The sequence below is a fragment of the Arachis ipaensis genome, chromosome B3, assembly GCF_059453495.1.
Source record: "Arachis ipaensis isolate K30076 ecotype BB chromosome B3, ASM5945349v1, whole genome shotgun sequence".
In the NCBI taxonomy this organism is placed as follows: Eukaryota; Viridiplantae; Streptophyta; class Magnoliopsida; order Fabales; family Fabaceae; genus Arachis; species Arachis ipaensis.
The window spans coordinates 50,148,492-50,220,580 of NC_142438.1; the positions used below are offsets into that span (position 1 = coordinate 50,148,492).

A 72,089-nucleotide genomic window follows, 5' to 3' on the forward strand; every position below is an offset into this window, starting at 1 on the left:
AGTCAAGTGGACTAATCAATTTGATTCTTCAAGTCCTAGTCAACTCCTAAAGAAAGACTAGCTTTAGAGGGATCCAAATCAACTAGCAAATTTCAATTATCAATCAATAAAGGAGTTTGATAACTCAAGTGTCACCAATTACTCAACCAAAGCCAAAAGGGAAGAAATCTAAATTAAATTGAAAGCATCAATAACATAAATTGAAGAAAGCAATCATAAATCTAAAGTACCTCAAATTGCATTAAATAGAAAATCAAATTAAACATGAGAATTCATAAACCAAAGAGCAACATAAAGTAATCAACAAACGAAATAAATAAACTAGAATGCTAGAATAAATAAAAGTAGAAGAGAACTAAATTAAAGGAACAATGAACCTGAATTGAGAAGAAATAAATCTAAAACTAAGAGAAATCCTAAATTCTAAAACCTAGAGAGAGGAGAGAGCCTCTCTCTCTAGAAACTACATCTAAAACCTAAAATTATGAATAAAAGTTGTGCATGTATGAATGATTGATTCCTCCACTTTGTAGCCTCTAATCTGTGTTTTCTGGGCTGAAAACTGGGTCAAAAACAGCCCAGAAATTGCCCCCAGCGATTTTTGATACGTCCAGCACGCGGCTCTGTCACGCGTACGTGTCGTCTACGCGTACGCGTGGATTGAATTTTCGCCAGGTCATGCATACGCGTGATCCACGCATGCGCGTTGTCTAATAGCATGGCAACTATGGAAACTTATATATTGTTGCGAAGCCCCAGATGTTATCTTTCCAACGCAACTAAAACCGCCTCATTTGAACTTCGGTAGCTCAAGTTTTGATCGATTGAATGCAAAGTGGTCAGGTTGGACAGCTTTACAGTTTCTTTAGCTTCTTATATTCCTTCCACTTTTGCATGCTTCCTTTCTATCCTCTAAGTCATTCCTGCCCTGTAATCTCTAAAAACACTTAACACACATATCATGGCATCGAATGGTTATAAGAGAGGATTAAAATTAGCTAAATTAAGACCAAACAAACATGTTTTCAATCATAGCACAAAGTTAGGAAGGAAAATGTAAAACATGCGAATTCTATGAATAAGTGTGAGAATAGTGGATAAAATCCACTCAATTAAGCACAAGATGTACCACAAAATAGTGGTGCATCACCCTCCTCGAGACAGGCTTCATTCGGAAACTTCCATATACGACCTGGTTGGCTAACGTTGTGTTAGTTAAGAAAGCCAACGGGAAGCGGCAGATGTGCATTGACTACACGAACTTGAACAAAGCCTGTCCAAAGGACGCCTTCCCCCTGCCAAACATCGACGGACTGGTCGACGCCACATCCGGTCGCCAATACCTCAGCTTCATGGATGTGTACTCAGGGTACAACCAGATACCCATGCACTGACCCGACGAGGAGAAAACGACCTTCATTACCCCCCAACGGCACGTACTGTTACATAGTCATGCCCTTTGGCTTGAAAAATGCCGGAGCCACTTACCAAAGGCTTGTCAACAAGATATTTCAAGGCCTATCCAGGACCAAGTTAGAAGTCTACATAGATGAAATGCTCGCCAAGACCGAATCCGGCGAGCAACTCATCAGCGACCTTGAGCTCGTAATAAACACCCTGAGGAAGCACCGAATGCACCTTAACCAGACAAAGTGCACCTTCGGAATGGAAGCAGGAAAATTCTTAGTGTTCATGATCACACAACGTGGGGTAGAGGCAAACCCCGAGAAATGTAGAGCCATCCTCGAAATGGCAAGTCCAAAAAACCTCATAGACATCCAGAAACTAACCGGCCGACTAACTGCCCTATCCTGTTTCCTCAGCGCGCTGGCCCAAAAGGCAATCTCCTTCTTCAAACTTATGAAGAAAGGGACTCCCTTCAAGTGGGAAGCAAAATGCGAAGAGGCATTACAACACTTCAAGAAAGTACTAGCAGAACCACCCATTCTCGCTAAACCCCAAATAGGAAAGGCCATCTGCCTATACCTATCTATAACAGAAGAAGCACTGGCGGCAACGCTTGTCCGGGAAGACAAGAATAAGACCCAACGGCCTATATACTTCATAAGCAAAGTCCTCCAAAGTACAGAGACACGCTACTCTCGCCTCGAAAAACTCACCTTCACACTCCTCATGGCCTCCCGACGTCTTTGATAATACGTCGAGGCTCACCCCCATCACGGTCCGAAGCAACCAAGCGGTCAGGCAAGTCCTGCAAAAGCCCAACTTGGCAGGAAGGATGCTAGCATGGTCCGTAGAACTGTCCGAATTCCAAATAGATTTCAAACCTCAGAACGCGATCAAAGCACATGCCATGGCAGACTGTATAGCTGAGATGACTCCAAAAAAAACCCGCTATCGAAATTTGGAAGCTGCAGGTGGACGGCTCATCCAACACTACTTCCGGTGGAGCCGGGGTGATACTCGAAAGCCAAAACAGGATCATGATCGATCAATCTATTCGGTACGAGTTCCCGATCTCCAACAACCAGGCGGAGTATGAGGCTCTCTTGGCCGGACTAATGCTAGCCAAAGGGGTCGGCGCGAAGATCATGGAGGTTTGCAGCGACTCCCAGATAGTCAGCTCCCAAATCAACGGAGACTACCAAACAGGAGACCCCCTGCTTCAACAATACCTGACTAAGGAAAAGGAGTTAACGGGGGAATTTGATCGAGTAACCGTCCAACACGTCCCCAGGGAACGAAACGCAAGGGCGGACTTACTCTAAAAACTGGCTAGCACCAAGGCAGGACAAGGAAATTGGTCGCTAATACAGAAAATCGTCAAAACACCCTCTGTATCGACCACAACCAACACCGGCCTTTCGATTTCCAACCACGGTTCATGGACCTCACCCATCCTACAATATCTCAATAACGGGGTATTACCGGGAGACCCAAAAGAAGCAAAGCGGATAAAAAGGGAAGCCATCAACTACACCATAGTAGCGGGACAGTTGTACAAACGCGGATTCTCGCAGCCCCTGCTCAAGTGCATCGAGCCCGGAGACACGGAAAACATACTCCGCGAAATCCACAAAGGCTGTTACGGCCAGCACATTGGAGGCAATGCCTTGGCCCAGAAGATTATCCGAGCTGGATACTTCTGCCCCTCAGTCATCTAGGACTCCATGCAGTTAGTCAAAAGCTACAACAAATGCCAGAAGCATTCCGACTTCTATCAAGCCACCAAACACCAGCTTAGCATCATCACGGCAGATCGGCCATTCGGAACATGGGGCATCGACCTCATTGGCCCCTTTCCGACGGTCCCCGGACAACTCTGATACCTCATTGTCGCAATCAACTACTACACCAAGTGGATTGAGGCCGAGTCCCTGGCCTCTATCATGGCAACCCAGTGCCAAAAGCTTTTTTGGAGACACATAGTAACCCGATTTGGGATTCCTGAGGTCATTATCTCGAGCAATAGGACCCAGTTTGCTGACAAGAAGTTCAGAGAATTCCTAGAAGGGCTACACATAACCCAGCGCTTCAGCTCGGTAGAACACCCCCAAACAAACAGGAAAGTCGAATCGGCAAACAAGATAATAGTCAAAGGACTCAAGAAACATCTCAACGAAGCCAAAGGACTCTGGACCGATGAGCTCGGATCGGTCCTCTGGTCATATCGAACCACCCCCCAGGCCTCCACAGGAGAAACCCCGTTCCGCCTCACATACGGTGTAGAAGCCATCATCCCAGTAGAAGTGGGAGATCCCAGTCCTAGAAGAATGACCGGGGGCAACGACGAAGCCACGGAACAGGACCTCACAGACGAAGTAAGGTCCATAGCCCACATGCGAGAGCTAGCCTTGAAACAAAAGATCAAGATAAGATAATACAACGGCATGGTACAGAGAGACTTCTCACCCGATGATCTCGTCCTACGACGAAACGACATCGGAACCTCCACACCCGGGAAAAGAAAACTCACTCCCAATTGGGAAGGCCCATACAGAATCAATACAGTAATTGGAAAAGGAGCCTACAAGCTCGAACGACTTCATGGAGCCGAGATCCCGAGAACCTAGAACGCCGCCAACATGTGACGATACTTCACGTAGGCGCACCCCCCACCTTTAAAACATGTCTTTTCCTTGTTTTATTTCACTTAAGTGTTATTCTTGGGCACACTTTTCCGCCCACGTCGGAGGATTTTAATGAGGCCCAACTTCTTAATAAATGTTCCATTTCTTACTCGCTCTATCGTTCATATGCTTTTCCCTTCATCTTTTAATATTATTGCCCACCCCAAAATGGCAAAAACACATGGCCACCATCGGGGACTGATCACCCCCGAGGCCCAAAACACACGGATATCCAAGAATACGCGACCTAACAAGGAACCCTAGAGGTCCGCACACAAATCCAAAATTAGCGATAATACCTAGAGTTGACAAAACGGCCTAAAAGGGTAAATGGCCCGAACGGCCCAAAACAACCATTCAAGAACTTAAAAGTATCCATATCACAAAAGATGGCCAAAGGGCCAAAATACCAAACAAGGAAAAAATTATAAGTCTCCAAATCGGCACACCAAGCCAAAATACAAACAAAGAAATATAAGAGCCCTACTTGAGGCCAACATTACGGCCATCCCGGACAGTCTTAAACGCCTCCATCCGGTGCAAGGACTGGAGCCTGGGCCCTCATCTTCACCTCAGTAGCAATGATAGCCTCCTTCACATCAGCCAACAGCTCCGTCTTCTCCTTCTTCTGCCCTTCAACCTCAGCCTTCAAGGTGGCTGCCTCGGCCTTCAAGGTGCCCACCTCAACGTCCGAGGCCTTCCTGCGCTACCCCCCAAGTTGAGACAAAAGCGAAGTCTCGACCTCGGAAAGGTGGAGAAGCTCAGCCCCGGCATCCTCGGACGCCTTCACGGATTTCTCCCTCGCCGTCTCAGATGCCTCAAGCTGCTCCTTCAGCTTAACCACCTCGGACTAAGAGTGACGCAGCTTCTTGTCCAAGAGGCCAACCTGGGCCATCACGGGCTCGGCCTTCTGAACTATGACCGCAGACCGGAGGAGGGAACGATACACCGATTTGGACCAAAAAGCCACATTGCAATCATCAAAATATCCCTCAGTACCGGGCATCAGATGCTAGTCAATGAAGGCCGAAGCATCGAAGCATCGATCCATCACGGAAGGCACAACACCTTCCTCCTCTAGATTCTCACTCCTAATCTCTTCAGGCATCTTCCGTTTCTGAGAAGCCTCAGCAGCCGAGACCATGATTACCTCCTCCTCGAGCGAAAGTACCGGACCCGGAGAAGCATGGACGCTGCCCACGGCCCTAGCCGAGACCACCTCGTGCGATACAACCCGAGAGTCCGTGGCAGGACGGGATGAAGCGGTGGCAGGAAAAGCCGATGACGCTTCCTCCCGATCCATGGCTGCCTTCAACCTTGCCAAAGACGTCAAACCACCATCCATCTCAACTGAAAAAGATAAAAATGAAACGTAAGTACCAAACTCGGGATAACGGATAGTACATAAGCAAATATAGACACACACCAATATAAGCTTGGCAGGCCAAGGGATCCCCCATAACATCCCGATGATTCAAAGGACGCTCCCCGAAGAGATGCCAAAGAACGCTGGCGATATCCTTATCTTCCGGGGACAGGCGATCAAAGGTAACCTTCGCCAAAACTGATGGCCCAGCACCAAAGTTCCAATAAGTCGGAAATTGGCGCTCTCCCTCCAATGTCAACCAAAAGGGATGGTGCCCTTGGGCTGGGCGCACCTTGAAATACTCCCTCTTAAACCCATGGAAGGAGTCCTGATACAACCCAAATATACAGCGGTGGCGCTAAGCCCTAAACGACATATACCCTTTCTTATGTTTTCTCTCCTTGGTCGGAAGAGTGCACAAAAAAAGGAAAAGGAAGACGGGAACAGAGACCGGAAGCTCAAGGTATTCACACACAAGCTCGAAGCCACGAACCACCGCCCAACTGTTCGGATGAAGCTGAGACGGCGCCATGGAACACCGACGCAGCAATGCTTAGACGAAAGGCGAAAAGGGGAATCGTACGCCGAGCCGAGTAAACATCGATTCGTAGACCCACAACCAATCCGGAACGGTCGGCAAATCGAGATTCAAAATAGCAAATCCTCTCATCGGCATCAGGGAGGGCGAGCTCGTATTAACGCTCAGCATCACCACCCCCACAAATCGCCCCCTGATCGCGAAGTCTCTGAAGATCCACCTCCGTCATCCACGACGGAACCCCCCAGACGTCACTGGTCACCCAAGTATAGTGGGCGGGAATGCCCCTGGATGGGGCTACAAGAACACCCACACCTTCATTCCTCCACCGAGACATACCTAAAACAGGGGGAGGACCACCGTCAGCCTACCAAAACCACACCTACGAAAACAACAGAAAAATGACCGGGTACTACTATCCACCACACTAAAACACCTACAAAAAAGGCGGCGCTCATCCCCCCCCCCTCTCCCTCCCCGCGCGCGATAAACCAACTACCCCTGACCGAAGCACAGTACCAAAGAACACAGAAATGCGAAATACACATAAAATAAACAAACAGAATAGTAAAAAAATGGGATAGATCACCAACCTAATGAAGAAGAATGCGAACCAAAAAGACAGCGGAAGCAGGAAGCAGGAAAGTAGGCAGCAAAATACGAAAAAGGGAAATATAAGAGAAGAAGTATGAAAGTAGAAGAAAGAAAATGGATAGTGAGGCACTTCAGAAATGAACCAAGATGAGGGAAAGGAATAGCCAAAATCAAAACGGTTACGAGAGGCGTAAAACCAAAAACGCCCCTCAACTCCAACCAAAGGCAGAGGGGTAACAGTGGAAAAGCAATCCAAACATCTCCTCACATTAAATGCGCCCTCAGGAAATGTAATCGACGAAAACCCCTCGGGAAACACAACGAGCTCAAAGAAACAAAACGTCCTGAATCGATGTTCGATCCTTAAAAAGCAGAAACACTTCCACGTGACCCCACACCATTGCCAACCCGGCGAACGAGCCGCCGGACCGAACTCCCAACCGAACGACGCCACACTCGGCGAAAAATTTCACACCCTCCAGCAACGGAGGCCGACCTCGCTCGCCCTCTCGCTGCGGGAGCAACTGTTATGGATCCGACCCACGAATGCCGAACCCGGAATGGCCTCCGGACTCGGTTACCCGGGTTCGACCCATTTCACCCTTCTAGAAGGCCTGGAACCGGCCCAATAGAGCTCCTAACCAACAATCAAATTCAAATACCTCCCTTATCTTATCTAGGTAAGATAAGATAAGATAATTACCATCACCTATATAAAGGGGAGCCCCAGGCCCCCTCAGGTACGTCATTCACTCTACACACCTTGTACCTCTCTTATACCTCTCAGATCCATTCTGACTTGAGCGTCAAAGTGTCTTTGCAGGTACCACCCCCGTTGCTCCAACCAAACGACCCGGCAGCCGTTCCAATCTGAAGGTCCCCGATCCATCTCACAACCCGTACCAGAGATATCCAGTACATTATTCTTCACAAAAATATCCAACTTGCTTCTAATTCCTCTTCTCAATAATTTTAAAAATTAATAATTTACTTGATCTAATTAACGATTTTCCTAAAAACCAGAATTCATGTGCATCCATAAAAGAGATTTCATTTTAAATTTTAAGTAGGTGCTTTATTTATTATTTATATGCTTTCTATTGAAAAATTAAATTGCAGATCTCAAGAATGACAGCAGATAATGAGATAAATTTTAAGTGTAGGATCAATAATTGTTATTATAAAAATTGTTATAATGACTAAAATTGCCACCATAAAAGCTGTTCAGAATAAAATAGATTAAAAATTTTTATGATTTTAATCTAAGAATTAGTTTATCAACTAGCTTTTCATTATAAAATTATAAATTTCTCAAATTTCTTTAGAAGTTGGAGGGAGTCATGTTTTCTAAAAAAGAATTAGTTTTACCCATATTATAACATGTACAAAAATTATGTAAATCAATGGAAGATAAATTTTAAAAATATCTTTTAAACATCTCTATCTTCTTTTCTCTTTTATTTTTTTTTTTTTTAAATTTGATAAAGAAATGGTCATACTTTAAAAGCATGGAATTAGACTTCCATAAGGATTATTTATCTACAAATTTAAAATAAGTGTGTAAAGATTCAATTAAAAATTTTTAAATTATAAAAATCTAATTATAATTTAATAAAATTTAATTACAGGTATTTTCTACTTTTATATTTTGCTATTATACACATGCAATATTCCTCCGAAAATTATCATAAAAAAATTCAGGGTTACTTACATAGAGACGACAGATAAAACAAAATGATTATGCAAAACACTTGCAAACTCAATTTTAAAACGTGAGTAATTGAGGGGTGGACCACATCAAATAGAAACCAAAGAAAATTTATTAAGCAGCATAGCATCATCGTACGCCATTATTGGCACCACTACCAGTCTTCATGGATCACAGAAGTATGCAGTAATAGTAAGTAGCTATAAGAACCCTCACACTGGCTTCACATGTTAGATAGTGATCTCTTATTACTCACAGGTTACAGAACACAACTTTTTTGTGTATTTGTGAGAGATCATCAAAGACATACAATCATAATAATAATAATAATAATAATAATAATAATAATAATAATAATAATGGGAAGAAGCCCTTGTTGCTCAAAGGAGGGTTTGAACCGCGGTGCCTGGACAGCTCAAGAAGACAAAATCCTCCGAGATTATATCAGTCTCCATGGCCAAGGAAAATGGAGGAACCTTCCTCAAAGAGCAGGTTCATTAATTATTTTAGTGTGCATTATAAGATATATATAAGATCTCATCTCATTTTCATGTTATATCATGGTTTTTCCATCCAACGTGGAAATAATGTATGAAAGTAATAAGTGCTTTAGTCCTTTAATTAAAGGTTTTAGAAACAAAATAAAATTTGTGGTAAATTAGATCTGGCCAATCAAATTTCTATTTTCTAATAATAGAACTCAGACAAAGGCAGTTTCATCGGGATCTTTTATTTTTTCAAAGGAAAAAAATGTCGGAAAAGAGAAGTTAAGGGTTATTTTTTTACGAATAATTCTGCTACGGGTATATTTTTTTATAATAAATATTATTTTAGTATTAATAGTTTTTTAATAATTTTATTAACTAAAAAAATTAAATACATAATTAATTAATAACAATCGTATTCATAGATGCTTCGTGAAATGTGTGGCTGTGTAGGGTTGAAACGTTGTGGGAAAAGTTGCAGGCTTCGATGGTTAAATTATCTGAGGCCAGATATTAAAAGAGGAAACATATCAGAAGACGAAGAAGAACTTATCATAAGACTTCACAAGCTACTTGGAAACAGGTAATATATACGTTTCTTCTTTGCTCTCTTCACTTCTTCCATTCTTCTCTTTTAAAATGTTCCTCTCTCTGTCTATTATCTTTCTTTACAAATTACAATGGCGCGCCTTCCATGATTTTTCTTCTGTCTTAAAATAAATAATCTTTGCTTTGATCAAAATTAATAATATCTTAAAAGGCATTTTTAAAAAAATAAAATTTATACTATATTCGATACATCAAAAGGTTACTCTTTTTTTTGAGAAACTTTTAGTGTTAGATTTTTTTTTTTTTTGTTAAATATGAAATTTGTTAAAATAATCTATAATAAAAACAATAAACAACAATAAAATCTTTTTCTACTAAGTAAAAAGAAGGACAATACGAGTACTTCTTAAGAAATTACTCATGTTAAAAAAAAATTTCAGTAATTATAAATATTATAAAAGTACTGAAAATTTTAATTTTTATTCCTTTCTAATAAAAACTTTTTTTATATGAGCCAAATTAATGTAGCATACAATAGTTATTTTAAAATGAGTCAAGTAATAAAAATATTGAAAAATACAATTATACTATATATATAATGTAGCATACGATAGTTATTTTAAAATGAGTCAAGTAATAAAAATATTAAAAAATACAATTATACTATATATATATATATATATATATATATATATATATATATATATATATATATATATATTAAAAATTAATTAATAGTATAAAATATATATTAAAAATAAATTAAATTATATATGTATTTATACATGAATATAGAAAAATATTAGATTATTAGCTGAATTTATTATTTTAGCCATCACTTTTAACTATTAATTCAATTTTTTTAGTCTAGTAATTTAATAATATATTTTTAGCATATACTTTTAAAAGAAAATGACAAATCGATTTCTAATTTTTTGGTCCACGGACATTTAAATCTCTGAAGATTTAAAAATACATTTAAGTCCCTAACCTCTTCAAAATTTGAACATATCGATTCTTGAGACTAATTTGTCTAATTTTAAATATTCTCTCACGTGTACATCCGTATCAACCAGGTTAGTATAATGGAAGTTATATTTGATTTTTCTGTTAATTCTGACAGACTCAAGACTCAAGTGGCATTACCGATATATTCAAATTTAAAAAATGTCTATATTTTTAAATTCTCAAGAATTTAAATAGCTACGGATCAAAAGGTCAAACATCTATTTATCCTTTTCTCTATTTTTAAATATTGATGATGACCAGCTGATAGTTAAAAGCAATAAATTCTATGATTCTATAGCATTTTTCTTACAAATATACAGGGATTAATTTAGTGTCTGAATTTTTACTATAGGACTTTTGTTGGACATATTAATTAGCAACTTTGTGATTGCTTTATTGTTTTTCTTGGTAGATGGTCACTTATAGCCGGGAGGCTTCCAGGAAGAACAGACAATGAGATCAAGAATTATTGGAACACAAATTTAGGCAAAAGAGTTAGAGATCTTCAAACAATAAGCAGTGCATCTTCTCAGCAACCCAATGAAACAAATAATAACAACAACATTCAGAAACCAACAACAATGCCTCCTTCAACCAATAAAGTGGTCTCCACAACCACTCCCTCTCTGTCACCGTTAAACGATTCACATTCTCTTCTCGTCCGTACAAAAGCTTCTAAGTGCTCTAAGTCATTATTCTTGGATCATTCATCAACAACAACTACTTCACTGCAGCAGAACAAGACTTCTAGTAGTAATAATAATAATAACAATAGCCACGGACTCGATGAAACCGCCGCCGATCATGTTTTGCTGCCACCGCCGGGGTTGTTGCTTCCGAGGAACGGTGACAACAACAACAACAACACCATGGTGATGATGATGATGGAGATGGGTACCAATTCAGAAGAATACAAAGAGATCTCGACAACAGAATTGCTCTTGGATTTTGACGTTGGCGATATTTGCTTGCATTCTCTTCTGAACTCGGATTTCGAGGATATATGCGATTTCGGTTACAACAACAGTAACAGTAACTGCGAGGATCTGTTTGGATTCTCACCGCCGGAGCAGATGCAGCTGGATTCTTCTGATGAAGTTCTAAAGGAAGCCACCGTACCAAGCAACTTCCCTGACGAAACAAATAATATTGTAGAAAACATACAGTTTCTGTGAAGATCAGAGTGCTCATAGCTGCTAACAAACTAGTCCATTATCGTGTTCTTCTAGCCTGTTATGCTTCGGCTAATGTTATTTTTGAATATTTTGAAGTAGATCCATGTTGTCTATTATTATTACATGCTTATGGTGGTTAAATATTTTTAATAATATTTAAAAAATATTGTTAAAATTAAAATTATATTTTTTATATTTTTGATAATATTTATTTTATATTTTAAATTAAAAATGTTATGAAACAATAAAAATTATTATTTTAATTTTAATAATATTTTTTTAATATAGTTAAAATTGTATAATAGTCACCGTATCTATTATAATTATAGGCACTATGTACTAAGTAAAGTTGAAGTCTTTGATAAAATATAAAATAATAATATTATTTAAATATATGATGTTTAATGTATCCTTTGACTTTTGGACTTTATTGAATGGGTTATAAATTTATTAGACTAAAATGGATGCATGAATAACTTTTAAGTGTCTACAAAAATACGAAAATATTTGGTAACTAAAAAAAATTAATCAAAAAATAATAATAATTTATTTTATTTAATATTTATTAATTATTATGATAATTAATAAATATTAAATAAAATAAATTTTAACTGTTTTTTTTTTTAAACATTATTATAAAATTATATGTAATCAAATAATTTTATTAAAAATAGGAGTTGAATAAAGTTGAAATAGAAAAAATTATTCTAAAAAGTAAATATTATGAAGTTTATTACATTGTATTTAAATTATTAAAAAAGATAAATAAATAATATTTAATAAAATTTATATAATTTAAATACCACAACAAAAACATCATAAAATTTATCATCCAAAAGGTAAGAATGGTAAAGTGGATGTTGATATAAAATATGATAGTTTCCTCTGTTCAAACAATATCAGATATAAGCTTCCATATCAATTTTTCAGATAATAGCTTTATGATGTGGCATAAGAGTTTTGTTATTTTCGTAAAGGAAAAGTTTTAGTATAAAATAAATAAAAAAATATATATGATTAATGTAAAAAAAAAAGATTATTGTATATATATATATGAAGTGTATTAAGCATAATTATTTATATGTTTCTCTATCTATCAATTTAAATTTTTTAATAAGTGATTTTATGATAAACAACATATTTTGTAGAATTTCTAACTTTCAAATTATATATATTCTAAATATTTTGTTATTGCTATTGCATTGTATGTAATTTCATGCCATTAACAGCTTTTGAATATTTGTATGGGTTTGATTAACAAGTATTTTTAAAGCAAAAATATCCAAAATACTAAAACTGAACTATGCACCATATATTTGTATATATTTATATACTTTTTTCACAAATTTCTTTAAATAAATTGACTAGCCGGCAGAAAAAATTTTCACAATAAAATGACAAACATTTTATAGAAGAATGAATAATAAAGTATTTTTTTTTCAGCAGTATAATAAATTTTTAATGAAACACTAAAAATCAATTACTATTATATATAAATACAAATTTAGTTTAATTATTTTACTTTTGAAGTTTGATTATAAGTGCGAATTAAATTTGATTATATTATTTATAAATTTTGATTGTAAATGTAAATATGTATGTGATCATTGTATATTATTCTAATATATATTCTTATACGTGTAGCTAATTATCCATAACTAATTTTGTGTTTATATAAAAATCGCTATCAAAATTTATTTATTTTTTGGTTCAATACATGAATTTAAAACATCAAATTATTTTATCCTTTTAATATAATTTGTTAGCAAATTCAACTATTTGTATGACTAGGTATGCAGAACGGTATAGCAAGAGAACGAAAACGAAAATGGCATATTCATCATAATATTAAAGTTATACTTCTGTTGAAAAATAAAGTCTTAATAAAAGATATACACTTTATTTCTTTTAATTTTAAAATAAATAAATAAATAAGTAAATTCTAGAGCATTTAATTTTGGCAAAGGATGAGATATCGTCTGACCTCCACCAATAAGTCCTCTTTTTGTTGACACTGCAATCTCATGCCAAAAGCATACCATATAATTGATGATCATGAATTACCTACCTCTGAGAATAACTGCTATCATCAAAATATCATATAGTAATTAATATGTACTCCTTATCTATCACTGCCTCCTGTTCAATTATGAGCACATAAAGGAGTATTTGTTTTTGGTATATGATGAAATGCGCAATAAATATAACACACTGCTGTTTTTGTTCATATTCATTTGGTATGGCGCAATAAATATAATAAAAATTTTATACAATTGTGCAACACATTCGGTTTTTTACAATTATTTAAGTAGTTAATATAAAAAAAAACAATTATTTTTGCTCACATGACGTTATATAATTAAATACATCAAAATAAATTTATGTATATAAATTAAAAAAAAAAGTAAAAATCTTATAGTAAAACATATGCAAATAAAAAATATATTATAAAAACATAAACTCTAGTTAGTAATATACATAGATATTATAGATGTAACAGTAGATATTTTAAAAGATTTGTTAAATAAGTAATCTAATTATTTTATTTATTAAAATAGATCATTTGTAGAGAATTTACGAAATTCTATCTCTTTTTTTATCTCGTTTATACGATAAATAATTTGAAATTGGTTGAATCTCGTTTATAATGTAAACATAAGACATATTTTTTCAAACAAATATAACGGGTACAAATGAAATATGTTGAAAACGGCAGACTACACATATTTCGTTTACACTCTAAATAAGATACAGTCAATCTCAAATCGTTTATAATATAAAAGAGATATGTAATACAATTATATTGTTTACATTATAAACGAGATATTGTACAACAAATTTCAACCAACTATAAAAAGATATGCAAGTGTTAGGCTTTCTCACAAACATACCACTTCCTTTTTTTCATTCTTTCAATAAGTATAGAAAAAATGTATATATGTTTTAAATTAATTCCAATATTATGTTATATTAATTATAAGCTTATTGTTTTGTTTTTAATCACATTTGTTGAATTAGGAAATAGATCAAAAAAGCATGAAATTAGAATTTATGGATAAACTCAAGTTCAAGTATAGTTATCAACTTCTCTATAACAAATATTTTTTTCTTCTTTATAAATGAGTGCGTCATAATTTTTTGACAAAATTTATCAAGATCTGGACTTCACCCAGGCGAGACCCGGTTTTAGTGTAGCCCAAAAATAATGTAATTTCACGAGTCTAGAGCCGGATAAGGGTCTCAAAAATTTTATCCGGTAATTATTTAAAGCTGGATCCGGATCAAGGTGAACCCGATTTCACCCGACCCCATATGCACCTCTAGTTTCAACCATCTAATTGACTAAATTGAGTTAGGATAGATCAAGAAAGATGTCATTTAACCAACTTAAATTGGTCGAATAATTAGCTCATTCGTCCGCTTAAACAAGTGTCGGAAATTTAAATCTCGTTTCATACATGTAGCAACCCATTGACAAGCAACAAATTAGTCTTTAACCTGTCATTTTTTGTTAGTCACTAACCATTGCTCACTTCACCAATATGTTGATGGTGAAAGTCCAATATTCATGACTTAGATATCAATTGATAGACTAAGCTAGGAGAGTTGACAAATATAGTAAAAAAACTAAAAGCTCAATATATTTAAAAAAGATGCGAGTTCGAGGATACCCAAACCAACTTTTCAGATATATATTTCTTGGTTTATCGTGATTCAAAGGACAATTTACGTAAATAAAATAAATGAATAAAATCTTTACGCAAATATAACATTGGCAATTTTCAAACACAAATGCAACAAACAGAACTGTATATAATCTGCTACACCCTGTAGCGAAACTCAATTGCACGTAATTCGCTACAGGCTATAGCGGATTACGTTGAGGCTGCGTTACTCATAAACCGCTACACTCTGTAGCGGTTTATGCTCATATGGTGCAAGACTCATAATCCGCTACACCCTCTAGCGGATTATGAAGAGTGTGGAAAACTGGGTTGGCTTATGTTTAAAAAAATTACACTTTCTAAAACCGGATTTATTTTGCATAGAATAAAGGGCATTTTAAGCCATTTTAAGTCATTTTCTATGCAAAACAATTTAAAAAAATGACTTAAAAAATGTTAAGAGTACTATAAAAGTTTGTAATATCTTAGTAATTTAGGTAAATACTTGTTATAACTATATATTTTATTAAAAAATTAATAATTGATTAAAAAAATTAATAATTTAAAAATTAAAAAAATATATATTTTATTTCATGCATTAAAAAAAGCTAACAAAATATTTAATTACGAGACTTTTTTAAAATATTAATGAGCTATCAATTCGGATTTCATGCATACTCTTTTGCCCATTTTTAATAGCTCATGAATATTTTTTTAATACAAGGTCTGAAACTTAAGCAGTGACTCACCTCCATTGATGAACACGCTCCTCCTCCAAAAACTCTTTCTTTTTCACTTTATCCTTTTCACGCCTTTTAGTAACGTTCCATGTCTTTATAGGAGTTAATATCTAGCACATTTGCTTAGTTGGGGAATTCCCATTTTTCTTTTGCTGTAAGTCCGAAATGGGCCTATTATTTTATTGCACCAATAAAATTTATCTTTTGAGAAAAAAAATAAATTTATTTAAATTATACTATAAAAAAATATTTTATTCTATACAAAATAATTAAAAAAATGGCTTAAAAGATGTTAGAAATACTATAAAAATTTGTAATGTTCTAATGACTTAGGACATTAAAAAAATACTCTACATAGTCAATAATAATTTAAAAATTAAGAAAAATATAGTTATAACCAGTATTTACTTAAATTACTAAGATGTTACAAACTTTTATAGTACTTCTAACATTTTTTAAGTCATTTTTTTAAAATTATTTTGCATAGAAAATGGCTTAAAATGCCCTTTATTCTATGCAAAACAAACCCGGTTTTAGAAAGTGTAATTTTTTTAAATATAAGCCAACCTAGTTTTCCACACTCTTCATAATCCGCTAGAGGGTGTAGCGGATTATAAGTCTTGCACCATATGAGCATAAACCGCTACAGGGTGTAGCGGTTTATGAGTAACGCAACCTCAACGTAATCCGCGATAGCCTGTAGCGAATTACGTGCAATTGAGTTTCGCTACAGAGTGTAGCGGATTATATACAATTGCGTTTGTTGCATTTGCGTCTGGAAATTGCCAATATTATATTTGCGTAAAGGTTTTGTTCATTTATTTTATTTGCGTAAATTGCCTGATTCAAACATTGTGGGTGACATAAACATGCCATATACCAAATATAAGAATTTAAAGTTGTTCTGTGCCAACAAAAAAAAGATTAATATACTAACCGTGTAATTTAAAAAAAAAAATGTAACTAAATGTATTTTTTGGGTGGCGATTTACAAATATGAATGAAAGTTAAATATTCTATATTTCTATTGATATAGAAATAATATGTAACTGTATACATGCATAAAAATAAAATGTAAAATATATTTAAAATGAGGATAAATCACGATTAAATTAAAAAAAATAATTTGCATAATTATCAAGTTCTCTAATGAGTTAAGAATTATACGCAGAAAATGTGTGTATAAATATTTTAAGAGAAAGTTTAGGAGACTAGTATTTTTATTAAAATTTGGTCGGATGAGTAATCTCACACTATTAAAAACACTAATAATAACTAATTGATGGCTACAAATTACAACTGCCCCTAACATTTCTTATATTTCAATATCACAACTACTACTAGAAAGATAAGGGAGCACTAAAAAATCTCATTTAACAAAACTATGAAAGGTATTTTGTAAGGGGAATGCTAGGGGGACAATAACTTTGTTGAACAATATGAACAATCACCAATCAAATAAAAACACACTATACCTCCAAATTAACCCTCTAAATTTTAATATTAAAATAACCATCCGTACACTAATAAAATGAACATCCGATATATCTATTGTTTACATTGTTTAATATTTTCATTGTTTACCTATACTTTTCCATTTTGTAAATAGAGCCGATACAGGCATGAGGTTTTCTGGCATGTGATTAAGTGCTTCTAATCATCATGCAATATTTATGCTCCACTACTTGAGTTCCACACTTTCACATGAGATCAAACTTACAATGACAATTGCACTACCAATAGCTATAGTGAGTGTTAATCAAGTAAGCTGAAAAATACTCGTTTTTTGCTGTTGAAAACAAAGACACATCTTATGTATTATTGGGCAAGGGGAATTCTCCTTTCTTATTCACTCAGAGGAAGGTTTTTTGTTTAATCTTTTTTTTTATTGACCAAGAATTAATTCACCTTAGATCAAAATTTTATTTAAGAATTTATCATTAATAAGTGAATTACTACATACATAAGATAAGATAGAATTTGAATCTTCAACACTTACTTAAGCAGACAAATAAGCAAACTACTCGAACAACAATCCAAGTTAGTTAGTGGAAGGATCTTTTTGAAAGATAAAAAGGGTGAAGCTTCATTCTTCTTTTAATAAGGTAAATAATTTTAATAAACCATAGACATCGTATAAAAATCATCCATGAATGTAAGTATAACTATCAAGACGTGTGTATTGATAAAAAAAAATCGAAACAGCATTAATATAGAAGGCGATAGTCTCTAAGATTTATAGTTTCAATTCATCTGGTACAAAAGTTTCACTTGAATCCTCAAAAAGTCAACAAAATGGGACATATTGATGGATTACAAGGAAAAAAACATAAATAATTTACAACATTGACCAGCCCCAATCTCAAGCTCATAGTATGCAGTGGCATTGTGCACCTCTATCTCATTATAAGTTTATTTCTACCTCAGAAACGTTTTAACCTGTTAGTTTCTAACAAATCCTCTCTATATTTTATTAAGGAGACAAACAAAAATATCCACAAGAGCACAATTACCTGAAAGGTTGCAACTGCAAATGGAGTTGTCTTTCTATAAATTAAGGTTTCAGTTGGTTCCTCCACGAATCCAGCCACCAGGTCCTTTTCTTGCAATACCAGAATAATAATCACCAACGTTTGCTACAAAAAGTGGATCTCTATCTTCTACACTGCCCTCACTGCTACCACTACCACTCACATTATCTAACTCTGACTTCTCCAACTCTTGTTAAATTCTCCATTTGCTTTTTCAAACTAGCTTTGCTCATCTGGTTGGCTTCCTCTGTAGATAGACCAATCATTGTTACTTTCAGAAGGAAGGGACTCAGTCCTGAATCTTCTTTGTGTACCCCTTTTCTCGAGGATTCTACTTTTTCCTGCTATTTTTGGTGAAACCAACCACCAAAAGGTAGCCTAAATTTGGGACGAGAGTCTTCGATTGTAGAATTGTTATCATCCAAATTGAAACAAGAGGAGTCAATGCATTCAGAATGTTTCCTATCATCTTCCCCTTTAGAGTTATCACGACAGCTGCTTGAATCTGAAATCCTCAGCAAAGAAGCTTCACTTCTACAGAACCATAAAAAAAAGTTACAAATCACTGTATGGAAATAAAAAACCTCACTTGGAAAACTTATTTCCAGCAAAGGCAGAATAGTTATGCTCTGTTGTTGACAATAAAACCATAGTAGATGAACCCAAAAGGTAGCAGCGTTTCAAAATACAAGCTAAATCACACTTTCGACAAGTGAAAGTATAAACTGAATTCAATTTAACCTGAAAGAATAACTATTGTTTATTCTTGGGCAGACTTGCGAATATTTGTTAATTTTACATATATGATAAGATCGACGTAACTAGGAAATCACTGAATTTGGATTTTAAATCAGTTTAAAAGGATAAAACCAACATGGAATGTACCTTCTCTCAAACGAGTCAACCATATAGGGAAATTTTGGTTGTATGCCTGTTGCTTCCGCAACCACCTATTACCCAGGATTACCTTGTCAACAGTATAATGGAACTGGAGTTCTGCAGCTTTTGAAATAACACTTAGTGGTATACTTGGATGGCCCATTTCATCTAGGGACTTCCTGAACCTATCACAGGGGGGAAAAAAAAAAAACTAAACTTTACAATTTTCCAAGAGAAATGAGAAGATTAATAAAGAAGGATCATACTCAGTGCTTTTATGATTGCAAAAAATTGTGTAATATCAGAGTCATGCAATAAGCAACATCATATTCTTCTTCACAAAATTTCTCTCTTTCTAGTATAAAATGTCACTAAATGAATCCTACCTCTGGAGGATCCCCTAAACTATCATTCATTTCCTCAATCACTTCTGCTGCTAAGTTGTCATCAACCACATCTCGCCGTCGCTGCAAGTGTCGAGTTTGGATTAATGTATGGAAATGTTGATCAACAGCTTCTTCAAGAATGTTATCAAGCACGCCTTTATCAAAAAAGTAGGGAGTATACCTGACAGATCCAGCATAAAGAAAAAAGGAAAAAGAAGGAAGTGTAAGCATAATGTATACTCTGTTATGTGCTTTTCTTATCATACATTATAGATATTCTACAACCATTAGGTATAATGGAATGGGGTAAACAACCAAAACAATTTCAAACCTAACAGAAAAATTTTCAGCTCACAACCATTGTAGAGATGAAAAATAAAATGCCAAAAAGGTCAAAAACCAAAATACACACCCAAAAAGAAGAAAAAATTAATGGCAAAAATAAACAGGCTATGATAAAGCAACTATTATTTCATATCCATACAATTGCACAAGAAACACGAGATATTCCTGTTGAATCACTTCTCTGGGGAAAAAATTGAGAGGTACCCTTCAATTCAAAATCCATATTCATATGATGGGTACTAAATTTCATACAACAAATTGTGAAAATAACACTAGGGTCATACGTAACAAAGAAGATAAGCAACATGCACCATTTAATTCCTTTAGTTGCAATTGCAATGTCTAAGTTCTGGGCACTAAACACAGGCACCCCATCGACCTTTTTTCCAACATCATCTTGTGAAATTGTCTTCAAATTGGAACAAGTGTGGTTTTTCCTGCATGGTATATAGTGAAGAACATTATAGATTAACCAAGCATTATAGTGAAGAACATTATAGATTAACTGAAGGCCGAAACATTAATCCAGCTATTGCCAGCTTCCTTGACCAACCCTTTTGTCCTCATCATGCTTCTTAACTCATCTACATAATCCCACTTTCCAATGGCTGCATAAAAATTTGATACAAGCACAATATGGCTAGCGTTATCAGGCTCCATCTGCAAGAGATGCTTTGCAGCAAATTCACCTCTTTCAACATCCTGATTAAGACTACAAGCATTCAGCAATGCTATCCATACTCCTACAGTAGGCTTAGTACCTTGCTCAACCATATTTTGATATGCTGACCATACTTCTTCCATGTTACCGGCTCGGCCTAAGATATCTACGAAGCATGCATAATGCTCTGGATCTGGTTCAATACCATATTTCTCCCTCAACAAATTGAAGCATTTTTTACCTTCCTCCACCAATCCAGAGTGAGCACAAGCCGACAACAAAGACAAAAAAGTCACAGAGTTCGGAATCACCTTATTGCCATCCTCCATCATCTGCTCAAACAGCTCAACAGCTTCATGTCCACGCCCATTCCGACCATATGCATCAATCATAGATGTCCAGGAAATCACATCCTTCCGACAAATTCCATCGAACAATGATCGAGCATGTGAAATCTTCCCACATTTAGCATACATGTCCAACAAGGCATTGCACAGTTGAGTTTCATAAGTGAAACCTTGACGTATCGTGATACAATGAATCTGTTTCCCTACCCATAGATCCAGATTCTCAGAGCAGCCAACCAGAGAACTGGTAAGACCAACCACATTAGGCTTCATCAAGCTCAGAATTTTGAACCCTTCATCATACCTCCTATTCCTGATGCACGCAGAAACCAAAGTGTTATACATCATGTCATCTTTCCAACCCTTCAAACTATAGAAAACTTTCAAAGAATCATCAATACATCCAACAGTGGAGTAAAAATCAATAAGAGCAGTGCTCAGCACAACCAAATCACGCCCCATGGACACCACCAAACCATGAACCTGTCTACCCAATTCCAAGGCCTTCAAAGAAGCACAACATTTCAACACAGAACAAAGTGTGAACTCACTGAGCTCAACATTCTCCTTTCCCATTTCTCTTAGAACACTTAGTGCTTCAAGGGGTAGATCATGCCTCAAGAAACTCGAAAGCAAAGCATTCCAAGCAACAACATCCTTGTGAACCATCTCTTCAAAGATCCTTTTGGATTGTTCCAAATACCCATATCTCGAATACATGTCCATCAGTGCAGTTTTTGCCACAGTTCCAATATCTGCACCGGTCTTGATCATGTGTGTGTGGACTTGTTTGCCACGCTTAGAGAGTGGTAACAAAGAGCACGCACGAAGGACAGGGGTGAAGGTGTGTGCATCAAGGTCAGAGCGTGTGCGTCGCACATCACAGAAGAGGGTCCATGCAGCGGCAAGGTCTCCACGGCGAACATATGAGGTGATGAGGGAGTTTACAAGGAAAATGTCTCTATGGAGCATTTCATCGAACATGTTATATATGAAGTTGATTTTGGAGGTAAAATAGTACCGAATCAATGAGCATTTTGAAACCAACCAAGAACAAGACAACTCCAGCCAGCAGATTCAAACCATCATCTCAATTCCGAAAGCCAGGGCCAGCATAGAGAGACGGGGCCAAACAGAGTGTCAATTCGGCCGTGAGGAAGTTACCGGGAGAGAAGATTGCACAACAACGCTGCGTTTGCCACTTGGTTCACAGTACCAAGAATCAATCATCTCAAACAAACCCACCAGCACGCACGACGTAGCACTCGGAACTCTTGCAGAGCCTAGTCGGAACCGATCAGAAACCACGCCAGAAGCGACCAGAGACGCCGAGAGGAGAGCTCCACTGCGGTCCGATGGCTTAACCGATGATAGGGAGTGTTTGAGGTAGCTCGCCGGTGTTAGCTCCACGACGACCTGGCACGGCGATCCTCTGGTAGAAGTAGTGTTCCTCAGGCGGTCTTCATGGTCTTCTCCTTCTGGAAGCGCAGCATCAGGAATCTTGTTAGTGCACCATATTTGAAATATCACTTTTCTAATTGAATCTTGGGACAACACATCATTCATTTATTATTAGATATCATTACGAATATTTACATATTTTTTCAATCAAATAATCAAATTTAGAATAATTAAATGATATATTAAATTATTAACCAAAGCTGCAATAAACGAAAAATCAAACATATATTTTTATATAGAATGATTGGTTAATGAATAATATTTAATATACACGTTGTGTAATTAATTTTGATACACGGTGTGAGTCTACATGTTTTGTCCCTTAAAATACTAGCAATTGAGAGTTAAAATATCATTTCCATTTCAAGAATATGTAACTACTCAACTATTGCTTTTTGGTGAGTGAAAATTTATAACACTACAAATATTGTGTGTAGCAGAACTGAAGTGTATCAACTATTGAACTACCCTCTCCCAAAAAATTTAAAAAATAAATAAATAAATAGAAAAGTATCAACTACCACTAATAGTTCATCCTATAAGTCTATGACATGTAGTGGGCTTTGGTGGAATCAGTCAACTCAGCAGGTGAATTACTCTGTATTTGGGACTAATTGACTTGTAGCCCAAAATACTTGAGATCTGATAAGAAAAGCACTCCCTTTTGTTTCCATCAATCTAATGAATCCCAATTTATATTTTTTGCATAACCCTTTCACCATTTCAGCCTTACCCATGCCCCCCAAATCCCTAACATTCTAGAACGCTATTTTCATTTATTACAGAACTTAGCACCTGACCTGAGGGATTTCTTGCGCTCGTAAACACTTTGGCCTACCTCCTTCTTACTTGTTTGCTTCTGCTTCTTTTCATAGTTTTTGGCGCTATTTTCCTTCCAAAGAATAGCCAAAACCCTTGCACGCTCTCCTTCCTTGATGATGATTCCACCTTCCTCACATATCTTCACGGTCTTCTCAGCCTCCCAGCGCGACTCTAGCAATCTCTGTATGCTCTCAGCGCAACTCTGCACTAATGCATTAGTCATTAGTCCTTCTCAATATGAATTGCAAAGACATACCAGCCAGTTAATAAGGTCTACATGAGTTCTTTTAGCAAAGTTCCTGTAAACTCTGCTTCTTGTAATAAGTTTAACTACTACCAGAATATATAGTAGTACTGAAATATGATTGCCACAATGCATAGTTATTTTAAGTAGTTCATCACTTATTCCTCTTAAATAAGGTCTTGGTTTTGAGTATTATAAATCATTAATTAAAAAGAAAACATAAAAAATAAATTAACGTACTAAGAGAACTATATATCTCACATATAATGAGCTAAACTCTAACCAAATAAATAAATTAATTAGACTCAAAGGAATACTTCAGTAAGTTTAAATTTTTAAGTGACTTAAACGAGTCAAATCAATTCCATTTTACTTACTAAATCAATCTCTTTTTCTCCTTTAATCTTGAATAATTCACACATAACATATATAAAATATAATATAAATTATAACAGTAACATACACTAACCTCTACAAAGAAATAAAAAAACAAGTGAAAAATCTTTCCAAGAATGGAAAGATCAGAAGAAGAGGAAGAGCTACCTACATTTCTCACAACCACATCTATAACTGGGCATGAATTTCCATAGAAGTTGAAAAAGAGGCTACTTGAAACAGATCAAACAAACAACACCATAATAAGTGAAGACATGGCAATAATATTGGTAAAAACCACTACTTTTATTGTCTCCATAGAATAATTTGGATTAAGATTGAATAGCAAGCTAAAAGTACTCTAATAAACAATATTTCATATTGATTTATTGCATGAAGAAAACTAAGTTAAGAAGGACTACCGCAGCAGACTGGCTCACCAGCAGTGGAGCAACACTGCTGCAGAGGCAAAATATAAGAGGTGGCAGCGGCAGCATCAGCAGATAAAGAACTATCAAAAGCCTAAAATAAATTAAACTTAGAACATACAACAACTGAAATAGTAATACCAAACACCAGACATGCATCAATGGCAACATGTATGCTCGGACAACAATGAGCTGGCAATGCTTCCTGGTGTAGTTATCTTTCTCATTCAGTTTTGAGACAGAACTTGGAGCAAAATCCAAAAAGACTTCACTGTAATTTTTCGAGCAGTAGCTACATATGAAAATGGTAGGAATCAATGAAAACCAAATAGAAGTACTGGAAATATATATTAACAAGCCAATTATTCAATGAACATTCTCTTCCAATACAAATAATATTAATACAGAAATGAAGTTTAATACGAAAACAATTCTGTACTATCATTTCACACTGATTTTTGTCATGGTGCATCTTTTATCTTCATTTTTTAATACATGTATATTTAATTGAAATGAAACATTATGCCGCCATGTCGGGTTTCTGAACTAATCACACTTATAACTAATCTTTCAATTCTTGAAGCTGAGTATGATCCTCAATAGCTTTTTTCCATTTGCATAAAAACAAACATCAAACCAAATAAAATCAAAAAATTACAGACTAAACACAACGCTAGAATAAGTAAGAACTAAGAAAACAGAACATCAAACCCAATAAAACCCAAAAACAAAAGATCTCCCTTTTCACATTTGCATAAGAACGAAACATTAGACCAAATAAAACCCAAAGACTGGAAACTCTGAACAAATAAATAAAACCATCAATACCAATCAAAACCCTAACCGTGAATGCTTAAAGTATGAAAAAATTAACCTGCTGATATGATGTAGAAAAACTAGCAGAACAGAACAGGCAAAGCAGTAGCAGTTCAGCACCACATAGCAGCAGCTGAGCACTACCACAGCAGCAGCAGAACAGAACCAAATATCAAGAAGTTTAGAAACAAAACCTAAACCAAATATCAGAATAGAAAAAAAAATAGTTTAGGAAAATTAGAAAATATGAAGAACCAAGAAATTGAAAACAAAAAATTAAATTCAAAAACAAAAAATAAGATCAAGGAAAAATTTGACCAAATAATTTACCACGGCGCTGCGAATGCTGAACGTGGCTGACGGTTGGCGCTAACGGGTGGCGAAGAGGAGGGTTGAGAGAGGAAACAGAGGTGCGACGAGTGTGGAAGAGGGAGACGGCAACGGCAGCGGGTGCTGAGCGATGGAGGGAGGAGCGACGATTGAGGGTTTGCGAGAGAGAGCGCGCCGAGGGAGACCTTGCCAGAGAGAGTCACCGCCGAGGGAGGAATAGGGGTTTACAGGAGAGACGGAAGGGGGCGCCGACGTATGGAGAATATAGTAGAGTGAATCGAGAGCCTTTCTCTGACAGTTTTTTGAAAAAAGTCCTGGGAACCTTGTTGCCACGCTTTTTATGGGCGTCAAAAGAGTTAGAAAAAATAGGGACGCTTTCAAAAATGTGATAATGAAAAATATTTCGCCACGCTTTAAAAGCATGCATGTTTCTCTTTATAGTCACGCTTTGGTAAGCATGAAATCTAAAATGTGGTTAAATCTCTTATTAATTGTCACTTTCATAAAAGTATGACAAGAAAAAAGTGTGCGCAACAGACCGTTTTTCTTGTAGTGTAGGTTGTTGAGAAGATTTCAGCGTTTGAGCATCTGGTAAACTCATCAAACAAGTAACCTTATTCTATTGTAACTGGTATGGTCCTACTATTAGCCCCACTAGCATCTCAAATTAAGTTTTGATAATAATACAAATATAATTTAATATTCATTAAATGATGTCTAATTTTTAATGGGTTAATAATCAAATTAGTCCTTGAAAAATAAGACATTTTTCAAATTTATCATTGAAAGATTTTTTTTCAATCAAATTAGTTCTTCAGATATTGCGAATTAATCATATTTGTCCTCCCGTCACTTCATTAACAATTTTTTTCAAAGATTGATATTGTAAAACATTAATTGATAACATATATAATACATGATATGTCTAATTGGATATTGACTAAATATGTTTATGAAAATTTATTAATTTAGTCACTTTTTCCAATTACAAAAATCTTATTCCCAATATGACCTAGTGACTAAATTGATAGATTTTTGTAAACATATTTAGTCAACGTCTAATTGAACATGTTATGTGTCATGTATGCTATCAGTTAACATTTCACATCATCAATCGTTGACGAAAATTGTGAGTGGAGTAACTGAAAGACATATACGATTAATTCGTAATTTTTGAAGTACCAATTTGATTGAAAAAATCTTTCAGGGACGAATTTGAAAAATGTCTTATCTTTTAAAGACTAATTTAATTATTAATCTAATGTTTAATGTATTAAGGAATTTTTTTTCCTTAATGTAATCACATTTGGAAATACCTAAACCTAAGAAAGCCTAAACTTAAAGTAAAATGACCTTAGAAGTTAAGTCTCAACGGACTACTTTAGAAGCATATTACAACATAATATCATACCTCAAAAGCATAACATCATTCTTTTGTATGTAAAACGCTTCAAAGGAGCAAAAAATGCTTACATTAGAAATGCGTCCAAAGAAACGTACACTTTGTCCTGAGAAGTTAACTATTGTAAGAGAGATGATAGATACAATCCCTTCATCCTCGCACAAAAATGCACATAAAGATTTATATATTCAAAGATCTAATTCACTGTTTATCAAATTCATAATTCACACCTTTGTAAAGAATAAGTACTACCATAGAAAACATAAATCTTGCACCTGTAACATAATTCATGCATCTGGGTGCTAAGCGAATATAACATAAAAGCCTTTAAAATATTAAATAATTTTCATAATTTGGAGTGTCAAAACACTACATGAAAAACATTAAATACAGTCAAATTTAGTGTCGGAGGTTAGCGACGAATTTACTAGTGAATTTGGTAATAAATTTGTTAGGTAAAAAAGTTATTCTCGGATTCGGATTCTAACAGTAAATTTGCCAGTAATAATTGGAGGGGAAAAAATCGGCGTGATCATTACCGTCAGATTTAAGAGCGAAAAAATCCGATGGTACGGTAATTAAATAAAACGTGCCGTTTTGGTCACTGGATGTACGTTACTGGCGAATTCACGAACCCTTCCCCTTTATTTCTGCTACATCTTCAGCCTCACTTCTCTCCCTTTTCTCTTTTTGTCTTGCCGCTAGCCCTCATCACCACCATCCCCTGCCGTTTTGCCATCGTCGACCGCTTCCCACGACTCCAGTCATTGTTACCGTCGACGAGTGTCCAACTGAAGCTTGTTTCTACCATGGTTCTCCCTTGCAAATTGATGCCTCTATCATTTGATATTGCCGCCGCTTGCCTCTGTCAGCTGCGATGCTACCCTTTCTCTTTCATCCAGGTATGTCTTCTTCCCTTCTTTCTTCTATTTTTTTTACCTTGTTGATATTTGTTATACTATAACCCTACACTTCTTTGTCCCTCTTTTTTATTCCTAGAAAATCAGTATCATTAGTTTACTTGGATATGACCTTGGTTGAACTATTCACTCATTGATTATCTAATTGTTTTGATATTCTAATTTTGTTATATTTATATTTTCTACAGAGACTTTAGTAGTTTTAATAAGAATGTTGATAGTAGTGCCTTGATTGTGTTCATTTGTTTACACTGAAAATTTATGATTTGTTGTCTATTTATGATTTGTTGCCTACCTGTAATTTGTTTTGTTTGAATAGTCTAATAACTTAAAATATAGAAACCCTAACCCCTTTTAGTTTAGAACCCTAACCCTACTATTCGAGTTCGTTTTCAACTCCAAATTTTAATTAGTTACTTAATTTTTATTTGGATTGGTCTTGTTAGTGGATTGGATGTGTCGTGCGAAATTGACATTCCAGAGTGCAAAGGTGCATAATTCAGTTATTTTTTTTTACTTTGTTCTGTTTTATTAATGCGTGTTTGTATTTTTTTTTTCTTTGTTATTGTCAATAATAAATTTCATTTTAGTGTTCTTATTCGTTGACATAAAATTATTCTAAGTAAATTTTTTGTGTGCTGTATTTTTTGGGCAGCTTATCATCCTAATATTAATGCTGCTGTTGAGTTGTTTAGACAAGGTAATTTCTTGTTATTTTTATTAACTATTTGCTTATTAAATAATTTAAAACTGATAATATTGTTTGTGATTTTTTATTTTTCATTATGTGGTGGATTGTTCTGTTGAATTCAGAATGAAAATGTTGAATTGACAGTGGTTGAGATGAGTCGAGGACTCGGAATGAAATGATGGATCCATGCTATAATGAAAAATGTTTTTCTGAAAACCATTGTATTACTCTTTTATATTGAGATTGATGAGACGCTGTGCACCCGGCAGGGACGGCAGTTGGATCCCGCCTGTCGACATAGCGGCGGCGGCGTAAGGGCGGTGGTTCATCCTGCTTGCGTTGAGATGTGAGGTCCGTGGCAAGAGTATCCCGCTCGCATCCCTTCGGATCACGAGAGTGTGCAGGCACAAAATCCTGGATGGTGTGCCGAGCACCATATCTCGGGGGTTCCCAATCATGATTCTGAAGGGCGACATCTCCATGGAGATGTGTCGGGTTGGCAGTTGAACCGACAATGTGATATCACAGCCAGTAGGACAGGCATTCATCATATGCATCTTCTATCTGTTTGTATGTTTTGTCGACTTGTAATTGCTTGCCTAATTTGCCTATTTGAATTACTTGGTATATATGCATATACTTGTGTTTTACTTGCATTGAACTTAATTGTGCTTTCTACTGGGATTGAGGAGGCTCGGAAGGCGGTGGCGATAGGATCGCATGGAGGATCCTTTTAAAGAATTACGCGGTACGATTGAATCAAATAAGCCCTTTTGGAATAAATATTCAGCTACTTGTGAACCTTCGGGTATTGTCGTATTCAAGTAGGTTAGTGAAGGCTGTGGGACAGCGGAGAGCTGTTAGATTAGAAAATCCTTTAAGTTAGATTACGCTTTTATATTGTTAAGATTTTAGTTATACTTTACTGTTTTAGTCATGCTTTCAGATGAATCTTGTGATGGATATGAAGTTCTAGGATTGCCTCTGGCGTCCCGGGGTCTTATATCTTACATCACTGGGCACTGTTACCATACTGAGAACCTCCGATTCACATACCATATTCTGTTGTTATTTTTTAGATACAGGTCGCAACCCACCTCGGTGAGTTTCTTTGATGGTGACAGAAGCGGAGGATCCTGGATATATTTTGGAGGCTTTTGTTTATTTTGTTTTAGTTCTCTCATCTTTTGTATTTACTTTTGCCTAGAGGCTTACTTTGAGAGAGAAACTTGTATAAGCTGTTTTAAACTTTCAGATTTCTATATGGTCTGTATATAGCTAGCCGGCTTAAACTCCGCGAGCCGTGGCTAGATTCTTATACCATTATACTCTGATATTTTGTTATATTATATCTATATCTTGTGCGTTAAGTTAGTAGCTTCATGTGTATGTTTTGCACTTTTTAAATCCTATTTTTGAGCTATATCCTTCATCGGGCTTCTAGACTATATTAATTCTTTCTATGTATTATATGTATGAGCTTAGAACTATCGTAACCTTTGATTAACATTTGCTTTACGACGCGAGGTAAGGCTTAGGATAATTAGGGTGTTACGTTTAGTGGTATCAGAGCGGTTCGTCCTCGTGAGCCTGAGAGATAGACCGATTGTGCTTCATTGCATACTCTGTGTGTCTTTTTCTCTGATGCTATTAGGTTATCTATTTGATATTGCATAGCATGCTTGTTTGTGAGTGCCTGTTTGGGATAATTGGAGCACTATGCTTTTGATATTGAGACTGATCACCTTGATATCGATTGTTTGGTGTAGACAGGAACCCTAATGGCCACTCGTAGACGAGGTCGTACACGTTCACGAGCAGAGAGTAGGAATGAGCAACCGGACGATAACCATGCCGAGTTCATGGCGGCAATGGCGAATCTCGTGAACACCATGGAGGCTAATGCTGTTGCGACTCTGCAAGCTGTGCAGAGGTTGGGCCAACCAGTCGGGAATGGAAATGGAGACGACAACGAAAATGATAATGCTGAAGGAAATGGCGATAAAATGGGAGGCACTCCGATGACCTTGGCTACTTTTCTCAAGGTTCATCTGCCAAGTTTCTGAGGTTCAACCAACCCTACAGAAGCGGATAACTGGTTCCAGGCTATGGAGCATGCGTTACAAGCACATCATGTTCTAAACAACCAATATGTAGATTTTGCTGCCTATCACCTTTTGGGAGAGGCCCAGCATTGGTGGCAAGGAGAATGCCACTTGCTCCAGCTTCAGAATATCGATATCCCTTGGGATGTATTCCAAATAGCCTTCTACAAGAAGTACTTCCTGAGTCTGCAAGGGAAGCGAAGGAGATGGAACTTATGCAGCTGAAGCAAGGTTCCTTGTCTGTGACGGAATATACTAGCCGATTTGAGGAGTTCTGTAGGTTCTCTAGGGTGTGTCAGGATGCCCCGGAAACCTACGAAAGCTGGAAATGTATCAAGTATCAAAGGGGCTTGAAGGATAGCATCATGACTGCTGTGGCTCCTATGGAGATTCGTATCTTCTCTGATTTGGTGAACAAGGCGAGAGTAGTTGAAGAATATGCAAAGACAGTAGCTTCATCAAAGGAAACTCATGGAGGAAACATGAGTAGAGGCCGTGGCAAGTACTTTCAGCCAAGGTTGCGAGAACCGGACCGGTCAATAAACCGGTGAGGTCACTGGTTCAATGGTTCACTGGTTCGACCGGGGTTCAATCGGAGTTCAATCGGTTTAATTAAATATTAAATAAAATTATTAAAAAATTTAAAAATAATTTTAAATATATAAATTCAATAATTTCTAATTTAATAAAATTTAAAATTTTACATAATAAATTATCCATAACTTAATATTAGAAGTTCACAAACAACTTCAAACATCAAAGTTTATAACTAAACAACTTCATAGATCATTAAGGAAGAGAAATATAGTGATATTAAGAATTTGAAAAGTGCCACGTTCAACTCTTAAGTAACAAGTTTAAAAACAGAGCAATTTCTAGAAATTTGGGTAGCAAGTAGCAGCAAAATATAAGCACATGAATCCAAAAATTGCAATTAACATGAGAAAAGCATGGATTGCATGTACAGAGGCAGCATCAAACTTAATTTCACAAGTATAGTTCAGCAGGGCAGCAGGTAGAATCAAGTCACATGAAACAGAAACAACACAGTAATGATCACACCAACATCATTCAGCAAACAAGCAGTATTAAGCCATGTTGGATAATCAAGAACGGAGCAATTATCAGGCCTAGAATCCTCTAACCACAACCTAGCTACCTAATAGCATATATATCTATCTATTCTAACAAATAGAATTATTAAGAACTCCACAGAACATGAACTCCTCCTCTTAGAATCCATAGTATGAGCAAGTGAAGGCTCCAGCAGCTGATCATGGAGTAGAGTTCCACGCCATTCAACCATTCATACACAACTTTCCCCACCAATGGACCGTATAACACATACTGTATTTATCAAATTGAAAACACACAAGTAGTTAGACTTATTCTATATACATAACAGATGTATCACGTAATATAATATACCTTGAATAATCCAAAATTCTCCCATGGCCATCTTGATAAAGGAGCACTACCCATTTCACTGCACTAGGTTCTGCTAGTTTAAGATATTTACAAACCTTGTTAAATGTATGTATGGTATCTTTCTTCTGAGGAAAAACTCTGACTTTTGTAGCTTTCTTTTCTTTCTGTATTCTCCTAAAGCTGAATAGAGCCCCAAAAAACTATGGCAGCCAACGAGCAGAAACTGGAAAAGATCCCAAAACCAAACAATAATGATAATATCAGAGAAGAAGGAAAGAAAACAAAAAAGAACCAATTTCTTAATTCTATATTATGATTAATCAGCAATCTAACTAAAATTAATAACAGAATTAATAAAAGAAAGTAAAGAAACAGAGCAGGAAGTAGGGATAAGGTAGGGGACCTGGAATGTAGCAGAGACAGACTGGGAAATGGAAAGGGGAAGAAGAGCAGAAGTAGTGCCGCCCAGAGTTGGTGGTGGCCGGCTGAGCTCGCGGCGGCGCAGAGAGCGGCGCGAGTGGCGGAACAATGCAGGGCAGAGAGATTCAGCTTCTCTCTGTGGCAGTGACGAGAGCTGAGTGGGGGCAGAAGCGTTCGAAGGGAAAAGGTGAGGCAAGAAGAGAAGAAGGAAGGTAAGAATGGTGGTCAGCTTTCTGGACGATGGGTCGCCGGAGACTGCTGTTGTTGGCTGAGAGCGAGACGAGGAGGCGGGGGCTGCTGGCGCCTGGCTGAGAGAGAGAGAGGGTTGTAGCACCGTAGTGGGTTAGGAATTTGGGTGAGTGAGACTAATGAGAGGGTTAGGTTCGCGTACGCCTTTGTCTTTTTTTTTTTTAGCCAAAACGACGTCGTTTGGCATTGAAGTTGCAAACCACTAAACCGCCAAAAAACCGGACGGTTCTTCCGGTTCGCCGGTTAACCGCCGGTCGACCGGTTTTTCACCGGTTTTTTGCCAGGCAGTTTTTTACGTTACCCGGACCGGCTAAGTAACCGGTTCTCGGTTTTTCCGGTTGAACCGGCCGGTCCGGTTCGGTTTTCAGAACCATGCTTTCAGCCGAGGGGGCAAAGTTTTAAGAGAGGAGGACACACGCCTCAAGGTCAAGGAGGCTTCAAGAAGAACACTCATGATCAATTTCAGCGTGGCAAAGGCAGAGAAAATCGGAGTAAGGTTTTCTCCGAATTTAATTTGTGATCGATGTGGATGTTTTCATCCATATGACTCTTGTAAGATTGGTTTAGGTGGTTGCTTCAACTGTGGGTTGCCTGGTCACATTGCGAGGGATTGCACTCGTGGGAGGAACCCGAATGCAGGTTAGAGTCAACATCAAGGGCGGGTTTTTGCTGTGAACGCCAAGAATGCTGCTAAGGCGGATCCGTTGATGAGATGTATATGTTTAATTGGCGATAAAACCTTAGTTGCATTGTATGATACTGTAGCTTCGCATTCGTTTATTTCATTTGACAAAGTTGAGGAACTAGGCTTGAGAGTGTCAGAATTGGCATTTGAATTGCATGTACATACTCTGCATCAAATGGTTATGACTAGGTCTGGTTGTAGGCAAGTAGGTTTCGAGCTTGAGGGTAGAGATTTTGTGCATGATTTAATTTGTTTACCAATGATTGGGTTGGAGATGATTTTGGGGTTTGATTGGTTATCGAAGAATCAAGTTTTGTTGGATTTCTTTGAACGAACAATTCAGTTTATGTCGGAAGGAGAAAATGGAGCAGTGGTAGCTGAGGATTACTACCTGAACTCTGTAATGGTGCATTGTAGTGGGAAAGAGTGTCAGGGTTACATACTGTTGGCTACAAATGCGTTAGGTGACAATCAGGAGATAGATCAAATCTTGGTAGTTAGAGACTTTCCAGAGGTGTTCCCGGAAGATATTCTTGAGTTTCCACCTCAAAGGGAGATTGAATTTGTGATTAAATTAGTGCCGGGAGCCGGACTAGTGTCGATTGCACCGTATCGAATGGCTCCGATAGAGCTGGCTAAACTAAAGGCTTAGTTAGAAGAGCTTTTGAATAAGAGGTTCATTCGACCGAGTGTATCTCCGTGGGGAGCGCCAGTTTTATTGGTGAAGAAGAAGGATGGAGGAATACGACTTTGCGTGGATTACCTACAGTTGAACAAGGTGACTGTGAAGAACAAGTACCCGCTGCCAAGGATAGATGACTTGATGGATCAACTACAAGGAGCTGGAGTATTTTCAAAGATCGATTTGAGATCTGGTTACCATCAGATAAGGGTGAAAGAGGATGACATTCCGAAAACTACATTTAGGATGCGCTATGGACACTACGAGTTTGCGGTGATGTCCTTTGGGTTAACGAATGCACCTACTATGTTCATGAATTACATGAATAGAGTATTTCGTCCCTTTTTGGACAAATTCGTTGTGGTTTTCATAGACGAAATCTTAGTTTACTCTAAGACGATGAAGGAGCATGAGGAACACTTGAGAATTGTGTTGCAAATCTTAAAGGTGCAGAAATTGTATGCTAAGTTGTCCAAATGCGAGTTCTAGAAGGAGGAAGTAAAGTTCCTAGGTCACGTAGTGAGCAAAAGAGGAATAGTCGTGGATCCTTCGAAAGTGGAGGTGGTGATGGAATGGGAAAGACCAACGACGGTGACGGAAGTTAGGAGTTTCTTGGACTTGGCCAGATATTATCGGAGATTCATTGAAGGATTTTCTCAGATTGCACTACCGATTACTAAGTTGACAAGGAAGGAGGTACCGTTTGTGTGGACGTCGGAGTGTGAAGAAAGTTTTCAGACTTTGAAGCAAAAGTTAACTTCAGCGCCTGTTTTGATTTTACCTGAACCGTATGAACCGTTCAAAGTTTATTGTGATGCGTTACTGAAGGGTTTGGGTTGTGTGTTGATGCTACACCGGAATGTGGTGGCTTACGCATCGCGTCAGTTGAGACCGCATGAGGTAAATTACCCAACTCATGACTTGAAATTAGCAGCGATTGTGTTTGCATTGAAGATTTGGAGACACCACTTGTACGGAGTGAGGTTTAGCATCTTTTCTTATCACAAGAGTCTCAAATACATCTTTGATCAGAAAGAGCTCAATATGCGTCAGAGGAGGTGGATGGAGTTGCTTAAAGATTATGATTTTGAATTGAGTTATCACCCTGGAAAAGGTGAATGTGGTAGCAGACGTATTGAGTCGGAAGTCTTTAACAATAGCTTGGATCAGAATCAAGGAAGAGGAGTTAGTGGATAAGTTTGTGGATCTTAAATTGGATATTGGTGAAGTTGTCGGAAGAGCTTGTTTGAATTAGTTGCAGATTTCAAGTACGTTTAAAATAGAGATTCAGAGGGCTCAGCAAGATGAGCAAAAGCTTCAGCAATTATTTCAAACAGTTGGCAATAAGAGGCATGGAGAGTTTGCTAAAGATGATGAAGGATTGTGGAGATACAAGGGGAGAATTTGTATACCGGATGTCGGGAGTTTGAGACAAGATTTGTTGTCGAAAGCTCACAACAGTGGGTTTTTTATTCTTTTCGGATGTAATAAGATGTATTATAACTTAAAGAAGATGTTCTGGTGGCCTGGGATGAAAAATGATGTAGCTACAGTTGTCTCCAAGTGCCTAACGTGTCAGAAGGTGAAGATAGAGCATCAAAAACCGTCGGGAATGCTACAGCCACTTGAGATTCCTCAGTGGAAGCGGGAAGGAATTGCGATGGACTTTGTGACCAGTTTACCAAGGACTAGGTCGGGATTTGATGCGGTTTGGGTGATCGTGGATCGCTTAACCAAATTCGCTCATTTTCTGCCTATCTGAGTAAACTATTCTATGGAAGAGTTGGCGAGGTTGTACATCAAGGAGATAGTAAGGTTGCACGGTGTACCATCGAGCATAGTGTCGGACCGTGATCTCTGATTCACATCAAGGTTTTGGGGAGCTTTCCAGAAAGCTTTCGGTACGAAGCTATGCCTCAGCACCGTATATCATCCATAAACGGATGGACAGTTAGAAAGGACTATTCAGACATTGGAAGATATGCTGAGGGCGTGTGTTTTGAATCAACCTAGAAGTTGGGACCGTTACATGCGATTGGTGGAGTTTGCGTACAACAATAGCTTCATGCGAGCATTGGGATGGCTCCGTATGAAGCCTTGTATGGACGAAAGTGCCAATCTCCACTTTGTTGGTATGAGTCTGGTGAAGCCAGTGTTTTGGGTCCTAATTTAGTAGCAGAGACTACTGAGAAGATTAAGAGGATTCGGGAGAGAATTTTAATGGCACAGAGTCAACAGAAACGTTATGCAGATCAGAGAAGGAAATCGTTGGAATTTGAAGTGGGAGAACATGTATTCCTGAGGGTTACACTGACAACTGGGATTGGAAGAGCAATTAAAACAAAGAAGCTGAATCCGAGATTCATTGGACCATTTGAGATTCTGAGGCGATTTGGGCCGGTGGCATATCAAGTATCTTTACCGCCTCACTTATCTAACTTGCATGACGTATTTCACATGTCACAACTCCGTAAATACACATCGGATGCGGCTCATGTGTTAGAACCCGAGTCGGTCGAGTTGAGGGAGAACTTGACTTTTCAAGTATCTACGGTGCAAATTGACGACACCAGTGTGAAGAAGTTACGTGGGAAAGAAGTTCAGTTGGTTAAAGTTTCTTGGAAGAGAGCAGAAGTGGAAGAGCATACTTGGGAATTGGAGTCCGAGATGCGAAAGGATTATCTCGAGCTATTCTCAGGTAATCACTAAATTTTGAGGAAAAATTTTCTTATTTGGTAGGGAGAATGTAAGAATTGAGACTAATTAAAAGATTAATATTGCTCAAAATAGGATTCGAAAATTTAGAATGAGAATTTGAGGATTTAAATATGATTTTTGGACTCAGTAGATTTTTTTGAGTCAGAAAATGTATTTTCTACGAAAAACCGAGAAAATCACAAACCAGCAGCCGAACCGGTCGAACTGGTTCAAGTATGTCCAGTACTGTGCGAGAAAAATTTAAAACAGTCGAAAACCTTAGAAAAATATTAGAAATGGAAAAATCGGGCGTTAATTTTAAAGGTTTGGCCCAAAGTTGGGCCAAATGGGCTAAAAACGCTAACGGATTGGACCGGGCCCAAGCCCAACATATATGTACTCTCATTAAAGGCCAATTCATCACACAACACACTTAAACACAACATATTGCAGCTGAAAGGGGAAGAAGAGAGAAAACCCCCATTGTCACTATTCACATAGAGCTTCCCAAGCTCATATCTTGAGCTACGGAGCTCCGATCGCTGCACCGTTTGCGATCACGCGTTCCTCGTGAAGAGATCTACAAAACCCACCCAAGAAAATGGTAAGGGAATCACGAAATCCTTCTCAGTTCTTCTCTCCAAAATTTCGAAATTTTAGGGCTTTGTGTTAAGTGAAATTTTGTGATTTTGGGTGTTTAGGTACACTCTAGCTTTTGATTACCATTGGGTTTGGCTTTCAAAACTGTTGGGCAAGGTGAGTTGTTCTTGAACCCTTGTGAAATTATGATTAAGTTGAATCCTAGGTTGATTGGTTATGAATTATGTGTATTATGGCTTGAAGTTGTGATTATTGGCAATTATTGGAACTTGTTGGTGATTGTTGGTGCTTGTTGGAGTTGAATTGGTGGCTTGCTTGTGGTTAGAAACTTAAATTTCACTCAGTTTTGGGTTTTTGGCATATTGAAAATCGGTCAAGGTATGGTTTCGGTTCCTCTATGTAATATATAATATTTCTGGATACTTAGGCTAGTGACCCAAAGGATAGGTTTGAATTTAATTGGTTGTTGAATTGTTGAATGATGATTTATGATGAATAATGATGAATTGATGATTTTTGAATATGTTGATGGATTATGATGTGAAATTGATAAAGATGGTGTGAAAGATATAGATTGAAATGAAATGAGATTGGTTAAGATGCTTGGTATGGATAGATTTATGATTGATGAATGTGTTGATGGAGGATTGTTTATAATGTTATATATTTGATAATTGAGGTTGAGAATAATGGAGTTTGAAGGAAAATTTGGTAAGAATGGTGTAATATGATACAAAGGGTAGCTTTTGATGTAAATTGGAGTTTGGAAGGGTTTTGGTTTGATTTTGGTTGAGGATTGTGGAAAATTGAGACTTTGTGAACTTTTGGTAAAACTGAAATTTTGGTGAACTTCCATGAATCATATCTTGAACTACCGTGCTTTAAATTCATTGTATTTTATATCAAATGAAAGGAAATTGAACAAGCTTTAAAATGGTTTAAATTTCATGGAAATACGAATTCGATAGAAAAAATATGATTGTGGAAAGTTTGGTGTCAAAATTTGAAATTTTGTAATGTTGCAGAATTGTGATTTCTGGTTTGTGTGTGCACGCACAGCTTTGTGCGCACACAAACCCCTGTGATTTTTCGAACATGTGTGCACGCATAGCCTTGTGCGTACGCACACACAAGGGAAAGCCTTTTGTTGAGGGCGCTAGCACAACCTGTGTGCGCACATAACCAATGAAGTTTTACAACCTGTGCACACGCACACGTTGGAAGGTGCATTCTGTTGAGGGCGTACGCACACTTCTATGCGTACGCACACGTTTTGAAAATCTTCCTGGGCATGCGCACGCACACCCCTGTGCATACGCACATGCCCTGTTTTTCATCTAAAACTTTGTTTTCAACTATTTCACCTTCCCAACAAGCTTGTAAACTTCTGTGACAGTAATTTAAGATTCTTTGGCTTAATTTTTGGGTATCAAAACATGGGAAATGTCCTAGGAAACTTAAATTGGTATTACTTTGAAAAGTTAGAGAATGGAGGTTTAGGTTTCTAGTATACTGATGATGGTTTGATAGGTTGAGAAATGGAGGAAGATATATGAATTGAGAAATCGACGAACTAATGAGTTCGGAATGGAAATGTTGAATTAACAGTGGTTGAGATGAGTCGAGGACTCGGAATGAAATGATGGATCCATGCTATACTGAAAAATATTTTTCTGAAAACCATTGTATTACTGTTTTATATTGAGATTGATGAGAGGCTATGCGCCCAGCAGAGATAGCGGTTGGATCCCGCCTGTCGAGGTAGCAGCGGCGGCGTAAGGACGGTGGTTCGTCCCACTTGCGTTGAGATGTGAGGTCCGTGGCAAGAGTATCCCGTTCGCATCCCTTCGGATCACTAGAGTGTGCAGGCACAAAATCCTTGACGGTGTTCCGAGCACCATATCTCGAGGGTTCCCAATCATGATTCTGAAGGGCGACATCTCCATGGAGATGTGTCGGGTTGGCAGTTGAACCGACAATGTGATATCACAGCCAGTAGGACAGGCATTCATCATATGCATCTTCTATCTGTTTGTATGCTTTGTCGACTTGTAATTGCTTGCCTAATTGTATAACATGCCTAATTGCCTATTTGAATTACTTGGTATATATGCCTATATTTGTGTTTTACTTGCATTCAACTTAATTGTGCTTTCTACTGGGATTGAGGAGGCTCGGAAGGCGGTGGCGATGGGATCGCATGGAGGATAGGTTGGTAAAGGCTGTGGGACAGCGGAGAGCTGTTAGATTAAAAAATCCTTTAAGTTAGATTACCCTTTTATATTGTTAAGATTTGAGTTATGCTTTACTGTTTTAGTCATGCTTTAAGATAAATCTTGTGATGGATATGAAGTTCTAGGATTGCCTCTAGCATCCCGGGGTCTTATATCTTACATCACTGGGCACTGTTACCATACTGAGAACCTCCGGTTCTCATACCATATTCTGTTGTTGTTTTTCAGATGCAGGTCACAACCTACCTCGGTGAGTTGCTTTGATGGTGACAGAAGCGGAGGATCCTGGATATATTTTGGAGTCTTTTGTTTATTTTGTTTTAGTTCTCTCATCTTTTGTATTTACTTTTGCCTAGAGGCTTACTTTGAGAGAGAAACTTGTATGAGCTGTTTTAAACTTTCAGATTTCTATATGGTCTGTATATAGCTAGCCGGCTTAAACTCCGCGAGCCGTGGCTAGATTCTTATACTATTATACTCTGATATTTTGTTATTTCATATCTATATCTTGTGCGTTAAGTTAGTAGCTTCATGTGTACGTTTTGCGCTTTTTAAATCCTGTTTTTGAACTATATCCTTCATCGGGCTTCTAGACTATATTAATTCTTTCTATGTATTATATATATGAGCTTAGAACTGTCGTAACATTTGATTAACCTTTGCTTTACGATGCGAGGTAAGGCTTAAGTTAATTAGGGTGTTACATGGATTCAATCGGTTCAACTCGTTGGTCCAATTTTGAACCAAAATATTTAAAATTAGTGTCAAAATTCGTATTTTTAACATTTTTACTTCCTTAAACTATAAAATTTAATTTCCTAATTTCCTTGAATAATAATTAATTTATTAGTTTTTTATTTATTAATTTCGCGGGATTTATATTGTGACTTGAACTAGAGGGTCATAGATTCAAATCTTAGATTGACCATCTAAATACTTGTTTTTAAATATTAAATAAATCATTTATCCTTGGTTCATTGTAAATTTGTAGTTTGACAACTTCATTGATTTGAAATCATATGATATATTGCAATAAAATTCAGAGGGGATAACAGATGTTATCTAGCTACAGTGAGTGTCTTTTTTTTTTTGTCAATTCTCAATGCTAAAATATTGTGCTAGTAATTCTTGAGGATTTAATTTTTGAATAGTCTTGCAACTTGCAAGTATTATAAATAACTTGCTATACTTGATTCTTTATGTAATGTAATAGCATTAGTATAGCCTAATCTCTAATATTCATCAGTATTGTTCTTTCGATTTTTAGTTTGATTTTGTTCAATTTTTGTAATTAAGGTTTGGTGCATTTAAATCTGATTTTCCCATTTTGTTGAATTTTCTTTTTTTTTGTTTTAATAATAAACTTTGATATTAAAATTTGTCTCTGAACTTTTAACTAAAAATTATAGACAAATTATTATAAAAAAATTATAAAATTTTGAATTTTGTTAATTTAAAAATCATTAAATTTATTGTCGGTTAAATCCGTCAATAACTATTAAACGCAAGGTTATCAAGGCCAAAGATACATCAAAGAGAATACCAACAAATGCACGCACCAAGAAAGAGAGTAACATAAGAAAAATACACATAAGTAAAAGCATTAGTAAAATAAAAAAAAAGATCTTTTTTGAGAAGCTGTAATTTACATCTTTTTTTAAAAGATCTTTTTTCCTTAAAAAAAAGATGTTTTTCATGTAATAAATGAACAAAAAAGTACTTTTATACTGTTATACCCAAACATAATTGATAGATAAAAAGATCTTTTTACATGAAATATCCAAACATAAAATTACTTTTACTTTTCTATAAGATCTTTTAAAAAAAGATAACTCAAAAAAAGATCTTTTTTTAAAAGCTCACCCAAACAAGCCCTAAATATTATATAAATGAATATGCAAATTAAGTATAATCAAGGTTTTAAAATTATTGATGCTCCTGTATTCTTTATCAGCTTCATCGTTATTATTTCTGCATATAAACTTTCAAGACCATATATGATCTTGTATTTGCTGTGATTTGTGAAATGCAATCTATTAAAATTTACTTAATTATCTTCAATTCAATAGTACGATTGAAATAAATAAATAAATAAATATAATAGCTTTGAAATAATGGAATAATTTACTCATCCATATGTTGGAATAATTAGATGTTTAGTCCTAGAACTATCGATGTTAAATCATTGTAGAAAGATATGAGAACGGAAGCATATTTGGATCTATGATCATAACTGAAAAACTTTAGTTCTTAATTTTGATGTGCTTCTTGGTCTTGATCTTGATTTAATTTGTTGTTTCTGATCATATTACTTGATCTATTATAATATATTAATAAAAATAAGTTTTTTTTAAAGAAAGAACTCAACACACAAAGTGGAGCAAGAGCAGTGACAAATAAGTACACAAGAAAATATAAGCGTAAATATCCCTTTGTCATCTCCGGTATTGCCATCAACAACAAAAGGGATCAGCACCTAACCACTCAGAGTTATAATCTCTTGAGCTCCTTTTTCTTTTTTCTCAAAAATCTTTCGGTTTCGTTCCAACCAAATGTTCCACAAGATTGCACAAAAGCACACCATTCATCTCTTGCGTTCCTCCTTTCTATTTAATACCTCAGTCCAACTCTGAAAGTGCTCCTTGATTGTACCGGGACAAGTCCATTGCAACCTGACATAAGATAACCAAGCACACCACACATGCCATGTAAAACTACAACCAAGAAACAAGTGGTAGTCATTTTCATCACCTCTATTATATAATACACATAGAGTATCTTGTTGGCTAATAACCCCTAGTCGACACAGTCTCGCCTTTGTATTGACCCTGCCAATCAATCCAAACCAAACAAATAACTCTACTCTAGGAGGGACAAGCCATTTCCAAATCGACTTAGTAAAGCTGTAACCTGATATATCTTCTGGAGCCATTTCCACCTGCAACACATGCACAAATGAATTAATAAAAAAAATGTCTTGTTTATCATATTTTTACACCACTCTATCCTCTTTTCCAAATGCAAGTTTGACCAATTTCAAAATATTGTGAAGTTGGTTCAATAGCTCTAACTCCCATTAAAAAAATTTTCTATCATAAGTTACATGCATTGTTTGAAATTTTATTAAAATTAAAATTCAATTAGTTGATGATATAAAACCTTCGATCAGAAAATAATTTATTATCAGTACATAAGCTAATATATGTTTATGTTTATTTTTCCCTCAATTACTATTAGCAACATGCGGTACCATTTATACCAGGGTATGTCTAAAATAGCCTAAACGTGACATCATTTTTATTTTTTAATATTGGGCCCAATACTGGTGTATTTCATAGATATGAGTCTACATATATGTTTCACGCCGTTATAGTAGAGGCCAAGTGACAAAGAAAAAACGTCGCTGCCGTTAAGAGGAAGACGTCAATGACGTTTTGAAGAAAACGTCGGCAATTTCCTTTCTTTCCACCCTAGGTTAAGTAAGGTGAGGCAATATTCTTCTCTCTCTTTTCTTCTTTTTTGGCGCCTTCAACTATCATTCTCCCCAAATTTTTATTTTTACTTTTTCGCACTTTGAAGAAAACGGCAGCTGTATCAACTATTAAAAGTGTGTTTGGCAAATCCGTTTGTGAAGATAAAAATGCGTTGAAGTTCTTTAAACGCTGCTTTTTAATGTTTTGCAATTTTTTTCTAAACGCAGAAGTGATTTTGCAGCTTAAAAGCGTATTTACTAGAAGCAAAAAATGGTTGCTTATGCATTCACTTCAACGTGATTTCACCTTTAATCATTATTGGTTTTTTCCAAACGAATTTTTATATTTATTTCAAGTCATTTCAAATATTTTAATTTTTTTTAATTTTTAGTACTTTTTTTATATTTTGATTTTTTTATTAAATTTGTTATTGCAATTCTATTATAATATGAATTATTGATCTTATTAAAAATGATAAAGTAAATAAAAAACTAATCATACATAACAATGGAATCATAAGTAATAAAATTTTACGGTCCAAAATAATACTAAATAAAAGAATACTAAGAGTACTAAAAAAATTATAGAATATTTTTTGTTTGACATTGTAAAATTTATTATTATAATTCTTGTTCATTGTTTATTATTCTAATTTGTTATAATATGTATTATTGTTCCTATTGAAAATGATAAATTAAAATAAAAAATTAATTATAAATAATAATAAAAACATAATTAGTAAAAAATTAGAATCCAAAATAGTAAACAAAATAAGATTATTGAGAGTACTCATAAAAAGTACTAAAATATATTATTTTATATGTTATTTTTAATTTAATAAATAAATATTAATTTTTAATAAAAAAATTATAACAAACTAAAATAGAATTTTATAAAAAAATATACTAAAAAAAGTATAAAAAATATTAAATATACTAAAAAATAATATTATAATTTAATATTATATTTTTTTTAGTAATTAACTAATTATCTATCTAAAAGTGATTTTAACTAATATTATCCAAACAATTATATTTTATCAAAATTAATTTTAGTATAGAATTGCCAAATATAAATCATGTTGGCATAAACTCACTTCTATTCAAAATCAATTTTACAAAATCACTTTCATTCAAACTCCAATTTGACCAATTCTAATCTAAAACACACTGAATCATTCATCTAGGTAAGTCTATATTATTTTATTGGTTAGTTATTTTTAATATTGTTTCTGCTTTAGTTAGTGTTAGTGGCTCAATTTTTTAATATTTGTTTTGGTTAGTGACTACTAAATAAAATATTTACTTGATTAGAAATAGTTAAACAATATAATTTTATTGTTGTAGCCTTGCAGTAGTATCAGTATTAGTTATTTGTTGTTAGTGATTTAGGTTTTAAAATTTTATTAAAATATATTAGCCTTGATTATAATTAATGATTAGGATTTAGCGTTAGAAATTTTTAGTTTTACATAAAATAAAATATTGAAAATTTTCAATTATTATTAATTTAAATTTTTAGTTATTTTAGTTTTGCTAGGAATGTTTAATAATAAAACTGAAATATTTATAGTATTTTAATTATTTATTAAAAAACAAAATATTTTTTCTAACTTTTTGGAATGATTTTAAAAAAATTGGATTCATTAATATTAATCATGAGGATATAATTTTAATAAATTACTGTTACATAAAATAAAATATTAAAATTTTTAATTATTATGAATTTAAAATTTTAATTAGTTGAGTTTCGTTAAAAATGTTTATTTTTAGCATATATTTTTTTGCTAAGTTTTTTTCGAATGTTTGTTTTAAAGAAATAATAGATTCATTAATATTAACCTTTACGATATATTGTAGTAAATTATCGTTTATTTTAAATATTTAACTAAAAGAACAACAGTGTTTAATAATTAGTATATGTTAAGTAAGTTTAGTTTAGTATTCATTTAGATATCTGTTAACAAGTAGTGTTATTATTAGCTTTAATTGTTATTGTTAAAGGTGTTGTAAGTGTGAGTAGTTGCACTTTTTCTGAGAGAAAATAGAGAGAAAGGTACTATCGCAAAATATCTGATAGCATAAAATGGTGAATCACACTTTACAGGTGAGTTGCAAATATATATATATACAACACCTACACTACACCTTAACTGCACTAGATCAGCACCCTTCTAACAAACTAATAACCAATTTGCTGAGGTGTCATCTAATATAATTATCAACACGACTAACTAATCTTGCACATATCAGCTCCTAATTTACATTACTCTAGCTATTTATTATCAAACTTAGAGGTCAAGTGACACATTCCCTTAAGTGAGGAGCGTATATGTTCAGCATGCCTAGTTTATCTCGGAGCCCACTAAACACGGTTGGTGCAAGTGCTTTAGTGAGAAAATTAGCCATTTGCTCATGGGTTGAGATGGGTAGTAAATGAATGAGTCCCTCTTGAACTTTTTATTTCTCACCACATGACAATCCACCTCTATGTGCTTCGTCCTTTCATGGAACACAGTATTAGATGCTATGTATATTGCTGACTGACTATCACAGAAGATGTTGATAGCCTTAGTAAGAGAGATCTGCATATCCTTCAAGATGTAACTAATCCATTGTGCCTCTCTAGTCGCACTCGCTAATGCTCAATACTCTGCCTCAGAGGATGATGAAGCCACTGTCAATTGCTTTTTACTCTTCCATGTTATGAGTGAGTTTCTCAGGTAGAAACAATAGGCTGAAATTGATTTCCTAATGTTTGGGCATGCTGCCAAGTCCGAATCTGAGAACCCAGTCAAGTTGAAATCTGGTTCTGATGTGAAAAACAACCCTGCTGCTGGAGCTCCTTTCAAGTACCTAAGCACATGATGTGCTACCTGCATGTGCTGTGTGGTTGGGCAGTCCAAAAACTGACTGAGCTTTCCAACTGCGTAACTTATATCAGGTCTAGTGTTAGCTAAGTATAAGAGCCTCTCAACTAGCTTCCTATAAGCTGAATGGTCCTTTAGTGGTTCTCCTCTTTCTCAGGACAGCTTCACGGTATAGTCCAATGGTGTTCTTGTTGGTTTGCAACCCTCAAATCTTCTATCCTTTAACAAGTTCATCACATACTTTCTTTGATAGAGAACAATTCCTTTCTTTGATCTTGCAACTTTGATTCCTAAAAAGAACTTCAAATCTCCTATGTCCTTGATCTTGAATTTCTCATCCAAGATCCTCCTAATTCGATCGATTTCCTTTTCATCATTTCTAGCTATCACTAAGTCATCCACATAGACTAACAGCGCTGTAAAATCAGATTCTATCCCTTTTGTGAACAAGCAATGGTCTGATGCTGACCTGGTGTATCCAGCTTCTACCAAGACAGAATGTAGCATGTGATTCCATTGACTACTAGTCTGCTTGAGTCCATACAGTGATTTTTCCAGCTTGCACACCTTCCCATCTTCAACTTCTAAACCTTGTGGTGGCCTCATCTAAACCTCCTCCATGAGTACGCCATGCAAGAATGCAGTATTTACATCAACTTGTTAAGCATCCAACCTTTCATGGCAGCTAAGGCTAGCACAATCCTTAGTGTTTTTAGTTTCACCACTGGACTAAATGTGTCTAAATAATCAATACCAACCACTTGTGTGTACCCCTTTGCAACTAACCATGCCTTGTACCTTTCTATCGAACCATCCGGGTTGTGTTTATCTTGAAGACCCACTTACTTCCAATCGCTTTCTTCCCATGAGGCAGAGTTGTAAGACTCCACGTTTTGTTCATTTTTAGAGCCTTAAGCTTAGCATTGATCGCGTCTTGCTAACAGGGTTGTAAAACCGCCTCCTCATAACACTTCGACTTGATATCATTGGTTAGTGCATGTGAATATACTTTATGTAATGCAGAAAGAGATTCATAAGATACAAAGTTTGACATTAGATACCTGAATTTATCATTGATGATTTGATTTGGATTAGCCTTGTCAATAGTGGTGCTCATACAAACACAATCCTTAGATAAGCTGGTGGCTTTCTCTCCCTTGTAGATTTTCTTTGTACATTATGTTCAGAGTATCTTAGTTGTGAGTTTTCCCTGGCTAGTTCTTGGGTATTTTCCCTTTGACTTGTTGAGTCACCTTTAGTGACTCTCGACGAGTCACTCGTGTGCTCGTATGAAGAAGGATCATGGTCCAATTCCAATGTTTCAGGTCTTAGTGTAGGTGGTGCAATGGTATTATTTATTTCTAATTCTAGTGTTGATGCATGATTGTTTTTATCTTGTGCAAAAGGAAAATAGTTTTCATAAAATTCCACATTTCTAGAAACAAAAATTTCTTTGGATTTTAAGTCAATTAAAACATATCATTTTGTCCCCTCCCTAAATCCAAGGAAGGCACATTTCTTGGCTCGAGGATCCAGTTTGGACCTTTGAGCATTGATGGTGCTGACATAGGCCAAGCAACCAAAGACCTTTAGGGTCATAAATCAGGGAGAGATTGATGCAAAATTTGAAAAGGAGACTTGTCCTTGAGAAAAGTAGAAGAAATCTTGTTCATTAAGAAAATAGCATGCTTAATAGCAAAATTCCAAAAATAATGTGGGACTTGAGATTGAAATAGGATAGCTCTGGTGATGTTAAGAATATGTTGGTGTTTTCTTTCTACTATCCCATTTTGTTAAGGAGCCTCAACATAGGAAGTTTGATGCAAAATTCCAGTTTTAGCAAAAAAGGATTCCATGAGAAATTCTAGACTATTGTCAGTTCGAATGATTTTGATAGATTTATTGAATTGAGTTTGTATGAAAGTGATGAAATGTTGAACTAAATTGCATACTTCAGACTTCAATTTCATCAAGTACACCCAGGTATATCTTGATTTATTTTCTACAATGGTTAGAAAATAACGATGTCCACTGGTGGATGGCACTCCAAGTGGCCCCCAAATGTCTATGTGTACAAGCTTAAACAACTGAGTTGGGTCAGAACTACTTACAGGAAAAATACGTCTTTTCTGTTTAGCTAGATGGCAAGCATCACATGGTGGTGCTGCCTTATCAAATGAGATGAAGGAGAAGTCTCTCTTCATCTTTATTAGTCTATCATTTGGCAAGTGACCCAACCTGTAATGCCAAATGCAGGGGTCTTCCCTGTGATTATTGCTTACAACCAAACATACTTGTGTACCTGGCTTGGGGAGTTTAAAAGCCTCTTTATTTAATATATAGATACCACCATTTTCTCTAGCTGCTCCAATCATCCTCATCGAGCTCTGATCCTGTATCTCACACTTTGTGTCAGTAAAATTCATTTGGTAGTGCAATGCAGGGGTGAGTTTTGAAACAGAAATGAGCTTGAAATTGAAAGATGGGATGTAAAGGACATTGTGTAATAATAGTTTGTTTGAGAAAACAATAGTTCCCATGATTCTACTTGTAGTCTAAGCCCCATTGGGCAATTTAATTATCACAGGAGCTATTTCTTTATATGTGAAAAAATCATTAAGGCAATAGGATACATGGTCTGTTGCACTAGTATCGATTACCCAGGATAAGAACTTGTTTGAAGAAATATTCAATGCATTGATGCTTGTTTTAAAATGCATGATTGTTACCGACTTCCCTAGATGAAGGATTGGTGTATGCACCAAATTACCTTGATGAGGTAACTCTGGTGAAACCTTTGATGCTGTCACGTTGATGCTATGAGGCTGCTCTCCATGAATCTTGTTGAGAAGAGTGAGTAATGCCTGCTTCTACTCAAGGGTGAACTCCAGTGTGTCACATCCAACTCTCTCTAAATGGGAGGAATGCGATGAATTGTCGTGCTCACTGAGTTTTCTAGATTCACCCTCAGTGTTCATTGCTACTGCAAAGCTTCCATTTTCATCTGTAATATTTTTACCTCTTAAATGTGGTGGCAATCCGTGTTTTTTATATAACATACGTCAACACTGTGGCCGAGCTTTCCGCAATAGGAGCATTGTGGTCTGCCTTTCCCTTCCTGACTTCTACCACCTTGGGATCGTCCACCTCTGCCCCTCCCTCTCCCTCTGCCTTGAAATGATCCTGCAGTGTTCGAGGGAATGGCAGCATAGGCAATTATGATGTCCGAACCGGCATCTAGATTCTGAAATTGTCGTTCCTACTGTGTCAACATAGACAACACAGTGGTCACATCAGGGAAAGGATCCAACAACAAGATTTGAGATCTAATGGTGGAGTATTGCTCATTTAGCCCTCTCAAGAATCGTGTTACATGATCCTCTACTCGATATTGTCGCATCACACTTAAGCCACAATTACACTTGTTTCAACATTCACAATTGGGTATAGCTCTAAAACTGTCAAGATCCTCCCAAATGGATTTCAACTTTGTGAAATACGCCATCACATCTAGGTCCCCTTGTTTGATGGCAAACAACTCTTCTTGCAACTCTGCCACCCTAAATTTGTCTCCTTGATAGTATCTGTGCTTCAATTCACTCCACAGATTGCTGGCCACATTGTTCCAAACAACACTTCTAGCTATGTCTGGACTAAGGGAAAAGTTTATCCAAGCTATGACGTAAGTGTTGCACCTATCCCATGCCTCAAAGGTTTCATCATCCTTATTAGGCTTAGGCAAACTACCATCAATAAATTTCATCTTGTTCTTTCCTTTCAGTCTCCATAGCACAGATCTACTCCAATCACCAAAGTTTTTATCATCGAGAATAATAATAGTAAGAGGAATACCAGTGCTCTCAGAGGGATGAAGATAATAGATGCTCTCTGGATCCTTATTCGATTTGGTATTCTTCTTGCTAATGCTCACTTGAAATGTTGTGAGCTGATTTAGAAAATTCATGAATGCTTATGCATTTACACCTTCCATCGCACCTTCTAGCAATGTCAATTGACAGAAGCCTCAGTGATTAACCTTCCTCCTACAATCTCGTTGATCGGAGTCACCTTCTCACAGTTACAAAAAGTGTGAGGCGGCGCACTCTCATCAAGCTCTATCGTATAAGTTTGTAGGAAGAGAAGAAAGACAGAAGGAAAGAATGAATTTGACTTGGGAAATTAGATGGAGAAAGAAAGAAATCTAACGGATTAAGCGCAAACTGAAATTAGATGAATCACACGCTGAATTGAAAAGAAACTCAAAAAAATTTCAGTTTAGAACGATTGCAGAATCTGGATCGAGAAGAAAGGAATTTGGATCACAATTCGCATAACTGAGCTCTTGCAAAATTGGCAAGATTTCAGATCAAGCTACACCTTCCTCAATCTGAATCTCAGTGCTTGCCACACTCCATGCTCACCGCACCATGTTAAAGGTGTTGCAAGTGTGAGTAGCCACACTTCCTGTGAGAGAAAACAGAGAGAAAGACACAATTGCAAAATACTTGATAGCATGAAATGGTGAATCACACTTTACAGTTGAGTTGCAAATACATATATATACAGCACCTACACTACACCTTAGTTGCACTAGATCAGCACCCTTCTAACAAACTAATAACCAATTTGTTGAGGTGTCATCTAATATGATTATCAACACGACTAACCAATCCTGTACATATCAACTCCTAACTTACATTACTCTAGCTATTTATTATCAAACTTAGAGGTCAAGTGACAGTTATGTTAGAAAAAACATAATTGTTATTAATTTTTAACATATATTTTTAAATATTGATTATAAAAGACTAATATTAATACACGGGGATATAGTTATCATTAACTGTTTGTATTTTTTATTATAGAATTTGAAATAGACAAAGATGGGTAAATGTGACATCACACGTGTTGAGGATCATATTATAGAATATCTTAAACATTCTATATATGTAAGTGATTTTTTGTTTATTTTAGTGGTTAATAGTTAACAAATAATTTACTAATTATCAATTATTGGATTTTGTTGTATATTAATATTTAATAATTATATTTGTTACTAAACTAAGTATTAATTTATTTTATTAGTAATATTAGTTATTGATAGTTATAATTATTGACTGTTAATTGTTATTTATGTTTTCAGGATTTAAGAAGTTTGCACATGAGACATTTATACCAGATAGACTCATATGATTTCAGGGTGGAGGAACAATTAAGAGAGACTGAATTTTATCATATATCTTAGATTTGGAGGATTATGTCTCAAAGTCTGACCATAGACGTATTGGTTGAAATGTCACATAACGTTACTCTTTGAAATGACATTATTCAGTGACAAGTATAGAATTATTGTGCACTGGAAGTATTTGCCGTTGTTTCGTTATTTTTCTAATATTAATAAGTTTGGTTGGGGTTCTGTGTGCCTTGCACACATGTATCGATCACTGTGCCGAGCATCACGACATGATTGCAAGGACATGGATGGCCCTTTTGCATTGCTCTTTGTCTAGGCCTGGATATAGATGCCGTCAATAGGGCCTCTTCCAGTGGATACCAGCTTTCCACTCACTCGGAGGTAAAATTTAACTAAGATGTGAATTTAGTTATTTTCGTTGTAGTATGTACTTTCTAATACAAATTTGAATATGTCAGGTGTAATGATTATTAACCCACCACCAAGCAATATAGAAATTGGACAACCTCCGACGTCAGGAGAAGGTTGGACGATCTTTCTCCAGACGGGGTATGTGTTTTATCATTTGGACCTTTACTTATGTTAATTTTAATTGATGATTGCATATTTATACCTTTGAAATATTTTACAGTTTGTGTGGGATACATACAGTCCCCACCAGATTGTGCCTCATCTTATTCCACTTGAGATCAATGAAGGCGTTGAGCTATGGAGTGCAATTGTGCCTCTAATATGCTTTGAGGCTGTGGAGTGGCATCCCACTGATAGAGTTAAAAGACAGTTTAGCTTTTGTCAACACCCTCCTGGAGAAGCTATAAAGCTTGGAACGTCTCATAACATAGTGCTAACCGGTCCAAAAAATAAGAACTGGGGAGCAGTCCACGAGAAATGGATATCACGATAGACAAACAGCTCTGCGTGTGTTTTGACAGGTCAACACGTCGATAACTATCAACCGTCCGACCAGTACATGAACTGATATATTGGTACATTTGGTGATCACCTGCGGCTCTTTGAGTGTGCACCACAGCAACCAGTACACCAAGAGCAACCACCACAGCTACAGTCGAGCCAATCACCATGAACACAATAACCACTACCACAGTAAGTACAACCACCACAGCATATACAACCATCATATCCACTACAGTATGCATACTCACCATACACATACCCATCATCACAGCAACAGCCATACCAACCGCTATATTATACCTACCACAATATTTATACCAACCGTACTCAGGGGAATGTGCATAACACCCGCTAGTGCATTTGCAACACGAGTAACATCTCCTTCAACCATTATATCATCTTCCTCCACATCTTCAGTTGGACCAAAATTTTCATAATTACCTTAAAATTCTTTGTGACTTTTATTATTGTAACCCGTCCAGTTTATGTTAGGTTCCGGAAAATCAACATCATCGATTTTCTCGAACTCAACATACAACTCGATAAGTGAGGCCTGTGTTCTACTTTGGTGGTAGGTCAAAAACATTCTTTGCATACTAGCTTCATCAGCCACATGCATTATTTAAAATTGAACAAAACCACCAAATACTAGCATAGGTTACCTGTACAAAATATTTGTGACTCTCTTTAGCACTTGATGATCTACACTTTGAGAAAGTATAGTCTTAAGTCCTTCATATGTTATTGAAAGAGGAACAACAATAACATGTGGATTCTCACATAAAAAACTCACTCCCTCATGTGTACGAGACAAAATTTGGCCATTGTAGTATATTTTTAAACTAATATAACCTTCTATTTCATACCACTCATCACATTCACTCAAAAAATTTTTCACACTCTCTCAAATTGTAGAACACTTAGAACAAAGCTCTCATAGTAAAACAAAGCTTTTAAACTCCATTTTTACATTTCCCCACAACTTAGCACTCCTTTTATAGTTAAATTTATATTTTTTCTATTCTTACCAGCACAAAACGTCATTTTTTTTTACTTTTTTCTATAACGTCAGCTACATTTTGACCAGATAATATTTTAAAAATCTGTCTTTTAGCAAAACGTCACCGATATTTTTCTTTTCGTGAATTATAAAATAAATAAATAAACAAAACGGCGCTGCCATTTTATACATGAAAAAATTTTTAAAAATTCTTTTATATGAAAATGTTGCTGCCATTTTCCATTCATGTGATTAAAAATTTATTATTCTCACATAAGATGTCATTAACGTTTCGTTCCTCTCAAAAAATCAAAATCTCTCCCATAGCACGGGAAAACTCAACTAAAGAAAAATATGAGTTCATATCACACCATTAAAGCTAATATGGAAAAACTTGAACCCTATTTTTATGAATCACTGGATCAGATTTTGTTAAATATAAATCAAATAATATAATAAAGAAATGTATTGATAGACTACTTTAATAAATATTAAATATATTTTTACATAAATAAATAAGTATATTTTTATATAATATTTTAAAATGATAAGTGTAACCTTTTTTTTCCCTTTTAAACAACTAAATATAAAGCATATCAATAATAGAAAATCTTTCTTTATTTATTAAAATCAACTATCACTACAAGAAAAATGCTAAATACTGTTAGATTTATTGTTGAATTTATGGTCACAAGTTAGCAGCGGGTTTACCGACAGATTTATTGGTGGATTCATTTTTTCGACGGTAAATTTGCTAGTAATAATTTGAGAAAAATAAGAAAAACTGGCACGATCATTACCGTCGGATTTAGGGTCAGATTTTTCCGACGGTAAACCTAATTAGTGCAATGCGGTATTTTGGTCACTCGTTGTTTCATTACCGGCAGATTTGCGGTAAATTTAATGGTAATCTTGCCCTAAATTCGAACTGGGAACTCTCTCCCCCCTCATTTAGAATTACACTCTCTCCCCCTCTTCACTCTCTCGTCTCTCACTATCACACACTCTCTCTCTCTAACCCTCTCCTCTCTCCGTTAACATCATCTCTAGCATTCCCCTCTCGTCATCCGTCTCTCCCTCTGCGCCTCTTTCTCTCTTCGCCGAACTGCCACTTCTGTCACCGCTTCTCCAACACTCTGGAGACTACTGCATATTAAAATGTTTTTTTAACAGAATATAAAAATAAAATATAATTTTATGTTACTTAACAAATGATTAGATTGTTTCATAAAAATTAAACCATGTTTATTGCCTATTTTTAAAAAAATATTATGATGTAATATAATCTTTTATCCAAATATTAGTAAAAATCTATTTTTATTTTAAATTTTGCATATATAATGGGTTTTTATCTTTCACTTTTCTTTTGAGCGGTTTAATTTATACTTAAAAAAAAGAAATAAAAAATAAGTAGTATTAATTTTTTTAATTTATTTTAAATATGGTAACCATTTGCTTCTACAATATAGAAAAATTAGGATTTTTTTAAATAAATAAAAAAACTTTTATTTGCAAAAATATGTAATTTGTAACGGTAGTTTACCGATTTACACTCTATTTCTTATCTCGTTTACAATGTAAACGAAATAACATTGTGTATATCTCGTTTACACTGTAAATGAAATAAGACACAATATGCAAAATGTGTATATTTATTTTATTTACATTATAAACGGGATACGGTACGACAAATGTTTAGCAGCTATAAAAGGATGTGCAACCATTTGTATTCTCCATAAATATTTCACTTCTTCTCTTCCATTTTTCTTCCAAAAATTAAACAAAAATATCTAGTAGTAGTGGATATATGGTTGTAAGTATGTATCCCAATTGTCATGTGAGAAACAGTGACACTGGAGTGGTATTTGAGTGTGATAATCTCATTCTGTTGTGCACTTCACGAGTAAGTTCTTTGTCCAAGCTAAAGAGCCTGATATTGAGGAGCATTAGTGCTAGGGGGAGAAAAGAGGTTGGAAGGGTTAGGTATAGGTTGCTAGCACCGATAAAAAAATGGAGTTTTTTGGTTTCTTCTGTTTTAGTTCCATGGCGACGAGCATGTGCGCCTCATGTTTAACATCATCCATGGGAGAATCATGGTAGAACAAGTGATGGACCCTTTTGCATAGGTTGGTGATGTTGGTGGTGGTGGATCTAGCCACTCGAATTTTGTGTAGGATGACCCACCTCTTGCACTACCACCCCTATACATTGCTCATCCAGTGGAAGACATGGACGTGAATGGTGAGGAGTCTGATGAGGAGTATGCTGCTGATAGTAATGATAGTGCTTCTTTTGGATCTCGTCGACCATGGAGGCCTCCTAACGACTGCCCGATGCCTCGAGATCCATCAAGCCAAGTGGGAAAGTATCCCAATCGTCCCAAGCTACCTGTGACTGTGACCCCGATGGTGGTGGAGGTGGTGAGTCATCGTAGCCGGCTGGCATATCACTATGCTCCTTCTGTCGGTGGTACTTAGCCTCCTCCTCATACTCCACATCCAAGTGCTAAATGCAAAGCCTGACCATCTCCCTCTGAGGCCCTGCAGCTTGGTATGCAAAATCGTGATCGTTCATTCTTTGGTAACGGCGCTGAAAACTTAATACGCACGTTCATAATCTTAATTCTTTGTCACAACTTCGCACAACTAACCAGCAAGTGCACTGGGTCGTCCAAGTAATAAACCTTACGTGAGTAAGGGTCGATCCCACGGAGATTGTCGGCTTGAAGCAAGCTATGGTCACCTTGTAAATCTCAGTCAGGCGGATTCAAATGGTTATGGTGAATTGATAATTAAAATATAATTAAAATATAAAATAGGATAGAAATACTTATGTAATTCATTGGTGAGAATTTCAGATAAGCGTATAGAGATGCTTTTGTTCCTCCTGAACCTCTGCTTTCCTGCTATCTTCATCCAATCACTCCTACTCCTTTCCATGGCAAGCTTTATGTAGGGCATCACCATTATCAATGGCTACTTCCCGTCCTCTCAGTGAAAATGGTCCAAGATGCGCTGTCACCGCACGGCTAATCATCTATCAGTTCTCGATCATACTGGAATAGGATTCAGTAATCCTTTTGCGTCTGTCACTACGCCCAGCACTCGCGAGTTTGAAGCTCGTCACAGCCATCCCTTCCCAGATCCTACTCGGAATACCACAGACAAGGTTTAGACTTTCCAGATCTCAAGAATGGCCGCCAATAATTCTAGCCTATACCACGAAGACTCTGATCTCACGATTAGGAGGCTAAGAGATATGCATTCAAGCTTGTTGCATGTAGAACGGAAATGTTTGTCAGGCACGCGTTCATAGGTGAGAATGGTGATGAGCGTCACATAATCATCACATTCATCATGTTCTTGTGTGCGAATGAATATCTTAGAGAAGAAATAGGCTTGAGTTGAATAGAAAAACAATAGTACTTTGCATTAATTCATGAGGAACAGCAGAGCTCCACACCTTAATCTATGGTGTGTAGAAACTCTACTGTTGAAAATACATAAGAACAAATAGGGTAGACATGGCCGAGTGGCCAGCCTCCCATGGAGGTCTAAGATAGCATAAAACTGATCAAAGATGTCTAATACAATAGAAAAAGGTCCTATATATATCAGACTAGTTACTAGGGTTTACAGAAATGAGTAAATGATGCAGAAATCCACTTCCGGGCCCACTTGGTGTGTGCTTTGGCTGAGAATTGAAGCTTTCACGTGTAGAGGTCTTCCTTGGAGTTGAACACCAGTTTGTAACTTGTTTCTGGCGTTTAACTCTGCTTTGCAACCTGTTTCTGGCATTTAACTCCAGAATAGGGTAACGAGCTGGGGTTGAACGGCAGTTTGCATCATCTAAACTCGGGCAAAGTATGGACTATTATATATTTCTAGAAAGCCCTGGATGTCTACTTTCCAACGCAATTGAGAGCGTACCATTTGGACTCTTGTAGCTCCAGAAAATCCACTTTGAGTGCAGGGAGGTCAGAATCCAAGAGCATCTGCAGTCCTTCTTCAGCCTCTGAATCAGATTTTTGCTCAAGTCCCTTAATTTCAGCCAGAAAATACCTGAAATCATAGAAAAATACACAAACTCATAGTAAAGTCTAGAAATATGATTTTTTACTAAAAACTAATAAAAATATACTAAAAACTAACTAAATCATACTAAAAAATATGTAAAAATAATGCCAAAAAGCGTATAAATTATCCGCTCATCACAACACCAAACTTAAATTGTTGCTTGTTCCGAAGCAACTAAAAATCAAATAGGATAAAAAGAAGAGAATATACTATAAACTCCAAAATATCAATGAAACTTAGCTCCAATCAGATGAGCAGGACTAGTAGTTTTTTGCCTCTTGAATAGTTTTGGCATCTCACTTTATCCATTGAAGTTCAGAATGATTGGCATCTATAGGAACTCAGAATTCAGATAGTGTTATTGATTCTCCTAGTTCAGTATGTTGATTCTTGAACACAGCTACTTTATGAGTCTTGGCCGTGGCCCTAAGCACTTTATTTTCCAGTATTACCACCGGATACATAAATGCCACAGACACATAATTGGGTGAACCTTTTCAGATTGTGACTCAGCTTTGCTAGAGTCCCGAGTTAGAGGTGTCCAGGGTTCTTAAGCACACTCTTTTTTTTGCTTTAGACCTCGACTTTAACCGCTCAGTCTCAAGTTTTCACTTAACACCTTCACGACACAAGCACATGGTTAGGGACCGCTTGGTTTAGCCGCTTAGGCCAGGACTTTATTCCTTTAGGCCCTCCTATCCACTGCTGCTCAAAGCTTTGGATCCTTTTTACCCTTGCCTTTTGCTTTAAAGGGTTACTGGCTTTTTTCTCTTGCCTTTTGGTTTAAAGAGCTTTTGGCTTTTTCTGCTTGCTTTTTCTTTTTCTTTCTCTTTTTTTTTCGCATGCTTTTGTATTCACTGTTTTTTCTTCCTTCAAGAATCAATTTTATGATTTTTCAGATTATCAATAACATTTCTCATTTTCATCATTCTTTCAAGAGCCAACATATTTAACATTCATAAAAAGAGCTCAGCCAACATATTATCAACAACATATTCAACATATTTATCCGACCCGGGATGTTTAGCGACAAAGCGACCAACCTCTTCAGGTCAGACTATTCGACCTCTTCTCAAAGAGCTCAGCCAAATCGACAGGAAAGCCCAAAGAAGGGCCCAACTCAAGGAACACGACCTAAACCTAAAGGCAGTCCAAGCCTATAGAGATAAGGGCGGTTCCCTTGAAGATAAGCTGACCTCAACTCAAAGATAAAGATAAGATAAGATAACTAAGTTATCTTATCTAAAAAGGTCACTCTACACCATTATAAATACACTGGAGCACCCAGGTATAACTCATACTCTGATTCTACAATAAACCTGCTTAATACCCGTGCTAACTTAAGCATCGGAGTCTCTTGCAAGTACCCCCTACCCTCCGGTGACCAAGGATCAGAAGTGCAGCCAGTCTAACAAGTCGGACACAACAGTTCTGGCCGCCATCGGCCAGCCGGACACGTCATCTCTGACCAGTACAGAAGATCTCATCCGAGATCGACCTACAGTTTCAAGTAACCCTCGGAACATTGGCGCCGTTGCCGGGGAACCTGGAAGTCACCCCATCCCCATGGCGGACGACCATGACAACGACCACGATTCAGATCTAGAGGACAGAACGCCGCACAAAAATGCGGACGCTACACCAAAAGATACTCCAGAATCTAACGGAGACAAAAACTCATCGAATCCAAGAGTAATAGAAGCACTTCAAAATCGTTTAAAGTAACTTGAAAAAGAAAGCCAGCATCAACGAGAAGTTGGCAAGGATCTACAAAGAGAGGTAAGGCGACATTGAGAGTTAGAAGATAAAATCCTACAACTCGAAGCCGATCTCAAAGCAAAGGCTACCCGGACCACCCCTGAGGACAATTCACGCAAAGATCAAGATCCATTCACTAGGGACATCATGAAAACTAAAATTTCTAAGGACTTCAAACTCCCGGATATGACTCTGTATGATGGCACTACAGATCCCAACCATCACCTCAGCAACTTCAGAAGCAGAATGTACCTCACCGACGCCTCGGACGCTGTTCGCTGTAAAGCTTTTCCAACGACTCTCACGAAGACAGCAATTAGATGGTTCGACAATTTACCTCCTAAGTCCATCTCAAGCTTTGACGACCTAGCCAAAAAATTCCTGGCCAGATTCTCCATCCAAAAAGACAAGGCCAAGCACGCCCCCAGTCTATTAGGAATCAGGCAAGGAGATCGGGAAAGTCTTCGCAACTACATGGAGAGATTCAACAAAACATGCCTAGACATACAAAGCTTGCCAACAGAGGCCGCCATCATGCGCCTCATCAATGGCCTACGAGAGAGACCTTTTAGCCAATCTATATCGAAGAAATATCCCACATCTCTGGATGAGGTGCAGGAGCGAGCGGAAAAATATATCAACATGGAAGAAAACTCTCGGTTGGGAGAAACCTCAAAATCCAGATTCTCCTACCGAGACAAAGATAAAGAATCCAAAAAGAAGGAAGATCGACAAGGGGAGAAAATTAAAAAATATCACAATTACACTCCTCTTAGGGTATCCCTGGTAGATGTCTAGAAAGAAGTCTGCCATACGGAAAAGATACCCCCAGCTCGACCACTCAAAGGCAAAAGAGGGGGAGGAAATCAAAACGAATACTGTGAATATCACCGAGTCCGAGGGCATTCTACCAACGAATGCTTCAACTTAAAGAACATCATAGAAAAATTAGCGAGAGAAGGAAAACTAGATCGATTTCTGGCCACCCGAGATGATGAGCAAAGAAAGAAAAGAAGGGATGAAGATGTCGGACGAATCGAGTGATCACCTCGTACGCCAGAAAGACATGTCCATATGATACACGGAGGATTTGCAGGAGGAGGAATCTCCAAATCATCCCGCAAAAGATATCTCAAAGAAGTATATCATGTCGAAGGAAAGGAGGAAGCACCCGACATCCCTGCAATCACATTCACCAAAGAAGACGCATCCGGTATCATCTCAGGACACGACGACCCCATGGTCATCACCATCATACTGGCAAACGCCAATCTCCACCGCACATTAATAGACCAAGGGAGCTCCGCCGACATCTTATTCAAAACTGCCTTCGACAAGCTCGGCTTAGAAGAAAAGGAGTTTAGAGCATACCCGAACAGCCTGTTCGGACTGGGAGATACCCCAGTACAACCACTGGGATACGTGTCACTACATACAACCTTCAGAAAAGGGAACCAATCCAGAACACTCAAGATAGACTACATCGTGGTCGACGTGAGTTCAGCCTACAATGCCCTAATAGGTCGGACAACACTAAATCAACTCGGCGCAATAGTCTCAACTCCACTTCTATGCATGAAATTCCCAACGACAGAAGAGATAGCTACGATAAAAGTAGATCAAAAGATGGCACGCCGCTGTTATAACGAAAGTCTAAACCTCAGAGACAGAGGAGAAGAGTTCCATACAATTGAGCTTGGTGGAGTTCAGAGACGAGAAGAACTCCGTCCACAGCCCAAAGGAGAAATAGAGAAAGTTCAGATCGGAGACACCTCGGACAAAACAACTAATATTGGCACGATCCTGAAGGGAGACGCAAAAGAATTACTAGTACAGTTCTTACGAGATAATGTCGATCTCTTTGCATGGAAAGCTGCAGACATGCCAGGCATAGACCCCAAGCTAATGTGTCACAAGTTGGCGGTCTACTCAGGATCTCGGCCGGTACAGCAGAGGTGAAGAAAACTTGGGCCAGAACGATCCCAAGCTGTGGAAGAATAGGTACAAGCACTACTGGAGGCAGGATTCATAAGAGAAGTCAAGTACCCACTATGGCTAGCTAACGTCGTCTTGGTGAAAAAATCAAATGGGAAATGGCGAATGTGCACCGACGACACCGATCTCAACAAAGCCTGCCCAAAAGATCCTTACCCACTCCCAAGTATCGACGCTCTGGTAGATGCTTCATCCGGATATAGATACCTCTCGTTTATGGATGCATATTCCGGATACAACCAAATCCCCATGTATCCACCAGATTAAGAAAAGACATCGTTTTTGACACCAAAAGCAAATTACTGCTACATTGTGATGCCTTTCGGTCTCAAGAATACGGGAGCTACTTATCGGAAAAATCATGGAAGTCTATGTAGACGACATGTTAATAAAGACACAAAGCGAAGAGACATTATTGTCCGACCTGGCTCAAGTGTTCGACACTATAAGGAAGCATGACATGCGACTCAATCCCGCAAAATGAACCTTTGCAGTAGAAGCGGGCAAATTCTTAGGTTTCATGCTCACACAAAGAGGAATTGAAGCAAATCCGGACAAATGCCAGGCCATACTCAACATGAAGAGCCCAACTTGTGTCAAAGAGGTACAACAACTCAACGGGAGATTGGCAGCCTTATCCAGATTCCTAGCGGGATCAACGATAAGATCTCTCCCCTTCTATGCCACTTTAAGGAAAGGAAAGAAGTTTGAATGGACAATGGAATGCGAGCAAGCCTTCCAGGATTTCAAAAATTTTCTGGGACGACCACCTATCCTAACTCGACCACGAGAGGAAGAACCACTTGTATTGTACCTTGCGGTAGGAAGTCGGGCAGTAGCCTCAGCACTGGTTCGAGAGGACGACAAAGGGCAACAACCTGTATACTTCATTAGTAAAGCGCTGCAGGGATCCGAGCTGAACTACCAAAAAATAGAAAAGTTCGCATATACTCTCATACTGACATCTTGACGACTTCGCCCGTACTTCCAAGCTCACACCATTAAGATTCAGACCGACCAGCCCATAAAAGGGATATTACAGAAAACAGATCTAGCAGGCAGAATTTTACAATGGGCAGTCGAGTTATCCGAGTTTGACCTCCAATATGAAGCTCGGACAGCCATCAAATCACAATACTTGGCCGACTTCATTGCAGAATTCACAGATACCCTGGAAACCCCCACAGAATGGAATCTCTACGTGGACGGGTCCTCGAATAAGACTGGAAGCGGTGCAGGTGTGATAATAGAAAGCAACCAAAGAACCCAAGTTGAGCTTTCTCTCAAATTTGGGTTCCCGGCCTCAAATAACCAGGCGGAATATGAAGCATTACTAGCTGGTTTAAAGCTGGCTAAGGAGGTTGGAGCTCAAAAACTCAACATCTTCAGTGATTCACAAGTAGTCACCTCACAAATAACAGGGAACTACCAAGCCAAAGACCCCGCCATGAAAAAGTATTTGGATAAAACCAAGGAACAGCTCGGACAACTCGGGGAATATAAGATCTGTCACATACCCCGCGAACAAAATGTCCGAGCTGATGCACTCTCAAAACTAGCCAGCACCAAACCAGGGGGCAACAATAGAAGCCTCATCCAAGAAATGCTACAGAACCCGTCAATCTCGGAAGAGGAAAAAGTCCTAGCCATAACAAGTCAGGATCAAGGATGGATGACCCCCATAATTAATTACCTCAAAACAGAAACACTCCCCACAAATGAGAAGGAGGCAAAGAGGTTAAAACGGGAGGCTCAGTACTACACTATCATAAACAACACCCTATATAAAAGAGGGATTTCAATACCACTATTAAAATGTGTGCCGACCTCCAACACAAGGGAAGTTTTAGAGGAAGTACACAGTGGCATTTGTGGTAATCATCTCGGAGCACAAGCTCTCACCAAAAAAGTACTCCGAGCGGGATTTTATTGGCCAACTCTACAAAAGGAAGCTACAGAGTTTGTAAGGACATGCCCACCATGCCAGAAACATGCCAACTTTTACATCGCCCCGCCAGAAGAGCTCATCAGAGTAACCTCGCCTTGGCCATTTGCAAAATGGGGACTCGATCTTCTTGGACCCTTTCCCCAGGGATCGAGACAAGTTAAATTCCTCATAGTCAGGGTAGACTATTTCACAAAGTGAATCGAGGCAGAGCCCCTAGCCAACGCCACTGCTCAAAGGAGCCGGAAATTCCTATATAGGAATATTGTCACAAGGTTTGGGGTTCCATACTCCATCACTACAGACAATGGCACCCAATTCACAGACGCAGGCTTCAGAAAGTTAGTAGCCGACTTAAACATAAAACACTAGTTCACCTCCGTCGAACATCCCCAAGCCAATGGACAAGCCGAAGCGGCCAACAAAGTCATATTGGCTGGGCTGAAATGGAGACTGCAAGATGCAAAGGGAGCTTAGGCCGAAGAACTTCCACAAGTCCTATGGGCATATCGAACAACGCCACATTCCACCACAAACGAATCACCATTTCGATTAGCATACGGAGTGGAGGCAATGATCCCAGTAGAGACCGAGGAAAGGTCACCTAGAGTGGTTCATTACAATGAGGAAGCCAACTCCCAACTTCAAAGGGAAGAGCTCGACCTGCTTCCTGAAATCCAAGAAAGAGCTCGGCTTAGGGAAGAAGCACTAAAACGTCAAATGGCTTCCAGATATAATCAAAAGGTAGTGCCGAGAGGTTTCGCTGAGAATGATCTCATCCTAATCCGAAATGATATTGGAACAACTCGACCCAGAGAAGAAAAGCTGGCAGCAAACTGGAAAGGACCCTACCGAGTCATAGAAGTACTTGGGAAGGGCTACTACAGACTGTCCGAACTCGAGGGACGAGAGCTTCCCAGATCATGGCACGCCTGCAACCTAAGAAGGTACTATAGCTAGAGAAGGTAAAATATCTCATCATAGGATGCACTCTTTTTCCTGAAAAGGTTTTTTAATGAGACACCAAGTTGAGATTCAGAAATTATCCGACTTAAAGGGATGAAAAACTCCCACATGTATATATTTGCACTTCCTTTTAAATAAAACATATTTTAGATATTCTACAAATTCTCAAGACGCATTAATATGAAGCATTCATCGTCCGATTATAAAGCAATAGATCGGCAGAAAAGTGAAAAACAGATTCACTGCACGATCAGGATAAAGACCAATAGAGATGAAAACGCGATTCATCTAAAGGTCGACCAAACAAAGATAGAAACCACCTTCTACAAATCGGCAAAGATGAACACAGAATAATGCAAGAAGTTATCGAAAGTGATCCAGAAAAAGAACCTGACGAGGTCTTATGGATTGCTAAATAATAACTTAAAGACTGGCTGACGTTAAAAAGTCGGACCAAGTCAACCCAAGTTATCAGCAAATCCCTGGAAAGAAGTCTGGCCAACCTTATAAAAGAGGAATTGTTATAACTTATAAGAGATCGACATGACGAAGTCGGTCTCCTACGAAAAACAAGTTATAAAAGTAATCCCTGAAAGAGACCTGACAAAGGTCCAAGAAAGAGGATTACAAAATAACTTAGAAGAGATCGACATAAAGAAGTCGGTCTCCTACAATGGACAAGTTATAAAAGTAATCCCTGAAAGAGACCTGACAAAGGTCCAAGAAAGAGGATTACAAAATAACTTAGAAGAGATCGACATAAAGAAGTCGGTCTCCTACAACGGACAAGTTATAAAAGTAATCCATGAAAGAGACCTGACAAAGGTCCAAGAAAGAAGATTACAAAATAATTTAGAAAAGGCCAACGCAAAGAAGTCGGCCTCCCAACAAACAAGTTGTAAAAGTAATCCCTGAAAGAGACCTTACAAGGGTCCAAAAAAGAGGATTACAAAAATAACTTAGAAAAGGACGACGCAAAGAAGTCAGTCTCCTACAACAAACAAGTTATAAAAGTAGTCCCTGAAAGAGACCTGACAAAGGTCCAAAAAAGAGGACTACAAAAATAACTGGAAAGAGGACCAACATAAAGAAATCGGTTATAGATGGCCAGAAATAAATACAAGTAAGAGCCAAAAAACCGAAATACAAGTTGGATCCACACATCCACAACCTCAAAGGATCCAAGCTACAAGCAATAAGTACAAAGCAATCCGTAGAGGCCGAGCAGCAAGCCTTCAGCATTCTCAAAACCCAGAAAGATGCCAAGACAAGTGCAAACAAGCATGATATGAAATACAATATTATAAACAAGCTTCAGGATCAGGCCCAAAGCTTGAAAGCTACTTGTTGTTTTTTCAAAATGAAAAGTTGCTAAACAAGCAACCAGAAGGAGTATCAACAGTCAGCAAAATATTCAAATTACAAAATAAAGAGTTTAAAAGCCCACAAGTCAAGCTATCTACACAAACATCCAAGAAAAATCAGCTAAGATCGGGAGCCTTCTCGGCAGCATCAGTACGAGGAAAAGGAGGGCGAGTCTGAATAGGCACAGCATCCACGGTACCATCATCCCGGTTCAAGATCTGACAGTCCGGATCAGAAACGGAATGACCGACCTCACCTGGAGGAACAATAGAAGTTGACACTTTGACAGAAGGCACAGGGGGAAGCTCGATATCGTCATCATCCTGGTCATCAAGGACAATCTTACCATCCCTCACAACATTATCCAGGCTAAAAAGAGTAAGGTCGGCCTCGGGAGCAATAATTCGAACCTGCTCCTTCAGGTTCTAGTAAGCAGCATTCACACTGCTAACAAGATGACCCTGAAGCTCAGAATAATCAGCTCGGGCGTTCTCCAACTCCCCCTTCAAACGCATTCCCTCCCGATAGGACGTAACGTAGCCGTCTTTATGCCTCAACGCCGTGTCCTCGGCCAACCGCACAGAAGCCGCCAGAGCAAGGGAACTCGCCTTCTCATTCTCCAAATCCTTTTCCAGTTTGGCCACCTTCACCTCAAGCTCCTCCTTCAAGCCCTTCATCCGATCGAACTCCTGTTTTGCCTCCTCTATGAAGGCTTTGGTGGCATGGAGAGGAAGATTTTGAGCCGTTCGGTACAAGGCAGCTCCCATATGTGCCATTTTTACACTACTCTTAGTTATAAAGTTCAAATGACGAAGGAGTGATACATCATCCATAGGGAGGACACCGTATGGACCGATCTGCTGATCTACGAACTCGACCGCGTCAAAATCAGGGGCATCAAGGTTGAAAGGCTCAATTGTTTTTTGTTTCTTGTTGGGAGGAGCACCAGAAGTAGCAGCGGAAGACTGTGGAGGCTCGGCTAGGTGAACCCGAGGAGTGGGAATTACCTTCCTTGGCCCAGGAGAACTCGGCACGGGCGGCTTCACCGGAACTTGAGAAGATCCCTCTCCTGCCACCTTGGCTGAGATATTTTGAGCAGCTGCAGCCTTCTTTGCTTTCATGTAGGCCTTCATGGAATCGTTATTTTTTGACATCTCTGAAAATACAGAATCGACCACAGTAATGGGTTACAATCACGAAAAGAAGAAGCAAAACTAAAAAGCAAGTATAGAAACAAGTCAGACAGTACCCAAAGCAGTTCGAACCAAAGATGGATCACTCAAAAATCTTTTCGTATCAAGATGGGGTGGTTCCCCCCATAAATCTTCAAGAACAATTACAAAAGTCCGCTCAACCTCGTCAAGCATCTCCCACGTATAGCGAGACACTTTCACATTCTTTTTCCATTCTAGAGGAAAGGCAGGCTCATCATTTTTAACAAAAAAAAAGGGGCGGGCCCCCTCAACAGCACGGACTCGGAAGAAATAATTCTTAAAATCTTTAAAAGACTCATCGTACATGGCAAAAACTTTATGCCCCTGGGCCGACCTGAAAGAAACCCAGCAAGCTTTCTTTTTGGAAGACCCTCCAGGCTTGGCAGAAATAAAAAGATAGAGGAAAAGAGTCTGAGAAGGTGTTATGCCTAACTCTTGGCAAAGCAGCTGAAAAATCTGGATAAAACCCCAGGAATTCGGATGAAGCTGGGATGGGGCAATGTTACACGACCATAACAAGTCGGTCTCGAAAGTAGTAAAAGAAAAATTAATGTCCAACTGACTGAAGAAATATTTATAGGCGTAGAAAAAGGGACGCTCCACCTCGACAGAAGTAGGAAAACAAACCCTCTCATCAGAATTGGGCGCCACAAGCTCATAATCTCTCTCTCGGGCACCACCACCACAAACCCTATGATGTTTCTTCAGCTCTACACAAAACTCAGCATCCACAACAGAGACACACATTAAGACAAGGGAGTCCAGCCAATCGGACATCCCCTCGAAAACTTTAGAAGACATCTCTACAATGTTATTGCGAGAAGACATGAGGCCAACTAATCCTACAATAAGAAAAGAAGATTGGATTACTAAAAAACATCTCGGACGAGGAGCAAAAACAACTCGACTAATATGATACAGAAGAACAAATAGAAAAGGAAAACCCCAAGACTCAAACCAAAGTCCTGGGGCATCCTTTGGAGGCAGTAACAAAGCAAGATTTCAGGAAAAATCTACAGCTCACGTCCCGACATTTCTCAAAACAAGAAAAGAAGATCTCAAATAACAAAACGTTTCGAAAAAGGAAAACACGAAGTCATCAAAAGCCACTATCTTCCTACAGTCTATCAGCAAAGAGCATCGCCAACATCAAACATGCCAAGCGGAAATCGTCAAAGATACAACCTTTTTGTGATTCAAACAAAATCATCATTCCAAAGCTTCAAAATCAAAAGCACAAACAGAAACGGTGATAACATGCAAAACATAAAAGCATCAAACAAAGAGGAAAGGCGAAAACGTTCATGCAAAAGACAAAGAAACTCCCAAAGCACACATTACAACAGCAATCAGGCATGGCAAAAGCAGAAAGATCCAAAATCAAACTTTCTCAAAATCAGACAGGAAAATGACGAAGAAAAGAGAAAGGAAGAAAAACCAACCTGAACGAAGAAAGAAGCTTCAAAGGAGATCGAAGATGGAAAGATGGAATCACCCAAAGAATCCTCAAATGATGCTGCAGCGCAAGAAAAGGCAAAATGCAGGCGAAAACAGAAAGTGAGAGAGTGAAGGAAGAAGTTACGAAGAAAAATAAAGAAGAGAAACCATTTTTTGATCGTGAATTTCAAAACTAAAAGCCAAGGGAACGGGCAATTAAAACCAATTAATGAAGGTATTTAAAGCCTCGCATATTCCCAAAGCTAAAACGCTAAATATAAAAGCGCGCGCTTTCAGAGGAAGCAAAAGAGGAAACGCTCCACATTCAAAAAAGAACTCTACAAAATCGACAAAATGCTCGAGTTCGACTTAACCTCCGAAAGAAAGACCGAGCTCGAGTAGGGACACTGTTCATACCTTGGGTCAAGCTGTCTGACCCGGGATGTTTAGCGACAAAGCGACCGACCTCTTCAGGTCAGACTACCGACCTCTTCTCAAAGAGCTCGGCCAAATCGACAGGAAAGGCCAAAGAAGGGCCCAACTCAAGGAACACGACCCAAATCCAAAGGCAGTCCAAGCCTATAGAGATAAGGGCGGTTCCCTTGAAGATAAACTGACCTCAACTCAAAGATAAAGATAAGATAAGATAACTAACTTATCTTATCTAAAAAGGTCACTCTACACCATTATAAATACACTGGAGCACCCAGGTATAACTCATACTCTGATTCTACAATAAACCTGCTTAATACCCATGCTAACTTAAGCATCGGAGTCTCTTGCAGGTACCCCCCACCCTCCGGTGACCAAGGATCAGAAGTGCAGCCAATCCAACAAGTCGGACACAACAGCTCCGGCCGCCATCGGCCAGCCAGACACGTCATCTCCGACTAGTAAAGAAGATCTCATCCGAGATCGACCTACAGTTTCAGGTAACCCTCAAAACAGTGGGGTTTATGGGGAAGAGTGGATGGATATGAGTGGTGAAGAGGTGATGGGGAAGAGTGATTGATATGATTGGGGAAGGGTATTTGAGGAAGAGAGTTATGAAAAGGTGTGAAGAGGAGAGAAGAAGAGGTGGGGTAGGTGGGGATTTTGTGGGGTCCACAGATCCAGAGGGGTCAAAGACTTAGCATCCTGCTCCAATTAGGTGTGCAAAATGCCCTTTGTATGCAATAGTGGCGTTTAACGCCAAACTGCTGCCAAATGTAGCCTGTTTCTGGCGTTTAACACCAGGTTGATGCTTGTTTCTGGCGTTAAACGCCAGATAGATGCTTGTTTTTGGCGTTTAAATGCCAGAGTGCTCTTCCTTCAGGGTGTGCTGTTTCTTCTGTTGTTTTGATTCTGTTTTTAATTTTCCAGTTGTTCTTGTGACTTCACATGATCATCAACTTAATAAAACATGAAATAACAATAAAAATAAAATAGATATAATTAAATAACATTGGATTGCCTCCCAACAAGTGCTTCTTTAATGTCAATAGCTTGACAGTGAGCTTTCATGGAGCCTCACAGATAATCAGAGCAAGGTTGGGACCTCCCAACACCAAACTTAGAGTTTGAATGTAGGGGTTCAACACCAAACTTAGAATCTGACTGTGGGGGCTTTAGTTGACTCTGCAGTGAGAGAAGCTTTTCATGCTCCCTCTCCATGGTTACAGAAAAAAAACCTTGAGTCTTAAATACAAGGTAGTCCTCATTCAGTTGAAGGACCAACTCTCTTCTATCCACATCAATCACAGCTTTTACTGTGGCTAGGAAGGGTCTTCCAAGGATGATGGATTCATCCTCATCCTTCCCCGTGTCTAGGATTATGAAATCAGAAGGGATATAAAGGCCTTCAACCTTTACTAACACGTCCTCTACTTGTCCATAAGCCTGTTTTCTTGAGTTATCTGTCATCTCTACTGAGATTCTGGCAGCTTGCACCTCAAAGATCCCAAGTTTCTCCATTACAGAGAGTGGCATTAAGTTTATTCCTAACCCCAGGTCAGACAGAGCCTTCTCAAAGGTCATGGTGCCTATGTTACAGGGAATTAGGAATTTACCAGGATCTTGTTTCTTTTGAGGTAATTTCTGCCTATCCAATGCATTCAGTTCATTGGTGAGCAAGGGAGGTTCATCTTCCCAAGTCTCATTACCAAATAATTTGACATTCAGCTTCATGATTGCATCAAGGTACTTAGCAACTTGCTCTTCAGTAATGTCTTCATCCTCTTCAGAGGAAGAATACTCATCAGAGCTCATGAAGGATAGAAGCAGGTTGAATGGAATCTCTATGGTCTCTAAATGAGCCTCAGATTCCTTTGGTTCCTCAAAGGGAAACTCCTTATTGGTCACTGAACTTCCCAGGAGGTCTTCCTCACTAGGATTCACGCCCTCCTCCTCCTCTCTGGGTTTGGCCAAACCAAGTAAGGTAATAGCCTTGCACTCTCTTTTTGGATTCTCTTCTGTATTGCTTGGGAGAGTACTAGGAGGAGTTTCAATGACCCTTTTACTCAGCTGGCCCACTTGTGCCTCCAAATTTCTGATGGAGGACCTTGTTTCATTCATGAAACTTAGAGTGGCCTTAGATAGATCAGAGACTATATTTGCTAAGCTAGAAGGATTCTGCTCAGAATTATGTCTGTTGCTGAGTGGATGATGGAAAAGGCTTGCTATTGCTAAACCTGTTTCTTCCACCATTATTAAAGCCTTGTTGAGGCTTTTGTTGATCCTTCCATGAGAAATTTGGATGATTTCTCCATGAGGGATTATAGGTGTTTCTATAGGGTTCACCCATGTAATTTACCTCTGCTATTGCAGTGTTCTCAGGATCATAAGCTTTTTCTTCAGAAGATGCCTCTATAGTACTGTTGGATGCAGCTTGTAATCGATTCAGACTCTGAAAAATCATATTGACTTGCTGAGTCAATATTTTGTTCTGAGCCAATATGGCATTCAGAGCATCAATTTCAAGAACTCCCTTCCTCTGGGGCGTCCCATTACTCACAGGATTCCTTTCAGAAGTGTACATGAACTGGTTATTTGCAACCATGTCAATGAGTTCCTGAGCTTCTGCAGGCATTTTCTTTATGTGGATGGATCCACCTGCAGAATGGTCCAATGACATCTTAGCTAATTCAGACAGACCATCATAGAATATATCCAAGATGGTCCATTCTGAAAGCATGTCAGAAGGACACTTTTTGGTCAGTTGCTTGTATCTCTCCCAAGCTTCATAGAAGAATTCACCTTCTTTTTGTTTGAAGGTTTGAACATCCACTCTAAGCTTGCTAAGCTTTTGAGGAGGAAAGAACTTGGCTAAGAAAGCCGTGACCAGCTTATCCCAAGAGTTCAGGCTATCTTTAGGTTGAGAGTCCAACCATATTCTAGCTCTGTCTCTTACAGCAAACGGGAAAAGCATAAGCCTGTAGACCTCGGGATCAACCCCATTGGTCTTAACAGTATCACAGATTTGTAAGAATTCAGTTAAGAACTGAAAAGGATCTTCTGATGGAAGTCCATGAAACTTGCAATTCTGTTGCATCAGAGAAACTAATTGAGGCTTTAGCTCAAAATTGTTTGCTCCAATGGCAGGGATTGAGATGCTTCTTCCATGTAAATTGGAATTTGGTGCAGTAAAGTCACCAAACATCTTCCTTGCATTGTTATTATTTTCGGCCATGTCTCCTTCTTTTTCGAAAATTTCTGTCAGATTTTCTCCAGAGAGTTGTGCTTTAGCTTCCTTTATCTTCCTCTTCAGAGTCCTTTCAGGTTCAGGATCCGCTTCAACAAGAATGTTCTTATCCTTGTTCCTGCTCGTATAAAAAAGAAGAGAACAGAAAATAATAGGGATCCTCTTTGCCACATTAGAGATGTTCTTTTATGTGAGTAGAAGAGAAGAAAAAGAATTCAAACACAGAAAGAGGGAGAGGGTTCGAATTTTTAAGAAGATGAGAAGTGTTAGTAGATAAATAAATAATTAGAAGGAGATGAGAGAGGGACGAGTTCGAAAATAAAATAAAATAAAATAAAAATATTTTTGTTTTTAATTTAAAATTAAAGTTAGAATTCGAAAATTTTAAAAAGAAAAATGAAATTAAATTAAATTAAAATTTAAAACAATTAGTTAATTAAAAAAGAATTTTGAAAAAGAGGTTAGTGATTTTCGAAAATTAGAGAGAGAGAATTAGTTAAGTGGTTTTGAAAAAGATAAGAATCAAACAAAATAAGGTTAATTGGA

The 72,089-nt window shown here is 37.4% G+C and overlaps 4 protein-coding genes, 1 non-coding gene and 1 pseudogene across 12 annotated transcripts; 4 read left to right on the top strand and 2 right to left on the bottom strand.

Moving 5' to 3' along the window:
- The first annotated feature begins 8,524 nt into the window (after positions 1-8,524).
- On the top strand, positions 8,525-11,514 carry LOC107633114 (uncharacterized). Its single transcript, XM_016336749.3, has 3 exons — positions 8,525-8,789; positions 9,236-9,365; positions 10,752-11,514. The coding sequence occupies exons 1-3, from the start codon at positions 8,525-8,527 to the stop codon at positions 11,512-11,514; spliced, it is 1,158 nt and encodes a 385-aa protein (XP_016192235.2).
- A 6,628-nt stretch (positions 11,515-18,142) lies between these two features.
- Positions 18,143-26,125, bottom strand: LOC107630477 (pentatricopeptide repeat-containing protein At5g66500, mitochondrial). 8 transcript variants are annotated; one of them, XM_088509094.1, is made up of 9 exons: positions 25,545-26,125; positions 25,273-25,408; positions 24,393-24,690; positions 24,143-24,200; positions 23,330-23,553; positions 20,372-22,546; positions 19,716-19,896; positions 19,336-19,514; positions 18,143-18,984 (listed from the first exon to the last, which is right to left on the bottom strand). In XM_088509094.1, exon 6 carries the CDS (start codon positions 22,050-22,052, stop codon positions 20,562-20,564), a length of 1,491 nt encoding a protein of 496 aa, XP_088365220.1. In that variant the 5' UTR covers positions 22,053-22,546; positions 23,330-23,553; positions 24,143-24,200; positions 24,393-24,690; positions 25,273-25,408; positions 25,545-26,125; the 3' UTR covers positions 18,143-18,984; positions 19,336-19,514; positions 19,716-19,896; positions 20,372-20,561. The 8 variants fall into 8 exon arrangements, with proteins under 8 accessions (XP_088365220.1, XP_020974530.1, XP_088365221.1 ...); XM_021118871.2 differs by lacking the exon at positions 24,143-24,200 and having other exon boundaries at positions 24,540-24,690; XM_088509095.1 differs by lacking the exon at positions 24,143-24,200.
- A 10,080-nt stretch (positions 26,126-36,205) lies between these two features.
- Positions 36,206-36,835, top strand: LOC107633112 (uncharacterized). The gene has a single exon (XM_016336747.1). It carries the CDS (start codon positions 36,206-36,208, stop codon positions 36,833-36,835), a length of 630 nt encoding a protein of 209 aa, XP_016192233.1.
- A 12,591-nt stretch (positions 36,836-49,426) lies between these two features.
- LOC148570589 (uncharacterized) lies at positions 49,427-49,963 on the bottom strand. The gene has a single exon (XM_088507092.1). The coding sequence runs from the start codon at positions 49,961-49,963 to the stop codon at positions 49,427-49,429; it is 537 nt and encodes a 178-aa protein (XP_088363218.1).
- Positions 49,964-59,089: 9,126 nt separating this feature from the next.
- LOC148570590 (uncharacterized) lies at positions 59,090-60,943 on the top strand (annotated as a pseudogene).
- A 10,087-nt stretch (positions 60,944-71,030) lies between these two features.
- Positions 71,031-71,138, top strand: LOC148570591 (small nucleolar RNA R71). Its single transcript, XR_015907801.1, has one exon. It is a non-coding gene; the product is annotated as a small nucleolar RNA R71 (small nucleolar RNA).
- The last annotated feature ends 951 nt before the right edge of the window (positions 71,139-72,089 follow it).

Excerpts from the sequence above, each read along its gene's own strand:
- LOC107630477 (XM_021118871.2), bottom strand. The coding sequence starts at position 22,052 with ATGTTCGATGAAATGCTCCATAGAGACATTTTCCTTGTAAACTCCCTC.
- LOC148570589 (XM_088507092.1), bottom strand. The coding sequence starts at position 49,963 with ATGAATTTTCTAAATCAGCTCACAACATTTCAAGTGAGCATTAGCAAG.
- LOC107633112 (XM_016336747.1), top strand. The coding sequence starts at position 36,206 with ATGGCTCCGTATGAAGCCTTGTATGGACGAAAGTGCCAATCTCCACTT.
- LOC107633114 (XM_016336749.3), top strand. The coding sequence starts at position 8,525 with ATGTTAGATAGTGATCTCTTATTACTCACAGGTTACAGAACACAACTT. Across the intron at positions 8,790-9,235 it reads GAACCTTCCTCAAAGAGCAG|GGTTGAAACGTTGTGGGAAA; the intron begins GTTCATTAATTA and ends GTGGCTGTGTAG. Across the intron at positions 9,366-10,751 it reads CACAAGCTACTTGGAAACAG|ATGGTCACTTATAGCCGGGA; the intron begins GTAATATATACG and ends TTTTCTTGGTAG.